We start from the raw sequence: 72,089 nt of genomic DNA, 5'->3' as shown, positions 1-72,089 counted from the left end.
ATAAATCAAGTGTTAGCTAAGATCATATCATAGGACAAACAAAAATCTAAAATCCTTTCTCCACTTTCATTTCTTTCTCCTATACCATAGCCTCCATGGATACTCTCAAATCCATCCCTACTAATGCTTACATGTCCATTAAGGTCACCGCCGATGAAAAGCTTTTCTCCATAAGATATCCCTTGTACTACTCCATCTAAATCTTCCCAAAATTGATGCTTAATGGAATCATCTAAACCTATTTGAGGTGCATAAACACTAATAATATTAATAATATCCGTACCTAATACTAATTTAATAAGTAAAATTCTATCACCCTTCCTACGGACCTCAACTACATAATCTATAAACTGATGACTCATAACAATCCCTACTCCATTCCTATTCCTATTTATTCCTGTATACCAAATCTAACTACGGCTATAAGAAAATAAATTATTAGTCCGCAAAAAACAAAAGTTTTCGCTTCTGTTTTGCCCATTGTAGTGTCTTAGCCATTCTATCTTGCATAGCTTTTGCTAATAATCGGTGGCTAAATCCCAACCCTTTATCTACTAATGTGTACATGTGTGTGCGTGAGTGTGTCTGTGTACATGTGTGTGCATGAACACACGTGTGCATGTGTGTGTGTGTGCATGCATGCATGCATGTGATCCTCAATGAGAGGTTATGCAGCAGTAGCAAGAACCTTAAGAATTACCAAAAGGGGCTCCCGTTGTTTGGTAGGAGAAGCTAATGCACGTCACCTTGTGTTGGGACGTGACAGGTTCAAAGCCCAATGGTGTAGTTGTATAACTGGTAAGAGTCTGCCTAACCACAGCTTGCCTTTAATAAAAACAAAAATCTTTCTTATAACTATTATCTAATGCATAAGGGGAGCAGATCCAATAATCAAACCGAACACTTAACAAAGTATTCAGCCCACAGAAAACATAGAAAGTTGCAGTGCTAATGGTGCGCGTATTGCGTGCAGCAATTGTTTCTGTTTCATGCAGTGATTTTTTTTGTGCCGAGTATATCATCAACGGTTCAGCCCTATCATTGGATCTGCTCTCGTGCTTAAGAGCTCTTGAGAGAGAGACTTTGGTTTGAGGGGCCATTTGTTTCATGCCTTTCCCATGAAAGAGGCTCTCTTTCATGGGAATAGGATCTCTTTCCAACAAAGGGCGAAACAAACATGTCTATGAGAAATATATGGTGAGACCTACATAATAAATAAAAACAGCCTGTTGAAATGGACTTGTACCTCCTTTGGGGGGAAACACTTTCCATCCAAAGTGGCGCTTTCAAAGGAAAGAGGCTTCCCTTGAGTGAGAGTGTAACAAATGCCCCTAAGGGAAATCTTTGTTTCTTTCTCCCCAACTATTCAAGAAAAAATTAAACAATTGGTTTTGGATTTTCATTTCTCATCATCATCCTTATGGTTCAAGATAGGGTTTGGGTTATGTCGGGTTGAGAAATTGAAATCCCAATACCAAACCATATGATATAGAACAATATCCAAAATAAGTAAAAGTACATGTAGAATAGTGAGTTAGGGTCTGGCTGACCGGAGTATTATTTGGGTTCTTCTTATACTCATATCCAGCTACTTTGATTTGGGTTGGGCAGGGTATCTAACATAAATCCACATTGATTTTTCTATTTGACATTTTGCGCTGAATAATTTGGGATCAATTCTTCTCACGTCACTTTTCTTTTTGGCCTAACACAAAATGAAACTGACATTCACATTGGATCTGGTTCTGGATACATATGAATGCTCTTTTCCACAATATTTTAAAATATTCAGTGAGGTATGGATCTGGATCCAAATACATAAGGTCTGGTTGTTTGGTACATGGATTAGATCCAGATTCATGTCCACCAATATCCTTCCTATATATGAATAGAACAACACTTCAATCAACCTAAGTTTTATGAATTGCTGAATAATTTGGGATCCAAATGCAAGTGTTTGCTTTTAACTTCATTTGATGATCTCTTCACACTAAGGAATCACACAATGCAAATACAAACACAGCCATGAGAGATAGACAGTGAGTTAAGGTTGAATGCATTCACATGCTCACATATGCACCCACTTGCACACATGCATGACTGCATATGAGCCCAACTGTCATGCGATCTAGTTTGGATCAGGTAATACGGTGTAATTGCATTACATCGTTAGTGTAAAACATCAACCAAGATGTGACACATGTCTTGTTTGGTATTCCAAGTAGCTGTAAGTCCTACAACATAGGTCAGTTGTGCTCTTTTTGTTAGATGCTTTGCATAACATAAGTGTATGTCCTTTGTCACCATGCCAAAGCTGGGTATACTCCCTAATGGGCAAGGGGGGACTTAGGGTTTTTACATCAATAAGATTGCAAGTAGGTCCGGTAAACGAACGGAGCAGCTCATTGCTTGGCTGAGTTCGGCTTGTGATGAACATGTTTTTGATGATCGGTTTGTTCAAAAGAGGGGATCCAGGGAGCGCTTAAGTGCCCAGGGTATGTGACACAGCCAATCACATGACAGCATTCTCGGATATGTGATACAGCCAATCACACGACAACAATACAAGAGCCCCACAGTAGCAGATTGCAGACCCCACATTGAATGCTGTCATGTCATTGGCTGTGTCACATACCCAGGGCACTTAAGCGCTCCCTTGTGAAATGTTGCTATATTATTGGTCATTGTGATTTCACTTGTGACCTTTTTCTGATGAGTGAATTGAATCGTCTACGTAATTTGCTGACCATGACATTGTCAAGAGATTTTCAAAAAACTTTTATTTTTTGATGGGTTTATGGCAAAAATCTCACCCAAAACAAATACACTATTTTTTTTCAAAATTTAAAAACAAGTAATAATCTGAAAATTTGTGAAAATAAGAAAGGTTTTCTTGAGATTTTGATAGCAAACATATGTCACAATAAAATCACAAATATTCATTTAAACGGTAAAATTTCCATATTTTAGAAACATCATGATTCTATCATCGTTTTCAACGTCTATTAATGCATGAAACTTTTTGTTATACTTTTAAATTTATGTCAGTACATGTATTGTACATGCCCAAACATGGTCACAACTAAGGGTGTCAACGGGTAGGGTTTGGTTTGGACTCAGGTGAAACATACCCAGACTTGAATTGAGGTGATGGTGCCAGGTCCATACTTGCGTTCAATCGGACCCACCATTAGAAGATTGTACTCGAATCCTATAAGGATTACATGAACCATACCCGGTTAAATAATATTTTTTATCTATTTTGCATTGAAAATGTGTGGATCTTAGTCGGAACTTGGGTGGAACCCGGGTCTGGTATGAAATTTCATAAACCATACCTGGCTCAATATATTAATCGGACCTTTCGAGTCTGACCCAAATTTTAATTGGACCTTATTTATTTGTAGTCACCCAATTTTTCATGATGCTCAAATGCTAACATTGTTGGAAAGTGTTTTATTTGGTTTCTAAGATGAAAACTCCAAAATTTTAAAAAAATTATAGAATTTAAAAAAAAATCCAAGATTCTCTTTTTTTTCTGCAAACGACAAAGGCACATTGTCACCCATTGGGCAGATGACAAATCCATTTTGTCATCCATTGACCAGACGACAAAGTCATTTTGCCACCCGCTTTTATCGCCCATTGGCCGGACAACAAGCTGCTTTGTCGTCCATTGGCCGAATGACAATGTGCCTTGCCGTCCATTGGCCGGATGGCAAATGCCTTTTGTCGTTTAATAACCAGACGAAAAATGCCTTTTGAGATCCAATGATTAGACAGCAAAGGTATTTTTGTAGTCTAGTGTTTGGACGACAAAGGAGTTTTGTGGTCCCCTTTTAATATTTATTCTTTTCTGGCCTCGACGATAAAAATGCTTTGTTGTCCGATATTGGATAACAAAATGTCTTTGTTGTTTGTCTCATCGAATATAGGGATAAGCCTCAAGAGGTGTGTCCCTATCTTATTCAAATTCCTCATGCAGGTTTTGCAAGTAAAACTCTTTATAGATCGGCCTTATCCCCTCATTGGGATAAGCACAAATATATTTGGTTTTGAATCTAAAAAATCCTTGATCTGTATCCTATTTTTTGATTCCTATAAATAGGGGCTGACTCCTGAAACCTGATCATCTAAAATTTTTTTGTCTGAGTGTTGGCCTTAAAGAGAACACATACCCTAGCCTTGACCTCACTATGTTTCTCTTTCATCTCAATCCCTAAACTGTCATACATACCCAGAGGTGTTGCTGGACTGAGGAAGAGTCGCTCTTGAATCATCATGCACATCCTAAGAGGAGGCCTTTGCTGAGAAAAGCTTGCTTGTTGAAGCCCTAGGGGGATAATGGACCAAAAGTTTGAAAAACCTAATTTTCATATCTATTTAATTAAATGTTTTTTATTTATATTTATTTATTTGATTACATATGTGCTTACACATCCCCTTGATTTGAATTGCATATTTCATTTCATGGAGAGTTTGGATCCTGAACCTGAATTTTATCAATAATGAACTTCAAAGTACAAATATCAAACCTGCTTCTATTTTACCTTCTCATGAAGGACAATCGAGGCTTGAAACGAACATCCCACATCTTTTAAAGGATTTTAAAAATAGTTTTTGTGAAATCAAAGTGAGCACATTTTCTTCTATTGCAAAATTTTTGTTAACATTATCACCAAACCCTGACCTTATAGGATTTGGTACAGGTCAGGACCCATTGACAACCCTAGTCACAACCCATGTAAGCAAGACTTGGAAAAAATCAATAAAAATAAGTAAAACATTTAGAAAATATAACTAAAACAAAAAATTAGAGAAAAGAATTAAAAGAATATAGCATTTTTTTGGATTTTCTTTCAATAAAAAACATAAACATTATGACAAAATCATGATATTTTTACTTAAACAAAAATAATTTGATACTTTTAAAATGTCACAATATTTTTATCCATTTAAAATGAAGACAAAATATTGTGTTATTATTGAAATATTTACATAATCATTTGTCTCTATGGATGCCACTACAAGAAATCCATGTCACCATGAATATCATAATTTTATCATGTGTTGCCAATAGTTTTCAAAAAATGATATTTAGGGTGTTGACTAGTAGGGATGGCAGTGGACCGGGGCGGGCCCGCCCCATCTCAAAATTCTACCCTCCATCCTCATATGGGTTTTGATTTTAACCTCCATCATTGTTTATGTCCTCCATCCTCGGTCCAAACGGGGTGAGGCAGGGTAGGAATAAAGCCCGCTTAAAAAATAATAACATCGGACACGTGTCAAACATGTGCCGATGTTAGACTATCATGTCGGACTCAGATCCAAGCTCGACCCGGACATGGCTTCTCGAAGGATCGAGAGCTTGCATCTTTAAAAGACGCAGGCTCGGTAGTTAAGAGGCAAAACCCTTGCCTTTTTCTCTCTCCTCTCCACCTCTTCGTCTCTCGCTCCAGTTTCCCCTACGGCCATCGATGACCAGAGCCGCCGGCGACCTCCCTACTTAGCCTCTCTCTGACCCCCCACCTTTCTGAAATCCTTGCCGACCCTCCTTCTATCGGCACCCTCACCAGACGTTTGTTGACACCCCCTTCTCTGGCCACTCGACGTTGGCAGCCATCGACGACAACACCACCACTGTTCTCCTCCCTTCCTTCTGCTCGTATTTTGGCACTCGACGCCGTCAACCTTAAGAACATCCTTTCGGTTGGTCGCTCCCCTCTCTTTGTGCTCGCTCTGCTCCACCGCAGCCTTTCCTCTATGAGTCCTGACGATAAGACCATCCTACCTCTCTCACTGTTAACCCCCCCCCCCCCCCCCGACCATCTTCTCTGGTCCCGACTTCCTCTTCCCCCGTTACCCTCTCTACACCGTCTCTCCCTCTCTACGGTACATCCCAGTCGTCGCCGATGACCTCAGTTCGGCAGCCTCTCTGCCAGACCCCTCTTCTAATTGACGCTCCCATCACGCCAAAACCCCAAAGCTGGTGGTTCCCAGGTGAGACACTTTCCCTCTTTCTCTTTTTTTTTTTTGCTTCTTCTTCTTCTTCACTCTTTCTTTTGTCGGCAGGCGGCCAGGCTATCACATGTGCCTTAGGTTGGGCCAACAGGGGACGTCTCCTTTGTCGCTTGTTGTATTTTTCCTTGATGGTTGTTGGCAGGTGTCAAGGGTCGAGCCCCTGTCACCTCCTTGGGATTTTCGTGAGCCGACAGGGCCCTGCTGCCTCCCTGCTCCCCCTTTCCCGCGTTCAGCATGTCTGATGCCTCTGGCTTGATTACTCACTAGTTTGGCCATTGTACCGGCTAGTGGGTGGAGCTTCAGGCATGTTGTACATGCATTGACATGTGAGTGGTGTTGGCTTTGATGCCCAACGTCATCATGGTTGTATATTATGCTCATTTGCCACGAGGTGCTTGGGTGCATGGCTTCTCTGCAGGTCCATCGTGCACAGGTCTATGTGCACGGCTGGTGTTTTTTGGGTCTCTATGTTTGCTTTCTCTTTTTCCACAACGAAATTGGGTCCCTACTCGTTGCTACCAGCCCAACTGCAATGTTTCTTATGCATCTTGCCAGAGGGCTTGGTCTTGCAATTTTGGCAGTGGTTCCCTTGCCACTATGTGGGCGCTTGGATGTTCAGTATGTGTTGGCTCAGTATTGGGAGTCAAAACAACTCTCCTTCCTTCATTGATATTTTCAATGTCTGAATCGACGGTTGACGCTTCGCAGTTGCGCGGCCTTCGGGCCAGTGATGCGATGTTTTCGAGGGATGCTACCTGGTTGATCTTGCCAGTAGTCATATGCTTGTCTCAAAGGTTAAGCCATGCATGTGTAAGTATGAATTAATTCAGATTGTGAACTGCGCATGGCTCATTAAATCAGTTATAGTTTGTTTGATGGTTCATGCTTCTCATCCTCGGGCAAGTCGGCAAGGACCGGACCCCTGCCGCCTGGGTCTTCTGTAGACAGGGAGCGACTTCTCCCTATCTCTGTCTTCTCGAGTTTGGAAGGGGTTGGCCCCCCTGCCTCTGCAGGTCTGGCAGACAGAGAGCGAGCCTCCCTGTCTGTGCTCGCATGGGGGCTAGGCCTCCTTCCTCTGCAACCCGTCTGACAGGGAGCAGAGGCCCTCTTCCCCTATTCTTGCCACCCTCTGTTGGGTGGGGCTCGTGCCCCAGGCCTCTGCAGCTTGTCTACAAGGAGCGGAGCCCCCTGTTTTGCTTCGCATCGGGTCTTACCGAACCCACCTCCTTTTGTTTCAGATTATGTTTATTCTAACATCTTTGTGCATCGCAGGTTGCATGAAGGAGCTCGCTCATGCCTTGTGGTCGAGCTCATACTTGCCTACGTTGCAGGCATACGAGGACTCACAACCCCTAAGGTAGGGAAAAGTTGTGCAAAGGACAATGAACAAACCTAATTAAGCAATTAAAACTTAAAATGAGAAAAGAAAAGAGTACGAACAATATGTATACATATATTTATATATGTATGCATTTAACTCAAGGACGCGGTTTCACAATCCTTGTCCTTTTTTTCTGTCTTTGCTTTTTGTTGCCACGCGCTTTATGCGTCATGGCTTTTTACTTTCTGTCTTTTATTTTCTGCACTTTCCTTTTCTTTTGACGCGTGCTTTATGCGTTAAGGCTTTTCTTTTTCCTATTTTATTCTTTTTGCGCCTTTCTTTTCTGTTGCCCCGCGCTTGATGCGCCAAGGCTTTTCTTTCTGGTTTTTATGTTGATGCTCTTTTACCTTGAGTATTACTTTCTTGCATGTTTGTTTAGCCGAGGTACAGTTTCATACTTCGTGCACTGCCTTGTGTATTCACTTGCGTGTTTGTTTGGTCGAGGTATGGTTTTGTACCTCATGCATTGCCTTGAGTATTCACATACTTGCTTGGTTGATTAGTTGAGGTATGGTATTGTACTTTATGCTTTGCTTACGGGGTTTTGCGCTCGACCCGTAGTTTTTTACTTTAGGGATCAATTGCACCTTACTGTCCTACTGTATTGTGCACGAGTTTGCTTTTTGTTGTCTTGCACTTAAGTGCAACTTTTGAGCGTATTTTCTTTTCGTTTATTTGTGTTAAAAGACACAATGCACACTTATGCAACTACAATGAGTAGGATGAGAGGTCTATGTTTGACTCAAATGTGCAATGGCACGAGTTTGAGATCACAAAATGGTGATATTTTTACCTTCATAATAAGTTGACCTCTCTCATCATGGTTGTACTTTTGAATAGGTACATTGTGTATTGCGGTGAGTAGGATGAGATGTGTGTGGTTGCCTCGAATGTGTAATGGCACGTGTAATTCACTAAATGGTGACTATGCGTCTTCACAAGCAAGATGCTCGAGTGAGTCTAATGGACCAGAGCATGTAGAATGGGGTGGCGGTTAAGAAACCCCCATCGTGTTTATTCAAAACGGTTCATCAAGAGAGATGATGGATGATACAAAACTGTAATAGACAGGTCATTAATGTCTATTTTGTGCAAAAGACAGCTTTTCTAGTCATTAGAGTTAAGAAAAATGAGCTACAAAAGATAGCTTTCAGGCCACTTCTGCAGAAGTTTGGATGCATCCACGGGTTACTTATGCCTTTCGAGATTTACTCTCTTGGTCACTGGCCATCCCCTTAGAGACGAACTTAGTCAACCATCCAGGTTATCTAAAATATATAGCATAATAAACCCTCAGACTGGTCTCAATTGTTTATATGTTTCGTGTCTTGCATGTACCTGCCTAGCCAGTTAATATTGAAACATAAGTTAAACTATTCACATTATTGAGATGTGTGTGGTGTGACATGACTTGCTTGTTTGCTCAAAAATTTAGTATACTACTTAGTGAATTTTGCATGCTTGTTGTAGCGTTACACTAGTCCTTTGCTAGTAATAACTAGTTACCCGTACTAGTTAAATGCTTATGATAATAGTATTATGCCAGTTGCAATATGATTCATGTGACTTGCTTTGCTACTTGATTGAACTACTCGTGTTTCTTATGTAGCACTTGTTGGCTTGAGTCTCTTATGACAAATGTAACTATTTGTCTTACGAACTGATTACATCTCAAGATTAATGTGATTGCTGACAACTCATAATCTGCGAAGTGGTTACAACTAGAAATGATGTAGTAGCTTGTCGTATAAGCTGCTTATATCTTGTAATTAATATAATTATTGTTGTATGATTGCTTACCGTGTGTATCTTATAAACGACTTGTTGTGCAATTGTTTGCACCTTATGATTAATGCATTTGCTTACCGTAAAATTGAGTATGTCTTATGTAGAATGAACTCTTGTTTTGTAATAGTTGATTACTCACCTAATGTTATAATCGATTGCTCACCTTGTAAACCTTTATTTGGTTGCACACTCAATTGTTCATGCTAGAAATACTTATTCTTTTGTATAGTCTATTGTATATGCTAATCATAACTCATTACTTGTTTTATTTGTTTATTTCAGTTTCTTAATTGTCTCACTTGTGCACCTACCAGTTTTTTGTAAAACTGATCCATTTTATAGGTGCAGGTGGTGTTTAGGTTTTCGAGACAGGCGATGGCACGATGACGTGATGGTGCCAAGATGAGACTCTTTCTCTGACGTTTTCGCTCTTGAGGACATTTTGATAAATATACATAAAAGTTTTTTCTGAAATTCTCTTATTTGTACAAATTATTAAAACTGCATTTCTTTTAATCTATTTGGTTCTGAATATATAGAGTTTCAAATCTATTTGAAAATGAAAGTTTGTGTTGTAATGCACCCAAGGCCCGTCGACTTGTTGTTTTAAAAATATCATTTTTCGTTGAATTACTATTTAAAACTCTGATAATCGGATGATTTCAAAAGCTTTCTAAATTCTTATAAAAGTTACAAGTCCTGGATTATGGGGTGTTACAATGGGCCCCCATTTCTCCCCTTATTTAGTATCATCCCTAAAGACATTTTAGTTATTTCACTAACAGGGATCGAGGACAAGACACGGTGGGGTGGAGAAAAGCTTAAGTCCATCCCCACCTCCATCCCCGCACAGGTTTTGACTCCATCCCCAATCCAAATGGGGTGAGGGGGGTGGAGCTTGTTTTTCTCCGGTCCACTACATTCCTATGGACTAGGTGCACTTTCTTTCCATTCCTATGGTAATTCCATTGCCGATATTTTTCAGAAATTGATGTTTAATTAAGTGATGCCCTCCTGTCAGTTTGCATTATTAAATCACATACATTTTAGGCATGCCATTTATGACTTGTACGGCTCTGTCCCGAGCTTCCTTCGTCGGCCCTTTTATGTCATCATATTCTGCCCGGGAAAAGAACAATGCTTGTTTATGGCAGTAAAAGAGATCTATTATCAACCTACGTCACAGGGACACGATGTTTTGGTGAGTGATGCGTGCAGACACGCGAGCATGGACACTGACATGTATGGATAATATTTTAATATTATTTTGTTATTTGTTAATGTTATAAGGTTCCATTTTAATAAAAATATATTTTTAACATTAAAATATCAAAAAACATTTTTTATTGATTAAAAAATTTTAAAAATTTGTGTCCTCATGTCCTATTTTTTTTAAAAAGAAAATTGAAATTACAAGTTGACATAGTTCTCACCTTCTACCTATTCCCAACCATATAAGATTGGATCTGAACCTACTATCTGCATCAAACAAGTTGAATTGTGAAGGATCATAGTATGTGGGCCCAGCATGTCTATATTTTATTTACATAAATGCATCCTTTGTATGAAACAATTGTTTTTTTTTTTTTATATTTACATGGAGAAACCGCCAAAGGATCAAAGACCTAGCCGTCTGCCTGCCGGTTAAAAAAAGAATTTAAGAGTTTTTGTTGGAACTGCTCCCCTTGACCCAGTCCCAACATGGGCTTAGGTTGGACCTGGCCAACCCTTGTTGGGGGCTATATTTGGACCTACTTAACCCCACCCTCTTGCAACCTACCAAAATCATGCTCTTTTATAAGTATGGCATTACCAATTCTAGCTTTATTGAAAGAGATGCTGAAATGTTAGTATCACTATCTATACATTTTTCATATTTGTGGTTTTGTTAGAATGGATAGGCTACGAATCCAAATCTCAACTGCCAATTCTGAACCAATTTCTTCACTGAAGAATATGGGTTACGGGTCCTGGTTGAATTCCCAAATGTCTTTTTCTCTGTCCCTGACCTAAGCGTTTTTTAAATTCTAACCCATACTTACCAAGACTCCCAAAATCTAGTCACCAAAACCAACCAACCTGACTAAATTAATCACATGGGTCCCACCACAAATAGGTTGCATGGATAACCCACATACTGTTCTGAGTTAAAAATTTACCACTCTATCTCTTGAAGGGGTGGCATTCCAGAAAATTCATATGCATAAGCTGAAGACATGAAAGTCCCAGCTCCTTTTTTTCTGAGGGGATAATCCAAGGGAAAAAACTCCCATAACCAAGCACAAGGAAAATGAATTCGTGTGAAACGGGAAACGTGATATATGTGTGTGGACCAAAAGTGAAATTGCATGAAGAATATTATAAGTTTACATAATCTTTACTTTTTGCCTAATATTATGATAAACTAAGAACTAATATTTTTTATAAAATTAAAACTAAAATAAGTAATAAAAATTTTGAATAACACATATCTCAACTTTTCATTAAAAACAGTTCCTTTTTCAAGGAAAACTTGCAAGAAACGTACAAAAACATATTTCCCAAATAAGGAAAATGAGTTTCCCATATAATATAAGTAGGTTTCCCATGTGATGGGAAACGAGTTTCTCACTGGATGGAAAACAGTTTCGAAAATACAAGGTTTCCAGTTACGGAAATGATTTTTCAGGAAACGAGTTTTTCACATGTATATGGAGTTTCCGGTAACCCTGGGTAAAAACCCTTGAGGTTCCCCTGACCACCAGGAAAGTACACCCAACTTCGACATAGTAGTAAGGGACACCACTCATGGGTTTTGAACTTATGACATCCCATCAACTTGATGACATTCACAGGTAGCGACATCATATATGACCGAGTTCATGAACTCCCAATACTTTTCTTCCAGTACGTAGCAAGTTCTTGTTCCAACATTTCAAAGATGGACCTTATGGGCTTGGTCAAGTTTCACACGAAAGCTATATGCACCCCTAAAGAAAAATTAATTTTGACATGGACATAATATATTAAAAAAAAAGTGCCTCTGTTTTTTAGATACAAGATTTTTCTGGGTTTCCAAATTTTCCCTTTAAAATGAACAAATGAAATCCAAGAAACTTTGGTCTAAGCAATGTACCTATATCTGGATTCCAGGTACTGGTAGGAAATTTCGAAGTCCCTGAAGTTCTCGAGACATTTAGAGGCTGTTTGATTGGCACGACTAGGGTTATCAGAAACTCCACTTGAATGTGGGAAATCCATTTCATGAGAAACCGTTTCCAAAACATGAATCAACATTTCAAAAACTTGTGGGAAACCCATGGAAAACACGTTTCCCATTCCTCTCTAAAACTTTTATTCTGTTTGATTCTTACTAATGGGATTGACCTACTTTGGAAGGGGCCACCATAGAGCAGTATATATTCTATTTAACACCAAGAAATTACTGTTTTAGCCAGAAAAGTTTGTTTCAAAACTCAGATCCACTGGTAAACAGGAAAAGTAAAATCTTATTGGAGAATTTCAATTGACAAAAGGAAAAAGAAAAACAGGTAAAGAGCATTTCTCAGGAAAGCATCACATTCTGAGAAGCCAGGAAAGTTCCGATGGGCAATGCTATATATGCACAACGCATCTTCTCCCCAACTAGATCCAGTCCACCCGGCTCATCTTAATCCCATCCTTAATAACCATCTCCGAACTCCCCACTCTCACCAACAAGATCATCCTATTATTAACTCTCAAGCTTGGTTTTGAGGTTTTATCGGTTGATGACTGCACCACAATGATCTTATCCATTATCCATGACTGTGTAGGGTCCACACAGAGAGTGAGAAACCAGGCACATAGACATGATGCGGGGAATGGGCTCCACTCCATTAATTTAAGACTCATGGTAGTAGGTTTCGAGCCTACACACTCGCCAACAGAGAGAGGGAAAGAGAGAAGCTGGGATGGCCTTCCATGGGAAAGTTCTGGAAATTGACCTCTTATCTTAACATTGGTGATATTTTGTTCTTTTCATTGCTATTTTCCTTGAAAAGAGGAGACTTTGATACAAAACATGACTATACCATTAGAAGTGACTTCCTAAAAAATGTGTTTGTAGCTACAAATTAAATTGCAGCATCACCCTAAGAATCTTCTTGAAGAAAGAATCACTCGATATCGTTAGAATCCTCAAGCTTCTTGTGTAGAGAGCAGGGAGTAGGTGCCTACCGCAAGCAAATGAAGGTTTTCAGGAATTTTTTCGCAAATCTGATCATGCAGATGTGTTCGACATAGTCAATTTGCTAGAAAACTATACTTGGAAAGTGTTTTCGATGAAAAGAAGTGAATTTCTAAGCTTAAATATTTATAAAAATTCTACACTGTCAATTTTCAAATCTTATAAAAACTTATTCATGTGTCAGAATTGGACGATCCAGCAGTCCATTCCTTATAAAATCAAGCATGTGGAAAACAAAAAAACTTCGGAAACCCTGTATATATACTGGTGGTAGGCACAGGGAGTAGGCAACTATCCCCTACATTCTTGTGTATTCAATGTTACCACTAAAGTTTGACAAATATTAGGTGACCTTATTTCTAAAGCATTATGTGTTATTTTCGCTGGCCATTAACTTTTTTGGTTTACACCTTTTGGAGTCCTTTGTTTTCCTTTTTCCCCCTTCGCTTATTTTCTTGAAGTTGAGGTTAGGACTGTAATTGCACAAATATTGGTCAGAGCATGTTCTGCAGATCCAGCAAAACTTGATCAATGTGATTGACTCACATTAAAGTTCATGAACTTAGTTATGTTTGTAGTATATATAGATACCAGAGTTCATGAACTTGGCCATGTTCCACGTAATACCAAACCAATTTGATAAAAAGTTCGAACATGTATTATATTTTGTAGGTTTCTTTTCTTCGCCAAAGTATTTGATGGATTTGACATTAAGCAATGATGTCAAGAACTTAGTGATATGTGTAGGGCACAAACATAGCATTATATTTTATTAAAACAAAAAAATATGAACAATGAAAGATGAGGAGTATATCCTTTAGTAACATAATAGTATATCCTTTATATATATAAAGAGAGAGAGAGAGAGAGGATAATGAGTAGTATATCCTTTATATATATAAAGAGAGAGAGAGAGAGGATAATGAGGAGTATATCCTTTAGTAACATAATAGTATATCCTTTATATATATAAAGAGAGAGAGAGAGAGAGGATAAATTGGGAAAAAACAAAAACAAAACGTCATCTGCTTGCCCATTCGGACGTCCTCCGAAGTGTGGTGGAGTTCCGGCAGAGAGGAAGCCAAACATGGCAGCCATGGCCGCCTTGCAACTCTCCATGTCTTCCCTTTATCTCTCTAACTCATTCTTTGGCCAACGCCTTTCTCCTTCCCTTTACCCATCCCACCAGGTAACTCTCTCTCTCTCTCTCTCTCTCTCTCTCTCTCTCTCTCTCTCTCTCTCTCTCTCTCTCTCTCTCTCTCTCTCTCTCTCTCTCTCTCTCTCTCTCTGCATTGGGAAGTTTGGAACAATGATGGGTTTCTAACAAGTCTTGTGAAATTGCGAAATGCTATAATAGTCCCCATTTATCATCATTAGCGCCTTGTGGCCAATGTTTCTTTCTCAGGTTCCCCTTTTTCTGATCTTTATTTGCTTCTCTTTAGGACCAAACTGGTGTATCTCCTTTGCAGTATGTTGTATTTAAGTTTTTAACTGTTAATATGGCGTAAATTTCATGCTCTTGATGTCCATTTTGTTGTTTCCTGTAACGGTTGTTGTGTGGTTGGATTTTGAGCGTGAGCAACAGTCTTGTTCTTTCTTTAGTGTTATAAGTTATCGGGCATTATATTGGTTCGGTCAAGAACTAATCCAGTTATGTTCCTTTGCATGGTATGGAAAGATGCTTTCTGCTGATCCCCTGTTCTTGTTGAAGCTTTGCTGATTATGAGGTTCAGTTGGTGATTCCTTGGGTCTTTTAGTGGACTCATCTTTATGTTGTGTTTCTCACTAGGCATAGGCAACTTTTAGGGGACTCCTCAGAATCGTGATGACAATTTGGCAACAAAGTAAATGTTATGAGCAATCGTCATTTTGTATTAAGGTTATAGATGATTGATTCGCGCAAACTATATCCTCATATGTACCATTCATCGTGGTGAACTACACAAAAGTAGCTGTAATCCATACAAAGTGGCAGTACCTGTGTGTCATAGGTCACCAACCAAACACCTTGCTACAAAAGATGGAAATTGCTTGTTAAAAGAAAAAACATCAGCCATTGATGAAGATTATGACAAAAGTCTGTAATAATCCATGGTCTTTCATGGTAGAATCCATACTGTATAAGAAAATGTAAATAATCTGGGTACTAGAAGCAGTCAAACACTTGCCTGGTCCCAAAGCCTTCAGGAATCCTGATTGTTACAGAGCAGCTCAGAATGAATATTTAGTTGGTAAAATTATGTCTGTATGTGTCTTAAAAAGATGTCCATTACAGCCTACATTATTGACTCGGGGGGAATCATCAAAGCTTTGATCTGCCAGCTGATGGGTTATTATGAAAAGCTGGATAAAGAGAACAGTATGATTGGATTGATTTCTAAATGAAGATCAAATTCACAGGATCAGAAGATTGATCCAATGCTTTATCTTTAACTCTTGTTTTGGAATTGGGACAATGCTAAAAGTTTGTTATCATCTAATCAATAAGCTATCATTGACCCGTGATATCTCCTTAGCTTTGTACTTGTATGTCTGTAATATGATGATGATTAATTAATAGAGTTACAAATACTAGATGTATTAGATATGGATGTTTGCAATTACGTTAAATGATTTTCTGCTTTTATTTTTTTTTATCAAAACAAATTTTCATGCTCTACATTATATGCAAATGCAGGTGCAGCAACCTAATCAGCCATGCCCGATAGTAATGAAGGTAAGGACTTTGCAGCTATACCAGTTTTCTGTTTAACTTCCTCATACCTTCAAGGATTAACCTTTTTCTTCTTTTTTTAATGAATTATTCCTGGTGACACGTATTGCTATACAAAATTTAAAATAATAACTGATTACTCTGCTAGATGTTTATGCCATCTGCAGTAGGATGTACCTCTTTCTTACTCTTCTTTCTATCTTTGACAACCAGCTAAAACGATGGGAACGGAAGGAATGCAAACCCAATAGCCTTCCTGTGCTGCATAAGATTCATGTCAAAGTAGGAGACACAGTAAAAGTCATATCTGGTCGTGATAAAGGGAAGATTGGTGAAATAAGTTGTGTGTTTAAGCACAATAGCACTGTCATTGTTAAGGAAATTAACTTGAAGACCAAGCACATGAAGAGTAGAGAAGAGGGTCAACCGGGACAAATTGTCAAGGTTAGTTTTTACTTCTTTATTTTTACACTTCTCCATTTTATAGTGTTTTCTGCTTATGCTACTCTCTCTCTCTCTCTCTCTCTCTCTCTCTCTCTCTCTATATATATATATATATATATATATATATATATATATATATATGGTGGTTCTATACCGTGATACTTGTTTACATAGATCTAGCCACTAAATGGTAAATCTAACTGCACAGATATATTTAATATTTACTATCTTTGATGGTTTTATCATGTCTAATACACCATAAGATTCCATTTTTGAGAAGGTGAAAATCAACGACCCAAAATTCATGAAAATAAGAGTGGTTTAAAAATGGTATAAAATATCATATTTGAGTCAACTTTAACACATGAAACTAATGAATACAACATGTTAAACATGATCCAACAGTTAGATTTTTCTTTTGAAGCTTAAATCTATGTAAATCAAGTGTGTACCACCATGGAAGTTCCCCCCCCCCCCCCACACACACACACACACACACATATATATATATATATATATATATATAGAGAGAGAGAGAGAGAGAGAGAGAGTAATTGGTAAGGTGCAAAATGAATGTGCTAAATGGGGTTTTCAGCCTTTTTCATTTTATTTTTAAATTCTGACCGTACGGATGTGATCTATGTACTTGATTTTATAGGGATCAGCTCTTGAAGCATTCGATTCCAACACATGGGTGGGTTTTTATAAGGTTTAAAAAATCAACGGTCCAAAATCTTTGTAAATTTTCGAGGTTCCAAATATCATTTTTTTCATCGAAAACACATGATCCAGGTGTGAATTCCTCATAAATCGACCGTGCCTGACACATTTATGGGGTTGGAACTTGGAAGTTTGGAACTACGAAAAAACATCGGAGGGGCAGAAAAAACTCATTTAGAACTTATCATTTGGCACCTAACATGTGAGCAGCTCTCTCTCTCTCTCTCTCTCTCTCTCTCTCTCTCTCTCTCTCTCTCTCTCTCTCTCTCTCTATATATATATATATATATATATATATATATATATGAAAAACTCGTAGGTGCATGATCACTTTCGAACATGACCAAAACGAACTCGCGCAGAGCGTCCATCACACGCGTGATAGACGCTCCACGCGTGGTTCCGCCTAAGAAGGCCTTTAGCGGTGACTTTTGTCATCGCTAAAGGTAATTGGACCTTTAGCATCGCCGCTAAAGCCCTTGTTCAGCGGAAACAAGCGTGGATCATCCATAACATGTGTGATGGATGCTCCGCCTGAGTTCGTTTTGGTCATGTTCCAAAGTGGTCATGCACCTACGTGTTACTCTCTCTCTCTCTCTCTCTCTCTCTCTCTCTCTCTCTCTATCTATCTATCTATCTATCTATCTATCTATCTATCTATATATATATATATCAATCTTATGAATATTGTAGCCAAGGACTAACATTATATTCTTAGTTGTGGACACACCTTGGTCTCCTCCAACTTGTGGCTTCTTAGGATGTTGCTTTAAATGCTTTGCATATCGTAACTGCTATGCTGAAGGGAAATTGACAAATTTGGCTATTTGGCTGAGCTTCTAGATTATAGCAAGTCCTTGTCACTAGACATTGCATAGTGAGTTGAAGCAGGAGTTTCCCATGTGAAATAAACTTGCAAATAGAAGAGTTTTCTTGACATATTCTCAAACAATTATAGAATTCTCTCAGATTTTTACATGTGCAATATGTGTGTCTTCATCACCTTAACATAGTCAGCTATTTCGTATATCTCACAACCTAAAACATGTTTCAGCATGTTTTAAGAATTTTCCAGTTTCTATTTATTCATCTCTTTGCATTTTCTAAGAGATTTGATATCTGTTATTGGAAGAGTTATACAATCTACCTGATCATGATATGGCAAAATATCTTTGAGAACCTGATTAGATAATTATCTAAGAGGCATTTAGCTTTCTTTCATAGTCACTAGGAATACAAAAAAGAAAAAAGGAAATAAGGTGAATTGACTATGGGTATTCTTTTTACTTGGCAGATAGAGGCTCCAATTCACAGTTCAAATGTGATGCTGTATTCCAAGGAAAAGCAAGTTGCAAGCCGTGTAGGACACAAAATTCTTGAGGATGGTACCCGAGTACGGTATCTGTTGAAAACTGGTGAGGTGATTGATAGTTCAGAGCAATGGAAGAAGGTGATAAAGGATAAGAAAAAAGATGAAAATTCTTCTTGAAAAAATGAACCTATTTTAATGTTAGTTTTCCTTGCTCCCTTCATATCTCTTCAGTATGTAATCAAATGTATCTTACCATGTTTTCCATTGTTAGTGTGGACTAGGACTATACAATCATTCATTTGCTTTACATTTATGCTAGTAAAACTGTTCTTTACAAAAGTTAATTCCTGGAATTTTGCAAGTGTATGAATTGTTATCTTATTTCATATGTCCCTCTTCTCAAAAATATCCTTTTTGTCTTTGTGTAGATGTAGGTGGTAAATGTCAATGTGAAGTTACTTTTAAAACATGGGCTTGCTTTTCACTAACTCTGGTTATATGCTAAATAAGCATAATGGGAATTGGTCTTCCTTAGCTTGCTTTTGCAATTTGTGAAAACATAACTGAAAAGCTCTTTTAGGAAGGGATGAAAAAGGTCATTACAGAGTGATAAGGCCTCTGATGAGCAGGCAATGCCCATTTAGGCAAGACCAACGAGGACTATTACTAATCTCTCCCTGCTCATGTTTGTGCCTCACAAAACTGAAAAGAAGTCATCATTCATCTTATCCAAACCCAATTCGAGTTTATTTAATTACATATTTAAGCACATGTTTTATTAATGGCATATTGTAAATTTCACTTGTTGTGTAATGGGTATTTTTGTACCCTAGTAATTGTAACAGCATATATCTAATGGAAAGTCAATACCGCAGCCTCTATTGGGGATTCTGCAGCTCTCTCGTTCTCTCTCTCCATTTTGTGCTAGGTCTTGTGTATGAAAGAAGAAATCTACGACTTCTATTATGGTATCAGAACACCAGATCCAACCTTGAGGATCGTGATCTTCTTATGAACATCCGAATATGGACTTATTTCCTCATTCTCAGTCTGGCCTTTCCTCAAACTTTCTTAGTCAACTCGTGTCTGAGAAACTGAGCAATTCCAATTTTCTAACTTGAAAGCGACAAATCATACCATTCATAAGAAGTCAGGACCTTTTTGGACATCTGGATGGTTCTGTTCCTGTTTCTCCAGAATTCATACCACAAGAAGAAAAGAATGGTGAGGAAGATCTTTCTATTACCTTTGTTAGAAATCCTGAGTACGTATCCTGGATGAAGCGAGATCAGGCGTTGGTTGCCTATATCACTTCTACATTGTCACAGGAAGTGCTTGTGGCAATTCCAGATGACTATTCAACAATGCAATTATGACATCGACTGGTTTAGACATATTCTCAAGTTTCTCAGGCCAGAGTATTATTTTTAAAGAAAGAATTTCAAATGTTGAGGAAGAACTCCATGACTATTATGGACTACTTGAACAAAATAAAGACTATTACAGATCAATTGGCCATTGTGGGATGCGCAGTTAGTGACAGATATGGTGCAACAAACGTTGAGTGGGCTGGGATCGGATTATCATATGATGGTTACTTCCTTATTGTGTTTGCCAGATTTACCTACATTTGAAGATCTTCGTGCCAAGCTTTTACAATATGAGATGACCTTGAAGGGATTTTTTGAAGATACTCATGCTCATGTTGGAGCACACGATGTTCTTGCCACAGGAGTTGCCTATGGGCGAGGACGTAGTAGGTATGATTTTCGAGAAAGAGAGGGTCAAAAAAAAAATAGACAAGGAAGTCGTGGAATATTACCTACACCAAATATTCCTTCCAATGGGCAGAGGCAAAGATCAATACCCACATATTTTCTATGCAATAAAAGAGGGCATATCAAAGCTAATTGTTGGTTTAGTCCTCAAAATAGAGGCAAACAACCAGAGCCAAAAAAGGTGTCAAATAAATTGAAGAACAGTGGCGAGGTCAAGGAGTTGTTATTATCTGTTCTAGCTGAATTGAATTTAACACAAAATGATCATGGAACTTAGTATGTTGATTCTGATGCAGCCACTCATGTCACTGGTGATGCTGGTAGAAATAGTATAGTCACTGGAGATGGATCTCACCATCGTATTTCTCACATTGGAAACTCTGTCATTCCTATGTCAACTTCTTCTCTTGCTCTTTCAAATGTCATTTATGCCCCGAATATCAAAAAAAATATTGTTTTTGTTTCTAAGCTTATAGATGACATCAATGCTTTAGGTGAGTTTACTCCTTTTTCTGTTTGTCTCAAGGACCTTCACACGAAGAAAACGTTCGCTGAAGGAAAACGACAAGGGAATATGTACGTGTTTCAAGAGAATCCTTCCACCTTGAAGCTCACATCATCATTTTCAGTCCTTCCTGAGAGTGTTTTTAGCCTTTCTGAATGTATTGAGCCGAATCTTTGGCATGGTTGTCTGGGTCATTGTAGTAGTTGTTTTATTGAAAAGCTTGTTTTCAGCTGTCTTATTCCCAAGTTCAGTCTAAGTTTGAATGTCAATGATAAAAAATGTTCTAATTGTCTTTAATGTAAGAGTCATGTTCTTCCATTTCATTCTATTAATAAAAGAACTTCAAGACCGTTTGAAATTATTTGTTTTGATGTTTGGGGTCCGGCTTCAGTTCCTTCCATGTCTGGAATCAGATATTATCTCATTTTTGTTGATAGTTATTCTCGATATACATGGATTTTCTTTATGAAATGTAAATCTGAAACCTTTCGGTTATTTCAAAATTTTCATTCCTTTGTTCAAAATTAATTCTCTGATAATATCCTTTATTTTCAATGCGATGGAGGGGGTGAATTCTCCTCAAATGACTTTATTAATTTTCTCCAGACAAATGGAATAAGTAGGCGAGTGTCTTGCCCTCATATACCTCAGCAGAATGGGATTGCTGAACGAAAACATCGCCATATTGTCGAGAGTGCAATGAGCATGATGCATGATAGTAACCTTCTTGTTACCTTCTGGGCAGAGGCTTTCCATTCAGCGGTTCATATCATAAACTGATTGACCATGAATATCTTGGAAAACAAGTCACCATATTTTTCTTTACATGGTGTTCATCCAAATTATCATGATCTGCGGGTATTCGGGTGTGTATGTTATGTTCATGTTGACAGTTCAATGCAGCACAAGTTTCAGGATAAAGCCTTGAAGTGCAGATTTGTGGGGTATGCTGATAATTATAAAGGGTACAGATGCTATGATCTCGTGAGTGCTTTGTATCAAAATATCGAGGAATGTTGTATTTGATGAATTGAATTTTGACCACAATGCTAACACTTCTTCTGAAATTGAAGTTTATCACCCCTGGTTGAACTCTGATCTCTTTTCTAGTATTAATGATGTTTGTCCTTCAGAATGCAATCAAAGAGGTGAGATAAACATGTCTGATGTTGCAGAAAGGATTCAGGAAAGTGTCACTTTAGAACCACTCTTGGCTCCTGAAAGGTATAAGGGCATTGTTTACTCTCGACGTGAGAAGGGGATCATTCACAACTCTGATCAGTAGATGAATTCTTTTTCTGTTTCTGTTCCATCCTCTGTTCTCAGAAGATTCACTCGACCTCGACATTCTATTGATAGATGGGTTAGTTATGAGAATTTCACTATGAATTTCCAACTTTTCTTAACCTCTTTAGGTAAGGAATATCAGCCCACAATATTTTATCAAGCAGCAAATTCTAAGCGATGGATTGAAGCTATAAATAAAGAAATGGAGTCACTTCATGAATGTGGCACTTGGGAGATCGTTCACAGACCACATGATTGAAATGTGGTTGGGTCCAAGTGGGTGTATAAAATAAAGTATAAGTTGAACGGTACTATTGAGCAATATAAAGCTAGACTGGTTGCCAAGGGTTTCACACAGGAGTAAGGACAAGACTATGATGAGACCTTCAGTTCGGTTGTAAAAATGAGCACTATTCGAATCATACTATCATTGGCCATTGAGCATCAGTGGATTATCAGTCAACTGGATGAAAAAAATGCATTCCAACATAGAACTCTGAAGGAGAAAGTGTACATGGAGCAACCCACTGGGTACGCAAAAGGGAACTCCAAAGAATATGTGTGTAGATTAAAGAGAGCTATATATGATTTGAAGCAAGCCTCTCGATCTTGGTTTGACAATTTTTCTCTTGAAATAGAGAAATATGGCTTTAGTCGGTTTCTTCTCGATCATTCTCTTTTCATATTCAAATCTAAAGATACAGTTACCTTGTTATTGATATATATATATATATATATATATATATATATATATATATATATATATATGTATAGAGAGAGAGAGAGATAGATAGATAGATGATATAATCATTACAGGTAACTCTAATGAGCGTATTGAGCGGGTCAAAGAACTCTTGAACCACAGGTTCAAGATGAAGGATCTTGGTAAATTGCAATATTTTCTTAGAGTAGAAGTTGACAGAACTATTGAAGGCATGACACTTACTCAATATAAGTATACTATTGATGTTCTCAGCAAGGCAGGTATGAAAGATTGCAAGCCTCTAAGCACACCCAGTGTACTTCATCAGAAACTCAGTTCTCAAGATGGAGATTTGTATGAGGATCCTACAGGATATCGCAGGATAGTAGGGGTGATTCAATATCTCACTTTTACTCGCCCTAATATTGTCTATTTAGTCAATCAGGTATCTCAGTTCATGCATGAGCTACATATTGGGCATATGGAAGTTGTTAAACGCATTCTTCGATATTTGAAGGGAACTATTGGGGATGGTCTTCTATACAAAAAGAGTATGAATGAACATTACATGCATGAACTTCTCTTTTACATAGATTCAGACTGGGTAGGAGATTCAGATGAGCGCAGGTTAGTCTTAGGATATTATGTTTTTGTTGGCCTAAATATTGTCTTTTGGAACAATAGGAAACAAAGGGCTATTGTCAGGTCAAGCACAAAAGTTGAATATAGATCAATGGCAGCTGCTACAGCTGAAGTAACATGGATCAGACATTTGTTGACAGAAGTATGAGAATTGATATCTAAATGTATTCTTTTATGTGACAATCAAAGTGTCATCAACATGTCATTTAATCCTATCTACCACAGTCGTGCCAAGCATATTGAAATTGATCAACATTTTGTAAGACAGAAAGTCGAAAAAAAGGAAATTGAACCATAATTTGTTCGGACTGCTGATCAAGTTGCTGACTTGTTTACAAAAGGGTTTATCATTGACAAATTTTGGATGTTAAAAGGCAAGTTCAAAACCATGTACAACTTGAGGGAGGATGAAAAGAAGTCATCATTCATGACCCAATTTGAGTTTATTTAATTACATATTTAAGCACATGTTTCATTAATGGCATATTGTAAATTTCACTTGTTGTGTAATGGGTATTTTTGTACCCTAGTAATTGTAACAGCATATATCTAATGGGAAGCCAATACCGCAGCCACCATTGGGGATTCTGCAGCTCTCTTGTTTTCTCTCTACATTCTGTGCTAGGTCTTGTGTATTATAGAAGAAATCTACGATTTCTATCAAAAACATCAATTCCTTAGTATTGTTAGATGTAAATCTTGGAAAATGACTCTGTTTGATGACTTATTATCAGATTGTTGATATCCATGCGATTCTCTGATATCATGGGCACGTATTCTTGTTTTAGATCATCAAATGAACTTGTAGCCTGTGTTAAGGGGGGGGGGGGGGGGAGGGAGGGTTGGGAAGGGGGGAGATGTGCAGGAAGCATATCCATTGCATACATGCACAACATCTCTCTCTCTCTCTCTCTCTCTCTCTCTCTCTCTCTCTCTCTCTCTCTTGTGAGATCGGTGCACCATGGATCGCCAACTGACCCAAACCAGGGCATGGTCAGACGAGTGTGAGGGTGATCAGCTGCCTCAATGCTATCCCTGGCCGTGTCATTGTTTATAGAATGCGGAAGTTGTGGATCAAAACAAAATTCTGGCTTCCGTGGAATAAGTTTTCCAAATCATGAACCAAACATGTGGATAGTTATGGACAAGCTCTGCTGTTTCTGATCATTCACAAGGATCGGTGGTGCTGATATGCATCTTATTTTTTTACTGGCTTATCAATTTATGAAATAAAAATGATTGTATTGTACAACAAAAATTATGCATTTTCAAAAATGCCCAATAATTTACCAAATTATTGCAGGTTCTCAATTTTTTCTTGACGCGTTTACCTCTTGCAGGTGCGATTTTTTGAGTTTTGCACGTGGTAACGCTAAAATAATACACCCACAGAACTTGTCAAAAAAATTGCATGTGAGGTTGCCATATTCCAAAAAAGATTACTAAATTTCAAACAATTTGCACCCCTATAGCACAGTCTCAAACTTTCACTGTAGATAAAGTGTAGATTTAAAGTTTTGAACTGCCGTACCTATGACCGCTTCCACCAATGCGCCGCTATTCGATCAACAGTGGCAAATTTTCACATTGCCCGCTGTACAGATTGCCACTGTTTCCATCTTTTGTTGTAATGAATATATTATTTTCTCTATTACCTCAAAAATAGAAAAGACAATTTAGCATTGAAAAATGAATCAAATAAATGATACTGCAAAACTATCACCGCTACTGCTGCTGCTACTACTAATAACAATATTAGGGACAATGATTATTTTTTCTTCAACATTTGACCTTCCAGTCCAGATGTGATTTACAAGTTTGGTTTAGTAGAAAAAGCCCCTTGGATCATATTTTTCCGAGAGCACTCTTTTTCCGATGTGTATGTCCGATTTTTAGAGAGTTGAAAAATCAATGGCGTATAATGTACCAAATTTTCAACCAATAAAAACTTATGCTTTTACATTGAAAATATGATCCAAAACCAAACTCCTAAGCAGATCCATGAGGATAAATTTGGTCAAAACAACATTTTCTTATGAGTTCCATCTAGAGGGTTATTTACCCACGAGGGTAGCAACTATTTTTTTATAATAACAACAACAATAATAAGATTTTTATATTTTCAAAACTAAAAAGTATTAGCAAACAAAACAAATTAAAATACATTGAGAGAAATAGAGGCAATCATAAACAACATGGTACTTAAAAAAAATCAATTCTATAATTTTCACAGGCGCTTCCAAATAGAACCAACGATAAGAAGAACCAAGCTGCTAAAAAAAGATTGTGACTTAATATTTAAGCCAAGTACTGCATCCATGTTATTATGATAAAGACTTTGCAAAATTTGCCCTGATGGGACTACTTGGCTCGAAGGGCCCAGTGGGTCTGACCTGCTTTAGGTCAAGGGAAAGCAGATTTTAGTCCATTTCAGGGCCCTCGAACTGTTAGGGCTTTAAGCTTTAGGTCCATTGACCTTCTTACAAACCACTTATATGCCTGCCACTAGATCTATTGTGGCACAATTCTTTTCCCTTGAATTGCTTGAGGGTCTTAAGGATTCAATAGGACCAAGGGGGTTGTTTATTGGAAAAGTAAGCCTTGCTCTGATACTAGCTACTTGATGGGTGTTAACCACACATGCAGTGAAATTTTAATAGAGCTTTTGTGGTCTCTTGCTGATAAAGTTCAAATGATTCATTATCGAATCTAAACTTAAACTTCATACTATGAGAACTAATTTACACTGAACCCGATTGGCATCCTTTACATAATCTTTATAGACATCGTACATGATCTAAGTTTTTTATCCTTTTGTTTTAATAAACTAGTAGGGGTCTGCCTAACCCCAATTTTTTTTTTTTAGATTTACACGACAAAACCACCACCGGGATCGGAGACTTAGTTGTGCTCGCTTTGCCTATTGTACTTATGATCACTGAGGTAGCGTAAAACTTTGTGGGCTTACTCCTTGCCACCAGGAAGTCGTCTCGCTTCAGCTTGCCCAAGGCTGCACCCATGGGATTTGAACCTAGACCGCCTGCTTAGCAGCCTAGTTTAACACCCCAATCCAGGACCTTTAGAGTTCGGGTTCGGTTGGTATTACTTTTCAAAAGAAAAACATACAAAGTTGACATAGAGGAAGAAGGGCTAATTTTTTTTTAACTAAAATTTCTTACCAAGGTTCATCATTTATAACATAAAAGAAATAAACATTACACAAATATTTAATGACAAAAATAAGTCACGTCCTGCCTCCGCTAGTGTACTTAAAACCTACGCTATTGACACAGTAAAGAATATTTATAAACAATAAAAGACTCTAACTTACAACTATAGTGGGTTCTAAGCCTTTAGTTTGAGTTTAGTTTTTGACACACTACATAAATTTTGTATCTTTTAAATTTCTCTCTTAACTCTCTCAATCTCATTAACTAACACTCACTCATGGCTAACTATAATGCTAGGTCAGCTATACCGGTCAAAATCATATGTGCGTTTAGCAACCCGTTTAGAACACCCAAATTCTACATTGTTGGTCAAACTATAAACCATACGCTGCCAGTGATCCTCGTATCACCAGCCACTGCAGTGAAAACAAAAAGGGTTATCGATAGCTAGCCGGGAGGTCAGACTCAGGCTCGGCATGGTTCATGTTACCTCCTAACCATCTATGATTGTCTAGAGTCTCATATACTATGTGAATTTAAAACCCTATGGCATATTTTAAGTTCATTATCATGAATCTTACTCTCAATCTTGGCTCATTCTCGTGAAATCATCACAACGGATTTCATTCTCAATCTCTCAATCTTCATAGGGTTCATACTTTTATAATACTAAGCATACAACGAAGTAGTATCTTTACATCGTTAAATCACTGGTGGCCTATTCTCTATGGCGGCTTCACTCTAGTCGCAAGCCAGTTAGCCCTTTTCACAGGTCACCACTTTCGAGATTTAACGGGTTAAGCATATTAATCTCAATTTAAATTCAAAAAATATAATTAAACTTAAGAGACTCAAAGCTAATCACAATTATCATCACAATGCATGTCATTTAAAGAGCATAACATAGATATGTTGTCAAAAGATATTTTTTACTTTTCAGCATGCATGTCATACTACAACCGACATACACATACATTCATCTCATTGCAACTAACTCATGCAAGATCATCATATGTGTATCATGTTCACACTCAAGAAATGCATACTAGGTAATTAGGGATATTTCTAAACATGTTGCCTTATGGGAGATAATGATAACATGCAACAAAAACATGATTTATTTACAACTAAAATTACTTATAATATCTCTTACCTCAAATGTGAACATTGCACTCTAATCCCAGTGTATATTATTTATATTTCATTAAAATTACTAAAATACATCTCTCGAGGTGATCTATCAGACATCAATTCCCATAAGGTGTATTTGGTCATGAGATCAGAATAGATAGATTTTCCTATGCGTCCCAATTTTAATGGATCAAACCTCTCTCGATTTTGAGTTCAAAGTGAGAAGTTATGATTGTTTTACTAATCACACATCATAAGGGTATTTTGGTCATTTATAATACTACAGGTTTGACCTGACTCAGTCCAGATTTGAACTGAGCTTAGTCAAGTTCAATCCATGTCTCTCTCTCTCGATTTAATAACTAGACCCAGATATGAACCAAACCTAGTTCGGTTGAGTTCAAAATGGCCGGATACAAATTGAATCCAGATCCAGTTTGATATAACTGAACCAGATCCAATTAAGTTTAGGTCTATCCCTCAAATGGATCCTTTTTTGCTCAAACATCTATCTCATATGGGTTACCATAAAAGTTGAAAAATAAGAGTATAAAGAGGATTCTAATGTGGCACAAGTGGGTTCCGTATTCAAGCCACACACAACAATTTTGACATACCTAAATTATGCATCTTAATGTATTACTGATCCTTGATATATGTTGAACTTGTTTGGGATCTCTACACTCATACCATGATTCTTCACGTGCAAATTAAGATAATTGATGCATGTTATATGCTTCTTTTTTTAACTCAAAGGAACCACCCAAGGTGCAGAGACCTAGCTGCGCTGGCTCAGCCTGCCACCTTTACTGTCGTTGTCTTCTCAGCATAAAACTCTAAGGGCTTACCCCTCGACCCCCAAGGAGTTGGCAAGTTTCGACTTACACATAGGTGTGACGCCCATGGGATTTGAACTTGGACTGCCCATCAAACAGTCTAGGCTCAATCCCACTAGCTAAACCCCTTGGGTCTATGTTATGTGCTTGTATATATAATAACTGGACGCAAATTGTGAGTAGAGCATATAAGTGCTTGAACATTAGATGTTTGCCATATGTGGTTGAAGGGTTTTGCTGCTCTTCTAGTGTTTTTTTTAGCAGTTCTGACCCCCATAAATGTGTTGGGCATGGTCGATTCATGAGGAATACATACCTGGATCATGTGTTTTTGATGAAAAAAACTATATTTAGAGCCTCAACAATTTACAAAGATTTTTTTCCATTGATTTTTCGAACTTTATTAAAACTAACCCATGTGTCGGAATCGAACACTTCAAGAGTTGATCCATATAAAATCAAGTACATAGAACACATCTGTACAGTCAAAATTTAAAAATAAAATGAAAAAAACTTGGAAAACCCATCAAGCATGTATGGCATGCACCTAATGTTCAATTACCTATGTTCTAATCATAATTTGCATCCAGTTATTATATATATAAGCACGTAACATAGACTCAAGGGGTTTGGCGTAGTGGGATGGAGCCTAGACTGTTTGATGGGCAGTCCTGGTTCAAATCCCATGGGTGTCACACCCATGCGCAAGTTGAAAATTGGTGACTCCCTGGGGTCAAGGGGTAAGCCCACAGAGTCTTACGCTGACAAGACAATGACCGTAAGTGCGGCAGGCTGAGCCAGCGCATCTAGGTCTCTGCGCCCTGGGCGGTTCCTCCGAGTAAAACTTGTGGTGAACTTGTTTTTCCTTTTCCCTTTTCTTTTAAATTGAAAAGAGGCGTAATATAACTAATTTATAAAAATTAAAAGAAAACTCCAATCTGGGTGAAGAAGAAATGAGCTGGGCAGTATAATGGTCTAAAAGAGGGAAGCTTCAGCTTCCATGTTATTCTGTCATTTGGAGGCATAGGGGATGCGGGTTTCCCTTCAGCAATGTATAAAGAAACGTATAAAAATGCAAGTGGTAATTAATAACCACTTAAGCCCCAAAGGGGTTTGGCGTAGTGGGAGGGGCCTAGACAGCTAGGCAGGCAGTCTAGGTTCAAATCTTATGGGCATCGTCCCTTGCACAAGCTGAAGTGTAGCAACTCCATGGGGGCAAGGGGGGTTAGCTCGTGGAGTGCAGACAAAGCCAGCACGGCTAGGTCGGTTTGTGTAGATATAAAAAAAAATAGTAACCACTTATTTTTACCATATGAGAGAGAGGGAAATAATTGTAGTAGCAGGCCATCAACCGTCACATTTAAAACAGATGTTCCATATTTTACCTCCTTTCATTGGGAAAGAATGCAGTTAATGTAGTCAACAAAAGCATCTTTAGGAAAAAGTGAGCAGTTTCTCCATAACATACATCTTAACTTTCAAACTGACTCTCTGTAGTGCTTAAGAAACAGTAAACAAATGTTACAAGAATACTTCACATCATGGTGAAACAAGTTAGAGCAGCAACAACCAGCGATTTAGATACCACATTCATACTATCAAATTGAATGGCCAGTTGCTTGCTTCTCTCATCTCCTTTTGGGCCTACTGCAGACAGCAGATTTGAATTATCTCCCTAGCATAAAACATCTTTTACAATGAGATTCATAGCACCAAATTTGGCCAGGAAGACCATGTTTGCCAGTATAATCCACAGAGATAGAACCACAACTGAGTGAAGGTATAAACCTTGATTGCTACTGGATCTGTTAAAATTATGTATCACAATATCTAGCAAAAGATACAACTTGGCTAAGAATGACATCTCTTCATGATTTACACATGACCACAAAGCATGGCAGTAGAGCTATAGGATTGAGCAAATACAGCTCCTCGATGTTTGAATAGAGACCCACTTTTCCAGCCAACGAGTCAAAGCCTGAGTGGCCGTTCATCTCTTGAATATTGTCCAATGGCCTGTGAACTCGTCCTGCGATAACTCTGCAGACCAGCAAAGCCTTCCTTACTGATGGGTTGTCTTCATACACTTCAATGGATTCATAAGCTCTTCCACATGTGGCAGTTGTGAAGACTCCTATCCCTCCTTTCATTTCCTTCTTAGTGGAAAAGCCGTGACTGATAATCCGGCAGACACTGCATTTGTCTGAGATGCAGAGATTGGACGAACCGTTCATGCCTAACAAACACGTGATGGTGGTGCCATAAAATCTCAACAATTCATTCCCGTCAGCAAGACAGCGAGGATGTTTCTTGGGCAGCTTGCTGGCTTTTATCTTCACCATTTCTCTGTATTCCTCAAATCGAGCTAGTGTCTTTTGCATGTTATGAACTTTTAAGACTCTTTCTATTCGACCACATTGGTTCTCAGACTTCAACCAGCTTGTCCTGCAAATGATCTCCACAATTTTTCTAGATGAATCACCTTCAACCAGCTCAGTAACTGCAAAAGTATGATGAGTTAAGATGATGTCAATAATTTCAGGGAAGGCTTCCCAGCAAAAGAGAAGGTATTCTGACACCTAATTATGCCGCTGCAAAGAAGGGAACAGCTAGAGAAATCTGATGACAATGTTACAGGGTCCTATGCCTGATGACCCCAAAATGCGGCAGTAGTTGAGATGAAAATAAATGCATTTACTACCACTCCATTGCTTTCTAGTACATCACTAAGTATTTGACACAAGCTAATGGCAGCAGATCATCTGTGATCATCTGTGGATACGTCCAGTACATTGGAGTTAGAGAGTCTAACCACTACACCCAACCCTTAACATTTCTGTTGCTAGAGTCCTGAAAAAGTTAATGGTGTTAGCTTCAACTATTTAAAACGAAAGCAACTAACTGAATCGACAGGCAAGGAGCTCAATCCAATAAAAGATTCGGCATCATATAAACATAAAGACAAGGAAATGAAGGCTGGGTAGATGAAAAAAGAAAATTAAAGAAAATGAGGACATTTTTTTAGTTTGTACGAAGAATTTGTAAGAATGTAGAACCATCAAACTTAAGACAAGTTTGGAGAAAATGGTTGGCTAACAAAAAAAAATTATGGATGTAGGATTAATTTAAAAAGAACAATCAACAAATTTTAGATGGAAGAAACCACCTTGACTACATTCATAGGGCCTGAAAGCAGGCATTAAAAGAGACAACACTGTTAACAGGTATAGAGAAAAATAAATCTGTTCCAATGAAGGGGAAAAAAGCTAAATATGGAGAATAGAATCCATCGATTTAGATTAAATGTGTGACCATGAAGAGGCTCACACTCGTGAGATAATAATGAATTAATGATAGACAATCAGCATTCTTGCAGCTTTGATGCAATGGCCTAAGAAATTGCATAACTGTAAAACCCCGGCAGATAAAAAGTGCGTTACCACTCCTATCCCCTAGAAGTTCCCCAATCAGTGAAAGGCCAATTGAAGGTTATCCAAATTCTCTTGCAACAAATTTGGAGAAGATACATACAGCCTTCACATGAAGTTGAAAAGAAGGCAAGGAGAAAAAGGAATATAGGCCAACCCAAAAAACTCATTTGAATAACTGGTAATATTCAAACTCCAAAATGTAAATTTGGTGAAACCATCTTGATTAAAGTACTTCAAAATTAAATGGATGTCAGGTATTTAAACTCATAAGAATATAGGGAATCAAAGATACAGATGAAGTAACCTCCCTATATAAATTAAGCATGCAGAAAACCTCTCAACTTCACCAAAATGAAAGAATCAGCAATAAGAATGGAAATCAAACAAATGCAGAGGAATTATCAGATGTGAACCAGTTAATGTCTGAAAGAGTATATTATCTCGACCCCTTCCCCTTTGATCCCCCACCAGGCAAAAAAAAAAGGTGAAAATAAAAATATGTTTCATCAGGAGTACCAGGCCTAAGCGTACCCACAAAAGTAGAACCACCATCATTAGCACCATTGAGGGAGAGAGAGAGGCCCTTCACAGGCTGAACTAAAAGAGAAGCCTAGATAGGCTATTTCATGCTAACTTAGTACATAGATCAAAGAAGTCTATCAATCAAAGCCACTCAAATGAATGGAAAGGAAAACAGAGACCCTTGACATCAGAAAAAAAGCATGAACAAATAAAAAAAGTCCTAATAAGTTCTGTGTTTACCTGCATGTTTGGAGAGATGATGTGATTCAAGAGCTTCCCACTTCCCAAACTGTTCTCCACATTTGTGGCAAGTCACATTGGCACAACCTTGAGCTTCAGAATAGTGAGAAAACCTTCGCGTTGAGACGGGAAAGGCGTTCCCGCTAAAGATGGCAGCAGAGAGAGGAGAAGCACCATGCCTAGAAGGCTCTCTATTGGAGATATGGAAGCTAGGGGACTTTCTTGGAGGGGTGGTAGCAAAACTCCCAGAAAAAGCATGGCCATAATGAAGGCCATTCTGCCCTTCAGGACCAGGGGTACCAGGCCTAAGCGTACCCACAAAAGTAGAACCACCATCATTAGCACCATGGAAGCCTGTAATCTTAAGCTCACACCTTGAATTGCTCAGAATGACCTCATGGGTGATTGGATTGAGGAATTCACTGCTTCCTATGGACCTTGGGCTGCAGCTGGGGGGCTTCTCCAAATGCCTCTTGCTACCATTAATGACATCTTTGAGATTAGAAATGGATCTTGAACAGCCAGACCTACCACTTTTCTTGGTGTGAATTGTGCTCAACTGGCGCTTGGTTTTTGGATCATAAACATCCGAGGGCTCAGATTTGCAGTGGAGAGATTTTTTCAGAGCAAACCACACTGTTGGCATTTTCCTTTTTTCCTTTAAAATTATGTTTTCTCAATACCTTCCAGATTTCATGTTCTTTACCTAGAAATCCTCCCCATATAACATTCAGAAACTCCCCAACTCAGTGCATCTCCTTTTTTCCATTCCATAAAGCTACCTTTTTTCTCAAATGACCCATCATGCCTCCCTGCTTTTTCTTTGGTTTTTTGAAGATACCACTGTACCATCTGAGACCCAGTAACCTCAAAACTCACGCTAATCCTCTGAACTCCCTTTCTACCCTTGAAAGAGCGCACAACTCAGAGTTTCAGGAACGACCAGAAAACATCTTCACAAGCACCCTTTCTCTACTTTCAGAAATCAATCCACCAAGAAAACTAGCCCAAAATGACTATTGGAAGTACGCCAAAATGAAAAGAAATTTCAAGGGAAGATCAATACTTTACAAAAGGGATATTTTTCAGCATTAGGAACTCGATCCATTGCTAGTCCTAAACAATGGATGGTGCTTGAAAAAAAAATGGGGAAGTGAAGGATACTCGGAGAACACTTCACATAAAACACATCTCCACCCTTGGAAGCCAATCCACCATCTTGCCTAAACAAGGGTGGTTTCTGAAAAGAACCCAAATCAGAACACCTAAGGTAGCCAACAAAGAGACCAAGAAGACCCACAAATGAATTCAGAATGGAAAACAAAAAATCAGAATCTTACATGCAAGAAGAATGGTGCCAAGACACCATTTCTGTGCTGTTACTATCTTCTTTTCCGGAAAGCCAACCACCATTAAAACTGACCAACCTTCTAACCATCATGAAATTCATCCGAAGGACATTTAATGGCTCATTTATCTCACAGGACAACAAAACAAAATAAAGAAATAAGAGAAGGGAAATGAGGTAAGAGTAAACAGCAACAGGGAGAAGTCTTGAACCTCTTGACTATTGAATGCTGGTGTCATGGAACTCAAGGTTTGATTTGAACCCTCAACCTAAATGACAAAGGATACAGAACTAAATAAACGTATGTTAGTTTGAAATTTTTGAGACTGACATTGATTAATTGATCAAGTAGCACAAAGTACATGTTGGGGATTAGAAAAACGTGGGGTGGCGGTCTGCGAAAGATACAAATGGTAAATGGTAAAGGAGATTATGAATTTATGCGTGAGATTTTGGACATAATCAGAGGTAATCTTGTTATGCGTGAGATTTTGGACATAATCAGAGGTAATCTTTCGAACGTTTTGTCACATCAGTAAAATCTATTAATCAGAGGTTGGCCTTAAATATGCTGGTAGATATAGGAGGTACTCATTACCCCACCTCACAAATTCTGAAGAGGCATGTGATCTTTGAAGACAATGACCAGAGGCCCTCTCTTCAAGACTCGCGCGTTCGTAAAGTAGCGACGCCAAAGGTGTTACCCTAGTTGGAGCGGGCCTCTGCTGGTCCGGGTTCGATTCCCACGGGCGCTACCCCTTGCACAAGGGGAGCGTGCATAAGCCCTGCGAGTGAGGGTACTCAACCCTGGCGTTTTCCTGCCCCGGGATGGCAAGTTGGCAACTATGCAGCGGTGTCAAACCGGTTGGATTTGGTTCGAACTTAAATAAAACCAGACCTGGCCCAGATTTTCGAGTATGGTATCTGCTTCAGACCCGTGTCTAATCAAATCCATCATAAGAGAAATCATACCCGGACCCGATAAGAACTAGGTGAACCAGATCCGGGCCATACACAGTATAATAATATTTTTTATCATTTTTACATTGAAAATTTGTGGGTCTTAATCAGAACTCGGGTCAGGCTTGGGTCTGGCATAAAATTTCACAAACTATACCCAGCTCCATGTATTGATCGGACCTTTGAGCCCAGACCTGGGTCTTAATCGGGTCTTCTTATTTATCACTGTACCCGGACCCTATACAGTTTGGTATGGGTTGGGTTCAGGTAAACCCGACCCATTGACACCCCTACAATCTCTCGGCCTGGACCTCGGGTTTTCCCAGGTTAAACATGAAAAAAAAAACGAGGGTGAACAATTGGTATCAAGTTATCTGAATTCATATGATAGTCACAAATCTCGGTAAGGGATAATATATTGTAATATCCTAAAAACAATATTTTTCTCATAAAATCTCCGGAAAATGTAGGTGAAATTAAATTTTAAAAATGCATGAGAAAATATATAAATGTAAAAGTATATAGAAATTATTAATCACACTCATAACACAATAATATCACGAAAAAACCATGATATTTTTAAAAAAAACAAAATTTGAAATTATTGAGTTTTTTCAGGATTATATTGGGTTTTGAAAATATCGTCATAAAACAGAGATATTTTCAAATTATCATTGATATTTAATGCTATTATGCATATAAACTCCTCACATAGTAATATAGTTATTCTAAATATATTTTAGATCACGTAGTGTAGCGTAAATCAAACGGTTGCTTTCAAGCTTTGAAACAATGCGTTTTTTTTACCTTTAACTGAACCAGCTTGAGCTCGGCCCCATAGGTTTAGAGTTTAATTCTTCTTGCGTCCAACTTAGCTCAAGCAAAGCTTGTTTTACTCGGGCTTATTATAAATTCGTACTTGGCTTGGCTCGCCATAAGCATGATCCAAGCTTGAACACAGTAAGCTCGGCATGTCCGACTTTTTTTGACTTTATAACTCGAAGAAACCACACCCAGCATGAAGACCTGGTCGCACTGGCTCAGCACCTACGGTCGTCATGTCCGGCTTGTCCGACTTGTTCACCAGCCCTACGATTAAGATTTAAGATTACCATTTGGCTTATCTTAAAAGACGTTTAACTACAAAGTAAGAGTCTTACTTCTAGTTTTAGATGTGATGGTTCGGATATAGGGGATTCTATATAAATGGATATAGTGGATTTGGACACAGACGGAGAAAGCCCTCAGCAAATCTTTATCTTGTCATATGTTTTTAGGTAGATTGGATTTGCTTTTTTGTATCTGGATACGAGAACACCCCCACCGGATCAAATTGATTCATCGGGCTAGTTGCAGCTTGGTATTTGTTCAAAAAGATATCCATCCCAATCAAGCAGATGAGATCCTCTGCCTAGCCAAGCAAAGGGGTTGAACGAGAGTGATAAAAATCTATATCACAAAGACAGGACACGAACCAGGTTGAATCCAACTAGTCAGATTTGGATTCAGTTGATATCCAACCCAAACTTCATACCTGAACCTCTCTCTCACTCTCTCTTATCTGATCTTGGGCTTGGTTTGTATTAGGTGCAGCACGAGGTGAATGTTCATCGGCGAAAGTGATTGCTTACTTCTTGGTGGTTTGTTTGGATGACACAAAAGATGCTTATTTTCGTCAAATTCCGGTTAACATTCAAAACCTGGTGCATAAAATCTTGGTAGATGTTTATGCGATCTTGTGTATGCATCTTAGTGATCTTCCGCTCCCTCCTGCTGACGCTACCTCTCTTTTGCTGCAATCTGGGCAAGTTGCTCCGGCGTGAGCCCATTTTATCTAGCTGATGATTTTTTTCTTTTCTACTTTCTTTATTTGTTTTGACTTTGCTCTTATTCAGTTCATGGGTTCAACATTTTGTTGATCTCCATGAGTGGTAATGTTGAATTTTTTACTCTCTCTCTCTCTCTCTCTCTCTCTCTCTCTCTCTCTCTGTGTGTGATGTTGCGACATTATTGGGTTTGGAACAAAGAGGGAAGTTTTTAGACCCAAGGGGTTTGGAGTAGTTGGATGGGGACCTAAACCCTCTGACAGATAATCAAGGTTCAAATCCCATGGGTGACAAATTAAGGGGTAAGCCCTTGGAGTTTTATGCTGACATGGACAGAGATGTTAAGTATGACAGGCTGAGCTAGAGCAGCTCCGTCTCTGCTTGGAGCAATCGTGTTACTCTGATTTTATATTAGAGAATAAAAAATTACAAAAAGATCACTCTCATGGGTAGCCAATCCAAAGGCTTATCTTTCCATAGCAAATTATTACAAGCTAAATGTGTACTTGAAACCAGAAATTTTGGAGGGACAAGCTCCTTCCGATTTTGAATTCCATATTTTTAATTATGGTCAGCTAAGTTTCTTGGAGAAATTTTGCTAAAATAAGCACCAAATTTATGTTGGGTCCATGTGTCCAGTTGCATTATAATATGCTTTAGGTCAATTTGGTTTAATGAAAATTTAGAATCTCTTTTACCATCAAGTTTTAAGTTGATATGAACAATTGATTTTTTATCTATAAAAAAACACATATGAGCACGAAAAATACCTAATTGATTACATGTTTTCTACTGCATAAGCTTTGATAAGCACATCCAAAAGTTCTGAATAAAAAGCAAATGCATACAAGTACGACTTTGCTGAGTGCAAGTAGCTTCTCAACTAAAAAGAGGTCCTCCTCATGAATGCATTACTCATATATGTGCGTGAAATAGCAATTTTTTATATGTATAAAAAGTCACTGTCAGTTTACATATCAATTTTAAATTATTTAATGAGTAAATATTTAATACAGTCAATTATAGCTACAATCTAAGTTGTAATCTCATGACCCAAGTTGTGTAGACTCAATCTAACCTCTTAGACATGTCCTACCACTGCACCTGATCTGCCCTCTACCTTCTATTGAGCCCCACAGCTGATAGGTTGTATCCAAAGATGGAGGGCAGTCGGCATGCATTGTGATTGCACCTTATCTGCCTTAGAATACGTGTAGATGGACAATTTAGTGAGCTTGGATCATGTTTTTCAATGAAAAAAAAAAGTTTTTTAATCAGGAAAATTCAGTGCTTACAAATGATAGGATTCTCACCATTCAAAAGTCTGTTCCTACTAAAAAGTGGATCTAGATCACATCATGAGATTAGTTTTTATAGAAAAGTAAAAAAAAAAAAGTTTCCCAAGTCATTTGTACATACAAACAACTTTAGCAAAAATTTAGCCCTTTTTCATAGGTGCCATCTACAATTTTCCTTTATCTATTATTGTACTTTTAGGGTCCAAATAAGTTTGGATTGGATCAAACTTCCAAAAGAAACATAAATCACACAAACATAAGTAAAGAAGCAAACAACCACAGACAAAAGAATTTTACTCAGTTCGACGATGTATCTACGCCGATTGAGAGAGTTTGAAACGATCTTATTAATGAGAATCAGTCACCGTACATACAAAAGAAATATGCAAAACTACAAAAGATAAACAATAACACCTATTGATTAGTCCACCAATATAATCAATGTGTGCAGAAAATATCTCTTTTTCAATCACTTATATGCACAGCTAAAAAAGTACCTTTATGTCGATTTTCAATAGAAGAACAACCTTTGCACACCCATGGTTCGGGGTGGGCAACGGGTTGGGCAGCTCGATGAGCCAAGATGATCTGACCCACCATGGGCCAGGTTTGGGCCAAGTTTTTAGGCTAATGTTCGTTAGGTACCAGGTCGAAACCTAGCCCATTATATAAGTGGGCCGAGCTTGGGCCAGTATGCCGGCTATCGGGCTGGCCTGATGTACCTAAGTTATTTATTATTTTTTAATAATAATAAAATAACTATTGTATAGTAACTTAGTAATTATTACTATTTACTTAATTAGTTATATTAATTTATAAAAAAGTAGAAAATTAATTAATTAGGTGCATGAGAATTTGGAAACTTGTTAATTATGACTATTTACAAATAGATTTGAGACGAGTCAGACCCGACTCTACCCCTTCACATTGGCCCATTGGGCCAATAGGCTGAGACATGAGCTGTTTTTCAAACCCAAGCCCGTTAAGAACATGGCCAAAACTTGGCCAGCCCATTAGTAAACAGGCTGGGCTATCTCTAGGCCGATTTGCACTTAAAGCTCGACAGGTCAAGCTCTAAACGGACCTAGCCCAAGCTGACCCGATGCCCACCCCTACCCGTGGTATGCCCTCTCAATTCTATTGTTTTCTTTTCTCAACACATAATCAATAACCAATCCACACAAAGAGACCCAATATGCACCATTGTCCTTAAGGGAGTCTGACCTTACCCTTCTCTCACACACTTTATTTTTTTCCATGAAGGATGGGAAAACCACCCTCATAATTAAAGACCTAATCATGTTGACTAACCATGCAGTACATACGTTGGTTCTCCCAACAATGTAAACCCGCGAAGTACCCCATGCTTTCATAGTCACCAAGCTTCGAAAGAGCTTATTCCTTACCCTCATTAATGTCAAAGGCTACTACTGCTAATGAGATTGGAACCCTGACCACCCATCTAGCAGTGATGGCCCCTTCTACCATACCAAATCCCTTGGCGGCTCTCTGACACACTTTTTTCATGTTTGGAATCAAGAAAAACTTTCGTAAGAAAATTTTTGAGAAGTTTTGATGATAATTTTTTACATGTTTGAGTAGCATAAAAAAATAAAATAAAAAAATCTTAAAAAAATGAAAGAGAAGAGGAGGACGGTGGGTGGTAGTGGTTATGGTGAAAAATCATCATGTGAAGGGCAATTTTTTGAGAGGTAAATAGTAACGGTGGTGGTGAAAATTATGGTGTGGGTGATGGTAAGATGGGTGTCATTTTCTCTTGGTAGAAAACATTCTTCCATCTCTTTTTTCTTGGAAAGAATGTTTTTTATCAGAAGGTATACTTTTAAAAAAATCTCTCAGAAAAAAAGTCTATGGTTTGAGAGGATAAAAAAGTAGTAGAATTTTCGATCACTTTTTTACATCTTTCTCTCTGAAAAACGTGCAATAAGATCTTCAATGGGGATTCCAAGAGGCATTCACGTGAAAAGATAAGGTGCGATATGATTGCACAAATATTTGTGATCAAGCGCTTCATGCACAAATGTTTGTGCAATCATATTGCACCCGATCGGGACTCCAAAATGGTGGCCATGTGGGTCCCATTCAAGCGACATTATGACATGTATTAAACAATAAATTATAAATTCAAGTCTCCACATTCATCGTCTGGTGCATTCCTGACATTGCTAAAGAACAAAAGTCATTTTTTGTTAGGAGACACTTGTGACAAGTTTGTAAACAACAAAAGCTTTATTCAACTGGTATGAGCCACTTGTGAAAGTCACCAAGCGAGGTCAATATGCATTTTCCTTACTGCAAGGGTGGGCCTGGTGGGCAATGAAGACCTGAGGTTCTGTCGCTCATCAGTAGGGCTGGAAAACAAGCTGGCTCTCGGCTCTCAAAGTGCTTGTTCAAACTCGTAACATTGGCTCATCAGCAAGTTGAATATGAACAATAAGTACTCAGCTCGGCTTGGCGTTAATCTGTAAAAAATAAATTTTACATCTATTTTACATAGTATATATAAAACATATGATTGAACTATTTGGTTTGCAAAAAATAGGTTTAGTGGTAAAAAAATTTGTTTTTAACTCTTAAAACAATGCATTTTTTTTTGTAATCTCATTCATTTCAGCTCTAAAACAATGTACTGTTTCTGTAAACAAGCCAGCGCGAACTTGGCACATTTAACTTGGGTTCATTATAAGCTCAAACTCAGCTTGGCTTGCCACAAGAATGAGCCAAGCTTGAACACTTCAAGCTTGGCTTGTTCGGCTCCACGAAAATAAAAATGACCAGGATTTTAAAATCCATTGGAGGGTTCTGCCTATACAATACAAGGAAACATTAAAAAAAATGCATGTGAGCTAGAGTTTGGCATAATGTAGGATTCATCCTTGGTTATTGTGGACAATTATATGGATTAAGACAAGTTTTGATAGGTTCTGTTGTTTGACCATGTGGCGCAGACAAAGACAAAGCCAGTTTTTTAATCCAAGAGGCCCTATAGTCTATGTACAGAGATCATAAGGGTTAATCGACCAAAGTATGGGTCCTGACTTAACAGCCAGCCTTAACCAGACTCCAAGAATGGAACTGAATTCAAATGATCATGCACTTAGGGAACCCGTTTTCTCTTAACTATCTGTGCAAAAATCACAGCATTAGGCATTCTGGTCAAATGGAATCCAATAAGAGTTGGATGGCTAGGTTGAATTATCATAACCAATATGCCTCAAGCTCAAATCCCATGGGAGCTTATCCCCCAGTGGATCAGGTTAGAGGAGCCCTGACCTTAGGTGCGGTCTCTTGTATTTAGATAATCGGGAAAAACCACCTCACTCACTCGTGAGCTCATTATGTAAAACCTCCTGGTTCTTCTTGATCATGAGGGATTACACCTGAATTAGGTCTTGTAGAAGGGATGCCCACCCCTCAACAATGAATGCATGCATGCATGCATCAAAGTACCAAATTAGGGATGTTAATGGATTGAATTTTATCCAATATTTGACCAAATCCATCTCGGTTTAGTCAGATTTAGTTAGCCAAAATTGTATATAATTATAATTGGATGCAGATACGGTTTTGACTTTTTGTTTGACAGATTTTTGAAATCAAATTCAGTGTAAGCTCTTTATCTTCCTAATGGGAATTCAAATCTGAATCTTTCTAGCCAACATTTGATTAATCGGATCTGGTTTTTTACAGCATCCGACCTGAATCCAAACCATTTAAACCATTTAAACCTATATGATTGCACACATATAAGCATGCCTTGTTGGGGTCATGACTATCCCCTTGTATAGAGTGGACTTGTCGCCACAACCCCATGTTGTTCATGAAACTTTGCATAGCGTTCGTTTGCTTGTGTCGGTGGGGTTTAAAAGAAAAAAATATATATATATATATATATATATTTCTTTTGTTTGTTTGCACACGCATCCATCGCCGCTCCCTGTGTGACCAATAAATGTAAATGGCAGATGGGACCCACACAGAAGTTGCCTTTAAATGAAATCCCCTGGTCCTTTGGCCCCCTTTGCACTTGAACCACTGTCTATTAATTTCATCCACCCCTTATTTTCTATTCTGTGAATTGACCCCTTCATTTTAGTTTTCCCTTCTAGCACACACTCTCTCTCTCTCTCACACACACACACACAGATGCTTACTGGTTTTTGAGCTGTTTTTTCTCAAATTCAACTACACAGCTGCTTTCAGCATGATTGATTTGCTAGGAAACAAATCTTGTATCGTGTTTTTTTTTTGATAAAAAAATATATAAGTTTTAAGTTTTAAGTATTTATAAAAAATTTAGATCGTCGGTTTTCAAACCTTATAAAAACCAAGAGTCAGAATTGAATGATGCAAGAGTATTTGAACATATGACAAACACGTAGAACACATCCGTCAGATTCGAGAAAAACACTAAAACAAATCCTTCAAAAGCTCTGTAGGCAGTGGTAGGCACGGATCGGTGGACATTTACTCTTTACTATATATATATATATATATATATATATATATATGGGAGGGCGTAACGCCAAATGCCCTTCCGTCAAATGAGAATTAGATGTGCTGAGCGCGTCCAGGTGTTGTAAATAAAGACATTTATCTGTGGTCTTAGACCGGCACTAAAAGTCGGGGCAAAAAAAATAAAAAACTTTTAGTGGACTGCCGCTAAAAATACTTTTTTCATATAACGTGCACGCCTCCAACGTAACATCAAACTCTTTATGAGTGAGTTCAACATTACACCCTACTCTCTCTCTCTCTCTCTCTCTCTCTCTATATATATATATATATATATATATATATATGTGTGTGTGTGTGTGTTTGTGTGTGAAAAGAGGCATCATAGGACCCCTTTCGACAAACGAAAGTAAGATACACCCTACAATGTCAGGCATCCTTTTTCTTTTTTGTTTTTAAGACTTTTAGTGGCACTTTTGGATTCTGATGTATCACCAAACCCTTTATATATATGATCGAACCTTCTTCTTGCAAAATCATGATTTAGACCGCCACTAAATGTGTGCATTAATCGTGCCACAATCAATGGTGCTCCTTCATCCAAGTATGGGAGGATGAAAAAATCAGATGTGTTTAACATGATTTATGGTGGTACACACCCTTCTTGTCTTGGATGTATCTAGCCACCAAATAGTAGATCTAACCATACATATGTTTTTAACATGATTTATTTAATATGTTAAAAGATTTTGTCATGTCTAATACACTATATGATTCATTCTGGAAATGGTTAAAAAATCAATGGCTCACAAATCATAAAATAATGATGGTAAGTGTATGATTCATTTTTGAAATGGTTAAAAAATCAATGTCTCACAATTCATAAAAATAATGATGGTTTGAAATTTGTATAAAACATCCTTTTGAAATTAACTTTAACATATAAAAATAATAAATAGAACATGTTAACATCATTTGCTTTTGAAGCTTAGATGTAAGTAGATCAAGTGTACCACCATAAATTATGATGGTTAAGTACCACACAGAAACAATATATATACTAGTAATTCGTTCCTTATGCCTTTTTTCGTTAGGTCTTGTTAGGTCATTTCAAAGATCATAGTTTTAACTGTTTTTTTTTTCTCACGTCTAATACTTAGATGTGATCTGTAGGTTTTGTTTAGTGGGAACCAGCTTTTGGATTGCCGGAATCTGACCTGTATAAGGTTTTTTCGGTGATCCAAATCAATGGCTATGAAGGTACCAATTTTTCTTGGCTTAAAAAAAAAACACGATTCAAGTATTGATTTCCACTAAATTGAGCATGCTAAAACACATCTAACAGTTTAAATAATCATAAAACACTTAAAACCTATGAAGCAGAACCAGAAATGAGGCCTAATATGTTCAGAATGGAAAATAACATGAGAGAGTCCAAAATAAACAGGCTGGATTAGTCCTTTCCAACCTTGAAAATCCAGTCACTTTGTTTATTCCTGTGGAAAGATTGGAAAAAACATGGCAACAAGTGACAAAAGATGTACTAAAAGTGTCTTCGACGGGTCTTTTCACTTGTACTTAAAAAGGTACAAGGGATCTAACTCTGCAATCACAAGGGCAAGCTTAAAGATCCTAACCATAGGAGGACTGACCAATTAAGATTACATGAAGAGACAATCTATTGGACTAAAATGATACTTTTATTGATACTCCAGCACTTGGATAAACATTACCACAACGCCACACCAACTGGACCAGCAGAATTCTCAGCTTTTACTGAGAGGTTTCATACAAATCCAACCGGGGTCATTCCCCATAGTTGAAAACAAAAAAATTAAAAGCACAAGGGCTAGTTTGTTTGACGATTTTTTTTTTTTTTTTCTTTTCTTTTTTGGCTCAAAAATTATGTAGTTATTACTGAGCTTTCCTTGCTCCTTATCTTTTCCTGAGCTGGTTTTTGTAACAAAACCATACAAAGAGAAAAGTCTCATTCTATTGATCTTTGTTGTTTGATCATTTTCTTGCTATCGGCTTAGTTGAGTAGGCACATCCTATTGGTTCTGTTGGTTAACCACTTTCTTCCTATTAACCTAGTTGAGCAGGCACATCATTGGCTAGCCACTTTCTTCCAATTAGCTTAGATGAGTAGGCACTACTTGAGTAATCACTTTATATTGGTCTTTATGAGTGGCCACCTTCTTTTCCTATTGGCACTAGCCACCTCCTCTTGATGTTGGCCTTGTTGAGTGGTAACTTTTCTTTCATATTCTATTTGGTTCTAACAAACCTGAAAAGAAAATATGATTCTTCCAAATGATTTTACAGAAAAAATATGAAATTTTAAAGGTAGGTTCTAGATACGTCGAACTAGATCATGATCAAAATTCAAGTCTAAACTCCATAAGGATAAAGAGATACAGGTTCTAAATGTGGCGTTAGATTTTTTGGGTTTACGGGTTCTAGTATATAATTTAGCTTTAACATGGTTAAATAGAAAATTAACTTATGGTTATTATAAAATCATGAAATTTTAGTAGTAGACAGAAGACATGTGGAAGAGTCTAGATTTAAATTTTGAGTTCAGATTTTACACCGTTTGGGAGATACCTTTATGCAAGTCTGATAAAACTTTGTTGTTAAGAGCCAACAAAACGTGGTGAGGTTTGGGTAATTTCTAGGCTTAGTGGTAGAGTGTTTCCTAAGCTTGGGACCATTATTTATGGATCTCAAGAAGATGCTCTATCACTATAAAGACTTTACATAAGATAAGAGGGAGAACACGATGAAAAGAGAGAGAGAGCTTAGATGAGAAAACTTAATTCACTTTAATGACATAACTAAAAAAAAGATTCCATGCCTTTGTATGGAAGAAAGACACCCATATTGATGACTTTTAGCAACTCTCCTTCCAAAATTAAATTAGGTATTTCTTAGGATTTTTTTTACTTTTAGTTAACCTAAAATTAAACTAAGCTCATTAGTATTTTTCACTTTTAAGTGTTTTTAGACTCCTTCAAGTTGAACCACTCTAGCAAGAAAGACAAATATAAGTACGATGTTCATTGGCATCCCACTAGGTCTCAAATTAAAAGGTCCAGACCCAATCCGTATCACCTGCAAATTTGGATAGACTAAGAGGTCAAGGAGGCATTAATTTGTAGCTCTTTGATTTCAATTAAACTTGACCGTGTTGAACAGACAAGTCAAAATGGATTCTTATAAGGACTGTACGGTCAACTGATCCCTATGTTTGTGTCACTGGCAAAAGCCAAAAATTATAATTAGATGGCTGTCAATCTCTTGTGAACAGGTGAAAATGTTATTTACCTTATGTTTTTATCGGTAAAATATAAGAAAAATGGACAAGTTAAAAACTGTAAGAATTTAGAAGTGAAAATAATTACAATTTAAAATCTCAAAATATAGAAAACAATTTTCTTGAGATTGTAGTTCAAAAATCTTGATACTTTGAGAATTTAAAATGGGTGACAAAATAGTGTGATGAATCATGAAATTTCAAAAATGTCACAATATTTGTTGCTATAAATGTTAACAGAAATGGTTCGAGTAGGCTTGAATCAGTTGATTCCAATTGAATTGCCACCTCATTGATTCAATTGAAAATTAGTTTGATAGTTTTTTTTGTTCGTGTAACTATGATATTTGTTTGCTATTATATTATTTAAGCACCGAATTAAATACTTTTGAATTTGATCCAATCCTATAAGTAATAATTTACTTTATTTTTGTATTTTCTTAAAAGTTTTTATTTTTTTTTAAAACCAATCTTTTAAATAGAGTGATTCAAAACAATTCAATTCCACCCGTTTCCGGCTGATTTTCTTAATCATTTTGAAAAACAATTAGGTTCAAAACTGATTAAGACAACATTGGTGTCTATTTTCTTTTGGCAGGGGTGGGGGTGTGGTTTGTGATTTATGGGTTTGGGGTTGTTTATTAAAACACAAAGAATAAGGTGATAAGATGCTTGAGGTGCTCTAGGGATGGCAGTGGACCGGGCCGGAGGCAGGGGGACAAGGTCTCTACCCCCGCTCCGTCTCAAAATTTTGCCTTTCATCTTGGCTTTCATTCATGGCCGGGTTTTTATTTTAACTTCCATGTTTGGTTCATTCTTTGTTTCATGTCTTTCATTGGACCGAGGTGGGTTGGGGCCTAGTTTTTTCGATCCTTCCACCTTTAGAGGAAGGAGAAAAATGAGAGCTCATGTGACTCACTAGAATAATGAGAGGAAGGAGAGAATAGAGATTTGAAAAATGATTTTACGTTGGGAATAGGAATATATATATATATATATATGATTTTATAATATGTATAAAGGTATAATAGTGAGAGGAAGGAGAGAATAGAGATTTGAAAAATGATTTTACGTTGGGAATAGGAATATATATATATATATATGATTTTTATAATATGTATAAGGGTATAATAGTAATTTTTTTAATAGAGATATAGGACAGGGCAGCACAGGTTTTGATTTTAACCTTCAGCTCCGGTCCATTCCTCATTTCATGTTCTCCATCCCCGATCCAAACTAAGCAAGCAAGGTGGGACATGATTGCATGAGTTTTTTTATTCTTTAATCAATTTTATATATAAATACACCATGCCCAACACGATTTTGAAGCGTTTCTTTTTCATGTTGATCATACAAATGTATTCTGCATACTTGATTTTATAGGAATGAACTTTGGGATCATCTGATTCCCTCGTGTGGGTAGGCTTTTATAAGGTTTGAAAATCATTTTATAATTTTCATAAATTTTTAAACCTCACCCAAATATCTCTTGGAGAGGTAGGCCCTCCATTATTGATCTTATATGCATGCAAACCTACTTTTTAAATATATACCAATAATAGAGGCCCAAGGAAAGGCAACTCTATTGCGTTACAGAGAACACAGGTCCCATCATTTGAAATATGATGGATTTCATCATACATTTAATCCTAGCCATCCAGCATAACCATCTAGCAGTTGATTGGATGACCATGATTGAATGTACGATGGAACCCATCCTATCTATTAATAGGCAAGTCCACCTTTTCAATCCTCCTTCTTGAGACGTTTCATTAGGTCTTCCCTCTAGATGCTTCTTGATACTGGATTGCGGATCCATACGGCTGCGGACCTGCTATCCATATGCTCTAACACTCAATGTACCAATCACTTTGCATGTCACAGAGGCAACCCTTGAGCTAACATTAGAATATAAATGTGCCGTGCCGTACTCACAGGCCCCGGGTGATTTCTCGTCACCCATTTTTGGCCTGAATTTTTTTTACTCTGTATTTCTTAGTCCTGTACTTCGTAAGATCTTTAATATATAAATCTGAATTGCCTTTCGTCTAAAAAAAAGAAAATTTGAGTTAAGTTTTAACTACAAGTTCTTTATGGCTCCAAACCTGGACTGGATCCAAGCTAGTATGATGAACTCAAATATTATTCTATATGATAATATTAGATTCAAATTAAATATCAACCATTATCATATTTTATGAGACCTTATCTCCAAATCTCGAAGTACTTTCAGATTATGAATCTAATATGGGATCAAACTTTGTTAGAACTTCAGTTGATATTTGTATTACTAGACCTTAGTAGATCCAAATTAGATGACATTTTTATCAAAATTATTTTCATTTGAGACCAAATCTAGCTAATATATTTTCTGTTTTCACATGAAAGTCTAGTTCATGTTTAGATTTATTATTTAAAATTCAAATCTAGATCAACCATGATTAGAGTTGAAAACAGGTTGGACATGGGTCAGAGCAAGCTCGGCCTAACACTCTTCCTGTTTTTGAAGAGTAGGTCCAGTTCCGAGTCCTGATCGGAGCCATATTTGAAATTTATCAAAAAGGTCAGATTAGGCCCCATTCTGGCTCTGATCCAGCCAAATTTTACTATTTGATTCCAGATCAGATCCAAATGGTGCCAACATCTTTATACACAAATTGATTAGGAAAGCCATAAAATTATACTTGATGATTAATTAGGAAAGCAAAAGCTTTTAATGAAATACAAGCAAGGAGAAGATTAGACATCTTTATACACAAATTGATTGGAAAGTTTTGTTCTCAATATAAATAAACATCAATGGGTAAATTTGATTCTTCCAAATAAAAGAATCGGAATGGCACATATACTTCCTTTTCTTCTTCTTCTTCGAGTTCTTACTCTTTTGCCCTTTTGCCCGCGTAATCAGACACTTTTTATTTTAAATTTTAAGAGAAATTAACAGAAAAGCAACGTGTTATTTTTCTATTCTGTCAAAAAAAAAAAACTAAGAATGCACATCTATTGTTAAGCAATGATCCTTCAACCTACCGATGGATTGAAGAAACAAGCATAAAAAAAAAGTAAAAAAAAAAAAAAAAAACAATCACATGAAAACAAGAATTTTACACTAAGTCTTCTTTTTTTATTGATTGGGATGCTTCCTTAAATTGGAAGAGTCTACAAGTTTTATATTGAGTCTACTAGTATCGTTGAAAACAAAAAGGAGTCTTGGGCAAAATTATATAACTACTCTTCCAAAAAAATTGTTTATAAGGTTATTGCCCTTGAATGTCCACCTTAGGAGCCCTCGCAACCCCTGGCTAACATACAGTAAAGTTAGATCAACAAAAAATGCGAATTTTATATCCAAGTAGGTAACTTGCTCCACATTCATCCAACATCTACTTAAAACATTTCTCAAGTCACTCATTAATTAAAAACCCATGATACATCTTCCTTCATTTGTGTGATTGCTCCATGAGAGATTGCACAATAGAGCTGGTGATAGCAACATATTATCCACGTCTTTTTTGAAAGAACTACAAGATAGAATTTTATTAATGATTTGAAAAGTAAGAGGGCAGCATAAACGGAATTGACAAGGGATAAACTCTTAAAGAAAACAAAACAATGCAGTGCACCATATTATCCACATGTTAATCACTATAATTGATAACATTATTTAACTAATGGCAAACATGCATAAGACAATAATGTTGGATTTTGGATTAGATCATATCCAACCTGGATGTGACCCATATTGACATGAGCACATCAAGGGAAACTCTTGGGTTTTGAAACCCAAGTTATATTTCATATTCATTAGGGACCTTCACTAATCTCCATTATTGACTCATTATAATTTTTTACCAAATCTTCTTATAAGCAGGAGACTAATAGTGATGTTATGAGTGCCACATTCATGTGTAATTTCTCTCTAGGTTCAAGGGTTTTGCTCACCTTTCGACATTCTAGCTTGAGCTCATTAAAGGCATCGATTGGTTGAGGAGAACATTGATTAATTACCCACCTTCATGGAAGCGCCTTTTGAAACCTCCATGACTCCATTCGGTGACTTTTGTTCTATCTATTTTTCTCCAACATTGGATTATGGGCTCACACCCTGCATCCGCTGTACATGTTCAGGGTGTGGGTGTGTCGGCGTCCATGCGGCGCTCGCCAAAATTTTTTGTTGCTGGTGTTCTCTCTCGCCGAACTTTACTTAGCTTTGAAAAGTTGAACGTCTATGGGAAAACATTGGACAATGACCAACCACCTGCGGGTCGGCAGCAGCTGCTCTCCCCCGCGGAGGTCGGTGGTGGTCGCCGTTGGGGAGTAGGGATGTCGGATCCAGGTTTTAGCCGGTTTTTTCAGAGCCCCTCGCAAGTTGCCCTCTCGCCACCATAAGTCAGTTTCTGCATATGCCTGCAGGCCAGATCAAGTCATACGATACAAAATAAAGTTATCCGACTCATTATGCATGTGTGTTCACACGACATAAAACAAACATTTGGACTTTGGAACACAGATTAAGTGTATAGTGGAAACAAACTGTTGGATGGAGTACAATTGTTATGTCCTGTCTGTTTTGTTCACTGATTCCCTCGAATCCTCGACAAGCCATCAAACAGCCCTTAAATGACTTTGTCACTTCTATAACAGTAGAATCTATCATCAGAGTCCTGGTTAGTCACTCCAAAGACAATTAATAACACTAAAAATGGGTCCGTCCTTACGGAAGGGTTACAATTTTCTGCATTACGAAAACAAATTTGATTACAATGTTCTTTTTCCTGAAACATTCTAAAGACTAAGATGCTGCCTTATCAATTGGATCACGACTGCACCAGATCTTTGATTAAGGTATCCAACTGTTTTATACATATGGTGTTAGTATTAAAAACTTAACATCATAAAGTAAAGGTATCAGTCATAATAACAATTTGGTTCATGGCGAAATTGGCTTTGTAGTATGAGCTTGTAATCATCTGAATATGAATCCATAACATCTGACTAGTCCAACAACATTGGATCCGAATCCAAACAGTTTACATTCCTAGTTGTTTGAAAATTTACAAACCAGCCATAGATCCATGGGTTTCTTAGATCTTGTGGTTCCGACCTAGATAGCTCATTGTAATTGCAATAACACTGAACCTTCCGGGTTGGTATCATGACCAGTTGAGAGTTCTAAAATCCAGGCACAAGATGGCTAAGGAATTCTCTTTCTCAAAGATGTTTGAGCTCCCGTGAATTCAATATAATTTTTCACTAGTGTCGTGCTTGGGTTGGATTTAGGTTATTTGGATTCGAAGTCGGACTCTGGACAAAGAATACCCCAAGGACTTGTATTACATATGACTGTTGGATTTTGAGTGGGACCCAGATTTAGATTGGGATTTGGATGTAAAAGTACAACAACCGTATCCAAGTCTATTTAGTAATTTGATAGAGTTTTGTCTACTGAATCTAACAAAATGGACTTGGATTCAGCAAAATATTCGACCAAAACCTGAGCTTATAATTTGTTTTTGCCTTAACATTAGGGCTGGTAAACAAACCGAACGAACTGAACAGAAAGTGTTCAAGCTTGGTTTGTTTCTTGTATCGAGCCTAGCAGAGTTTGAACTCATTGTAAGCCCAAACTAAACGAACCAAGTACAAGCAAGCTGTTTACAAAAACAAAAAATTAAAAGTTGGAAACAATAAAATTTGAACCCTAAACCTATTAAGTCGAACTCAAAGCAGCTCATTTACAAAATAAATAATCATTTCAAATTTGTAAGCAATAGGTTTTGAACTCTAAACATACTGTTGGAAAGCCAAATACTTCCACTACCTTCATCCTATAATAGAAAATGTGTAAAATGCACTTATTATTAATAAACGAGCTTACACAAGCCGAGGACAAGATGAACATTAAGTTTGTTAAATCCTGTGTCAGATGCGGCTGAAGAGAAGTTGAGGCCTTAGGCATGTTTCCCATATTTTTCTATATTTTATTTTCACTGGAGGCTCTCTAACATGTGAAATACAAGCGTTATATATATATATATATATATATTTCATTTGAAGTCGTAGGCGGTGGCCTCAAATCTCAAAGATGTCAGCCGGCCCTGCGCCGAGTAGAGAATGAGCCGAGCCATGAGTGACTCATCTCGTTTCCCATATATGTCACAGGGATACGCTATTTTGGGGTGTGTTTCTGATGAGATTATTGAACACGCCGACACGTACAATAATATATTAATTTGTTATAATTTTTAATAAAATATACTTATTATTATTAAAATATCAAAAATTAGGTTTTTATTGATTAAAAAGTTAAAAAAAATTCTGTGCCCCTGTGCCATATTTTCCCAAATAATTTTTTAACTTGCGAGGCATACTTGCGTCGCGTGTCCTCGTATCGACCAATCTTTGTGACATAGTTTCCCAGCTTTACTTAGCCTTTACTCAATTACACGGGGCCACCGCACGGCGGCTTGCCGGACTCAGCGTTGTTTTGGTAATTCGTTCAATGACAAGGCTATTTACGTAAAATAACTGTCTAGAAAGAATCGAAGCCGTTTAAATCTGTCCGCAAACATACGGTCGAGATGGCAATCCGTGTGGTCGCTCCTGATTGGTGGGTTCTCTTCCGAAGAAGAGCTCGCACTATAAATAGGAGGACCGAATCTCTTCCAGCAGCCCTTCTCTCTCTCTCTCTCTCTCTCAAGTAAAAACCGAAGGAAGGCGATGGCTGGAAGAGGAAAGTCTGCGGGAGCCGGTGGATCGAAGAAGGCGACCTCCCGGAGCAGCAAGGCCGGCCTGCAATTTCCGGTCGGCAGAATCGCTCGGTTTCTGAAGGCCGGCAAGTACGCCGAGAGGGTTGGTGCCGGAGCTCCGGTCTATCTGGCCGCCGTCCTCGAGTACTTGGCCGCTGAGGTAAGATCCCTCTCCTTTCCTCTTAGGGTTTCTTGGTTTCAAGTTGTTTGGGTTCCTTCTTTGGGTTTTCTTGCTGTACTTCACACTTTTGATATCCTCTCTGGTGTTCTGTTTCTGATTCGTTTCGTCGAAATTCTTGTGAAGGTGCTGGAGCTCGCTGGGAACGCTGCCCGTGACAACAAGAAGTCGAGGATCGTGCCTCGCCACATCCAACTGGCCGTGAGGAACGACGAGGAGTTGAGCAAATTGCTCGGTGCTGTGACTATTGCCAACGGCGGAGTGATGCCCAACATCCATAATGTCTTGCTCCCAAAGAAGATTGGGAGTTCTGGTTCAGGCAAGGTTTCGGGAGAGGACGATAGTTGAGGAGAAAAAACGGTTCCCGTTCAAATTTTACGTCTGACTGTTTAAGTTAGTGTTCTTAATGGCCGCAACCTTTTTTTTTATTTTCTTTTAATCAATTTTCAAGTCCCACTCTTTGGTGGTGGTCTCTGTATCTCTGTAGGTCTCTCCAGCTGCCATTGGAACCATCACAAGGGCGTGATCCTTTTTTTAATGGAAGTTCATGCTGACTTTCTTAGTTCGTGTCATTTTTGTTTGTGCGTTAGAAAAGAGTTTCGCGCAAAGGGTTTTATATGGGGGTGCTTAAATCAAATGGTTCCATTCCATTTTCAGCATTGGATTCATCTAAATCACGCGGGTTTTAAGATGGGTGCAGGATCTGGAGATGAACGGTAAGCAGTAATAGAGATGCATTCCGCTAATATGAGTTATTTACAAATAATTAATATCATAGAGCTAGATGGTTGAAGAATTTAAATTTCAAATCTTATTGCGCACAGCATTGAACAAATGCATTTATTTTGTAACTGAGCTCGGTTCGATCTTGGTTAATTAGGTTTTAAGTCTAAATGATAAAATTATTTATTTGTTAACAAGACAATTCGAAATCGACTCGTTCAACTCAAGCTTGCATTGAGCGCAAACTCGATGAGCTTGTATTGAGACGCAAAAGTGACATCAAAAGCTACCGATAAATGTAAGGATTTACTAACAAACCTTTTCGGCAATATCAATCGGCACCTAACATTCGCTTGAAAATGAATCACAAAATTCAAAAGCGCATGTCCCCTGTACGCTTGAACACCATTTAATGCCCTTCAAAACGCATGAACCTTTCTGCAGCCATGGTCTTCAGTTCGAGCTAACCTCCTTCAATCAACCAAAACAAGAATCAGAATCAATGAACAGCAAAAACTGCTAATCTAACAAGTTTGTAACAGTAATTGACAAGATCTTCGCTGCAAAAGCACAAGCATGTAAAAGCACACACCTATGGATAAAAAAATATTTCATATCAATTTTTTAGAAACTTGGACCAATTCCTTTTACAAAGTAACATCTTCTAACACAAGATAAAAAAGAAAGCATTGCATTCTTCCACGTACAAATTCCATCAGAACCAAAACTTATGCCAACAAAAAAAGAGAAGTCTAAAGCAACCATCTTCACCATTTTACCTCTAACAAAGAACTCGAATTCAAGAGTTTGACGCACTGAATCCCACAAACGCCAACTTCGTAAGCTCGATATCAACCTCCACCTGCTTCAGATACACTTTCCAAATCATCTCAAGTAGTTCATTCTCCTTCTCCAGCAACCTCTTCGCTTCCAACGCCCTAACTGACATCAATCCTTTCCGAATGAGATCGGCCGCGTTGAGAAACTAAAGCTCTCCGCTCCACCTCAAATTCATTCCGAGTACCCCTAAACCAGAGTTCCTTCCTGAACCCAAAGAATCCCTCTCATTACCACCGATCTATCCGGGCTCAGAACCATCCTCAATTGGTTCCTCACACAATTGCTCCTCATCATTGCCGTCGGGGTCATCCGCAGCCGGAGTTTCAATCCCAACTTCGTCTTCTTCATTGCTCTCTGTCTCTTCTTGCTCGCCCCAAATCTTCCGAGAGACAGAGAGGGTGCATGAAATCTCTTGGGGAGTCTTGAAAACCAATTCCTTCCCGGCCAGCACCCTCTCCGCGTCCTTCTGATACTTCCCCCTCAACCTCATGAGATTATCGACCAGCTGGGACTTGTTGACGTCGAGATGGAGAGAGCCGCGGATGAACTTCAAGAACGCGGCCATGTTGCTCATCGATCCCTTCTCGCGGAAATAGGCAGCAAGACCATTCAGAAGCTCGATCTCACGCTCTTCGGTCAGCCTCCGGTGAACGCCCTTCTTCCGATCGTCACCTTGAGAGGAGGGTTTCTTCTTGGCAGCCTCCACCTCGCCATTCCCCTCATCCTCCTTCCTCTTTTTCTTTCCCTGCTGGTTATCGTTCCCGGCGGCTGCGGAGCGCTTTGGGTGGACATAAGAGGGTTTGACGGGGTCTACCACCGGCTTCGAACTTGAGGGTTTGATGGATGGCGACGATGGAGGAGCGGCCCGGGAACGGGCGGCGTTCCGGAAGGCTGTGGGCTCTGGCGGGGCAGGCTCGGGATCGGTATCTGAGACGGACGAGCCGACAGGAGAGGAATCCGGGGAATCTGAGGCATTGGCGATGGCTCGGGGCCTGGCTTCGAATTGGGAAGCTGTCGGGGAAGCGATTTCTGCGTTTTCCTCTCTGGAGGAAGAGGGCTTTGGGGCCATTTTGGGGGTTTTCTTCTTTCTTGTTCCTCTCTGGTTTTCAGCAGGGCAGAGGGCTTTAAGGAGAGGACGAGAGAGAACCGAAGGGTTTATGGGTATTTTTATAGGGAAGCCGGGGTTTTAGGCTGTCATATTTGTCCTTGGAGTAAAGTTTTATTTTCGTATAATGCTAGTTATCAGGAAAAGAATAATAGTAAATTTCACGGGTACTTTAGTTAGGAAACATTGGACAGTTGAGATGATTCGTATTAAATTTCTTTCCCTCGCGGCTAGGGCTGGAGACAAACAAGCCAAGTTCGGTCTGTTCTGCACAGGCTCGGCTCTTGAGCTTGTCATGAGCTGGCTTGTCTTTTAATAAATTGTTTTTTCAGTTTTTTATAAGTCATAATATATATATATATATATATATATATATATAGAGAGAGAGAGAGAGAGAGAGAGATGGGTCGGTGCTAAATGGGTTTTTTTACTTTTTTTTTTTTGTGTTGCTTTCGATTAAAAATAATATTTGGAGCCTTAAAAATTTAGAAAGATATTGGACTGTTGATTTTTTAGAACAATATAAAACCCACTCATGTATCAGAATAGAACAGATCCCTATATGGGAATAAAATAAAATAAACCTCAAAAACTCATTTAGCATAATTCCATTTAGCACGGTAAAGTAATGATAAGCACCTACTTTCTTTTATTAACCGTTAAATCTTTTGAAATCCAACGACTGTGAATATGGTTGCTTTGATTTTTAAATATACATGCAGCTTAGCCGTATCTTTGCCACATTCTCATTAAAAAGAAAACTGTCCATTTAAGATAGGCTTTACAATTTTGTTGGTATCCGTGCATATTGACAGAAAATTGATACGCTTCACCCTGAATTAGCTATTTTTTAATAAATATATAAACTATTAAATAATAATATTATTATTTTAATAGTTTTAACATGTGTCCTGTTACAATTGACACAGAATATTTTTATTATTATTTTTGAGCGGATAAAGAACAACCCAGCTGAATTAATGGCCAAACGATTCAAAGCCGATACCAATACTGACAACACATTGATGTTATGAAACTACAAGAAAGGGCAACAACCAGTCTTCATCATGCTACCAAGGAGTTCCTCAGAATCCTGAGAGGCTCCTCCGACGATGAGGGAAGCAGATCAGGTCATGCTGAAAATGAGGGTTTTTGCTCATGCTGGCATCATGACCGTCTGTTTGCATTTTGGATGAATGCCACGTGGTTTTGTTGACTTTTGAGCTTTTTAAAATGCAAATCGGATGGCCACGATGTCAGCATGAGCAAAAACGCTCATTTTTAGCATGACCTGATCTGCTTTCGACGATGAGGGGTCTTCAGTAAAGTGGGATGGAAGGAGAGTCTCCGGATGGGTGCTCGGCTCAAGCGTCATGGGCTAGGGTTGCAGGCAAAGAGAGCTCCAATGACAGAGAAAGAAGGAAAGATAGCTCTGATACATCCAACCGAATATTGGATGAGAGAGGAACATCATCTAGATGGTGACTGTGCACAGTTCAGAGTACAAGTAGATCTAACCCGTCTCTACTATGTAATTTAAGAGCCAGATACACATCAGACATAACCCGTTGACGTAGCCTTCCAAAATTGAATTTGATGCCCCTGTAAAAGATATCGTTTCTTTCAGTCCATATCACCCACCATGCTGAAAACAACCATACCCGCCACAATAATCTCCCTTTTTTTTGCTTCGTAAACTCATGGGACCAAACAAGAGGTCCCGAATAACAAAACACGAATGAGTTTGAACAAGCGGTGCACCCCAAGTTTGAAAAAATAGTTCTAGAACTACCGGACAAAACCAAAATAGGTGAGTTGTGTCCTCTACTGCCTTCTCGCAAAGAACACACATGCTGGGAAATTGAAGCCCCCGTTTCCTGACATTAATCTGGGTTTGAACACGTTCCAGAACCACTAGCCACGCCAACGCTTTTGCCCTTGGAGCGGACCCCTTACCTCATATACAATCAATGGAAAACCAATCCATCCCGGATGACAACAAAGAATAGTAAACTTGCTTAATGGAGAACCTATCTCCGCTCGTCATGGCCCAGTGAAGCCACGGGCGACCATGGCCATGCCTAAGATCCTTGTCACTGAAGGAGCGAAGTGTTTTCCGCCACTCCAACCAGAGGGACGAATGACACACTGAACTGGGCGTCGAAAGAAGGGAGTCAGGTAGACTACCATATTTTTCCCTAACAAACGTAGCCCAAGAAGATGGAGATGTGAAAGCGACCCATGCCCACTTCAAGACTAAAACAATGCTCCTCTTTCTCAGAGCCGGAATCTCCAAGCTGCCTCGCTGCCTTGGGAGAACGATCTGCTGCCAAGAAACAAGCAGGTACTTTTTGTGAGACACATTCCCAGACCAAAGAAAGTGCAAAAGCAAACAGTTAATCGTTCGTTCTACTGTCGTTGGTATAATGGACATGCTCATACGAAAATCTGATAATCTGGCCAAAACATGGCGAATGAGCGTTAATTGTCCCGCAAAAGATAAATATCGGGCCTTCTAAGACTGCAATCTCCCTTGCACCCGCTCTATAGTAGACGTCCAAGACGAAGTTCTCGACGGCCGGAGTGAGTGCAATGATAGACCCAAGAAATTAAGAAGAAGGTCGGATATCGGGCAATTGAAGATTCTTGCAGCAGCCGATTGGAGGAGAGGGTCAACATTGAGTAAGACCAGAGCGTACTTACTCTCGTTCAGGCGAAGACCGGGAATTCCAGCGAATATTTTAATAATGAAGCACAACCTAGACATTTGGTTAACATTTGCATGACCAAATATTATAATATCATCTGCATATTGAATTGTGTGACCAACAAAACCAGGAATGCCCAACGAATTTAAGAAGCCTGTTTGTTCTGCCCTTTTCATGAGAATAGGTAAACCCTCTGCCGCGATATTAAAAATGATGGAGGCTAGGGGACAACCATGTCGCACACCTCTAGCCAACTTGAATTTTTCCCCTCTTAGTCCGTTGATGCACACCGACGACACAGATTTCGTGACCAGCTCCTTAACCCATGCTATAAACCGGTTGTCGAACCCCATATTTGTTAGAGATTCAAACAAAAAATCCCATGCCAGACTATCATAAGCCTTGTGAAAATTCAATTTTAATAAGAAATACGGTGCTCCAGTCGACTGTAAAGAGTGAAGAAGCTCAGTTGCACAAATAAATGACCCTTGCACACTTCGACTTGGAATAAAAAACCCCTGATTCGGAGAGACAAGTTGATCAATGACAACGCACAACCGGTTAGCCAACACCTTAGATATAATGTGATACAGAGCGCCCATCATCGAAATCGGCCTGAAGTTGGATATGTCTGACACCCCTTGCCTTTTAAGAATCAAAGAAATGACTGCCACATGGTATGGTTTAGGCAGCCTGACATTACGATAGAATTCATCGAACAACTGGAACAGGTCAGCTTTAACAATTGGCCAAAAAGCTTTGAAGAAGTCTACGTGGAAACCATCAAGGCCTAGGGCCTTCCATCCTGAGAGGCTGCTAATAGCATTAGAAATCTCAGCTTCGGTGAATCGAGCCTGCAGAGGAACATATTGGTTTTCCGCCAACCGCTTATAACCCATATCGCCTGACCCCCCAACGCCTACGTCAGTCGAATACAACATAAAGAAATAAGAAGTAATAGCTGGCAGGCAATTATGCTGACCAAATTGGCATCCATCGATCTCGATCGAGAGGAACCAGTTCTTTCTGTACTTATTTGATGCGTTCATATGGAAAAATCATGTATTGTCATTGCCATTAGCCAACCATGCAACTCTAACCCTCAATTTTCATCTAAGCTCATCTTGTGCTCTCCATTCTGCAACAAGGGCAGAAAGAACAACGATACACTCCTCCAATTGAAGCACTTGACCCTCCGGCAGACCAACAAGATCGACCTGACATCACAGGTGGGTAAAACGGGCATTTAATTTCCTTTTTTTTTGTAACCATTAGATCTCATTTAGATTCAACAACTACAAGCGTCAGGTTTTGGGTAAGCTCTTAGACAACTACCAACTTCTTTCTTTATTTTTCCTCTCTTTATATATATATATATATATATATTAGAACTGAAATATGATAACTAGAAATATAGGCATTTTCAACCCTTTTTTTGCAAATCTATCCATGTGGATGTGCTTAGCATGATGAATTTGCTAGGAATCAACCATTGGATTGTGTATTTTTTTTATGTAAAAAAGTAATTTTTGAATGCTTTAATATTTATGAAGATTATGAGCCATTAATTTTAAAGACTTAAAAAAATCTAATTTATGCATCAAAATCGGATGATTCAAGAGTGGGTTCTTATAAATCATGATTTTTCACGAGAACTAATCACTAGAATATGAGAAATGAAACATGAGAACTAAACATATGAGCATTTTCAACATTTTTTTTTGCAAATCCAACCATGTAGATGTGCTTGGCATGATGAATTTGTTAGGAATCAACCATTGAATTGTGAATTTTTGATGAAAAATATGATTTTTCAATATTTGAACATTTATGAAGAATATGAGCTATTGATTTTGAAGCCTTAAAAATATCCCACTCACTTTAAGAGAGTACATTTTCTTTGAAATCTATTTTTCTTTTTATGACAAAGCAAAAACCACACTAAGAACTAGATCACTTAATGGGCTCTCTGCGAGGTAAAACTCTAGGTTGAGAAAATGACCACCGAGCCTTACTTTTTCCAACATAAAGCCACCATGAATGAATGCAAATGCGTTGAGCTTTCTTTTGTTCACACTCGTTGTGATTGCTTTCGAGTAATTTCAATTTTTCTCACTCTTTTGCACTCTCAATGATCAAAGTTTTCACAATGGCAAGCGATCGATCGAAAGACTTGCGGTGGTAAGGAAGGATTGTCACGTCACACTGGCCTATTGAAGAAGTAGGCCCATTATAAATCGACATCAAAGTAGAAAGATTCACGAAAACCTTGTTGTTCATTGTGTGCGACACTGAAGAGAATAAATATGGTTTATCTTGGTCACACAAATTTACGCAGCTGAAGTATTGTTGACCGAGGACATAAACAAGATGTTGGCAGGATTGTATGAGTCATCTTGACCATGGTAAGCAGAAGTATAAGGTTGTTGTTCAGTTGGTTAAGAAAATGTAGATAAGCTAAAAATTCTTATCAGTTGTTCAGTTGACTAAGAAAATGTAGATAAGCCAAAGATTCCTACCAGTTGTACGTTAGGCTCGCAAGTGGAGCGTAACATTTGCCTTATGCATGCAGAAATGCACGTTGGTTCGACTGGATGGATTTGCACCTTTGGGTATGGGAGACTCAATTAAACTTTTATATTCTCTCCTAAGATTAGCAGAGTGCCCATCTTGAACAGAATGCTCATTATTTTGGTCCCTTGACTTGGCAGTTCCTCTGTGAATTGTGTGTGTAGAAAAAGTTGTTCGTGGCTCGTCGTTTTGGTACCTGCGAGAATGGTTTGCTGACTCTGGGAGAAAGTTACAACGTACTGGCTCTGAATGATAGTTGCAGTGTTGGGCCAATGTTCCCTTGTGAGGATGAGTGCCCAGGAAGACACTTTGAAGGACTGTTTTGGGGTGATACTCCACTAGGCGTTCTCCACTTGAGGACTAGTTTGGACCATTGAAAAATCACAAGTTGGTGCCTTAAGAGGGTTGATATCCCTATGACACGTCTTGGTGGTTATTCTTTTTTGCGAGACCCACAAATGGCTTAGAATTTTTCTTGCTAGGTTGGAAGGTACCTCAGCCATGAGCATAAAGACAACTAGTTTGTCATGCCAGTGAGGATGACCCGCTTGTGTATGAGACTACACTGAGGTCCCACAAGCAAAGAATGCTCGATGTTGGTGAAGCAAAAAATAGGTGTATAAGTGATCGAAGGCACATTAAGGAATGAGAATTGACGTGTTAAAGGTTGCGACGATGGTGGATGAAAATCAAAACAAGTTGAGTAGGGCAAAGAAAAGAAGTAGACCAAAAATAGGTAGAAAGGAAAACTGACATATCAGTTAAGACTATGTTCTTACCTACACCAGCATTGTTGATAACAACAATAGTTTGGGTGGGGGAGAATGTCCCGGACCGAGCTTTTCGAATAAGGCATGAGCAGTGCGAAGCTCTACCGAGTGGAAAATGCATCAAGTGTAGGAACGTGCAATATGCGTTGGCTTGATCAGTGAAGTGGGGTGGTAGCATGTCACGCGATAGACAACGATATCGTCATTAGTGCATCATTGTGTGACGGTACAAACGTGGAGTATTGTTTGGTTAAGCAGTGTCAGCAGATCAGAGGATGTTGCCTTTGAAAATTTAGTTAATGACCTCTCGGCTTGCAGGAGTTCTCACGCATAGCGGTTGGACGCATGAGGGTGCGTGTGAGTAAGGGCAAATTCTCACAGGAATCACCTTAGGTGATTCCAATCGAGTATGGCGACTTGGGGCTAGGATAGAGAATGCCTAGGCGTCGGTGAATGATTCTGGGTGGTGCTCTTCGCTATGATGTTCAATCATCAATCAGTCTTCAGACCGGAGGCTGCAAGGTTTAGTTTCTTCAGTGACGAGGTTTTGCTGTAGCGTGTGCATGAAGTCGCAATACGCTCCATGACACGCAAGGCTACGGCAAGTTTGTGCTTTTTTCGAAAGTGATAGCTGGTATGGAACGCCTATGAACTAAGCGGCATGGACTAGATGAAATTCGCATTTGAAAATACGCTTGATCAATTTTTATTAGGCAACTGTGCATGGGGTGGTGTGCAGGGCCAATGAAATGATTCAGCACATGAAAATGTGTTGATACGCGACCTTTGGTTGTTAGGTTGGCCAAATTGGATAGTTTGGTGTGTTGCGAGTTTGCGAAGCATTCTATGCTTATGATAAATTAATTGCAAGTAAGCGACTAAAAAGATTGCGACGATAAGAAAGAACCGTCACGCCGAACTGGCCTATGCCTTCAACTTAACACAAGATCCCACTGACCACCTGGGTTGACAACTTTTCCATTCCCGTACCACTTTTCATATCATTTTTCAGTCACACCTACCCATGAAAACATTTTCATCACACCAGTTGTGTGGACCCCAAGCATGGGAAAAGTGTCTTCCACTGGAAAAGATGGCAGGAAAGTGGCATGGGCCCCACCGCTTTAAATGGGCGAAGATCCATTTTGCAGGAAAAATAAACTCGCACACTCCACCAAGTTGCTTTTGGCTTTGATTTTCCCCAAGTTATTTAAATGTACGGCCGATGAAATTGTACAAAATGAAAAAAAATCATATGAAAAGTATTCATTTGTTTGGAAGTGCATAAAAGGTTTTTTTTTAACTTCATTTGCTACCCAATTTTCCCAATTTGTCACACTCGCAAAAGTGACCAGCCGCATTTGAAAGTACTGAAAATTTTCACCAAAAGAAAAAAAGCTTTTCAATGGAAAAAATTACCCATTTGAAAAGCATGAGATTTATGGCTGACAAGACCATGCACATGCTAAATACAGTAAAAAACATTTCTTCTAGGCACTGTTTGGAAACTAGTAGCTGGGATGGGAAGTGGCATTTCTAGAGGTGGTAGCTGTCGATTCCATGTTTTAGTGTAAATACAATACCACTTCACTTGTCATCCCAAATGCATTAACTCCCATCCCAGCTACCAGTTTCCAAACAGCCACCAGTAATTCATTAACTCCTATCCCAGTTCCTAGATTCCAAACAGGCCGATGGAATTTTTTGATGTATGGCTGGAAACTTGTTAAAAACCAGGAAATCTTCCCTAAATCGGAGTACAACCAAAAGAATCTATTTTTCATATTTCTGACAAAACTTTCTCATTTTCCCAGTTCCGAGCATGTCATAGAGCTAGGTGTGAATAATATATGGAGTCAAATTGAGGTTGGATCGATCACACTCGATCCAACATATTTATGAAAAAAGACTAAGGTGGTCTCATTGGTCTCGGCTTGGTGTGTATGGAAAACCCTGTCAGGATCATTCGTGAATATTTCCAAACCAGGTGGTCTCCAATCTCAGTTACTAAGGACCTGTTTGTTTCATTCTCATGGGAAGGATCGTTCATGGGAAAGGGCATGAATTTCTGAAAACTTCAGTCAGCTCAGCCTTCCCATCAAAGTTCTTTTATACCGGGGAGGTATGAAGAAATTTACGCATAGAAGTGAAGGCCGAAAGGTGGTGAGAAAAACTGAAGCCCACTTGTGGCAGCACGACACTTTCCCATCATGATACTTGGATGTTCGTTCATCCACGGTGGGGAAGGAAGGGATAGGGATGCCAATCCAGCAACTTCCTACAAAAACTACATGAAGATCAATAGATCTGATGAAATGCAGCCAAAATTTTCTTTTTTATTTATTTATTTTTCTGTTTTAAATGAACAACGATATGGCAGGAACACTGGTTCGTATCTATATTATACAACATGTTGCACTATGGCAAACCCATCAAAAACAAAAATCACCCAGATGCACCAAGGTTTTTCCTTAGCCAAGAACCCATACAGAGGCAGGAAAAGCTCAAGCAATAAGAAAAAAATGTTTGTTACTTGTATAGATTTTCCCCTTAACAATGGACTTGTTATAAATGAATCAGATGAATCAAGAATGGACTTGCATTAAAAGAATGATAAAATGAAGATGAAAAATGAACATGCTCGTACATGGAACACATCAGCATGCCTTCTTACTTTTTGCCCTCTTTAGCTTTTGTTGATCTGATGATAGTTGGTGATGCAACTACCACAAAGCAGTGATGGTGGAGCCCTTTTTTAGGTCCTCCATTCAAGGCAAGCCTTTTGATCCACATCCTTCAGTACGCTTGTAACTACCAACAGCTGGGGAGTATGTACAGGCTGGTCCCTCTAGCAGATCATGAGGATGTCTTCTCCACCAATCGATTGCCCTCCTACAAAAAGAATGTTTCAGCTTGAAATGTGGGGAACGGTGGATTTCCATATAACACGTATCTGCAGTTTCTGACAGTATTAACTTTCAGGAGAACACCATGAAAAATTTCTCCAGAATTACCTGCCAAAAGCACCAAACAGGAAGATTAAATGCGGGAAATTCTCAGTATTGCTACAAAGAGCGGATAATTCAAGCATTAAAGCCAAAGGTTTTATGGGGAAAAGGAAGAAGCAAAAGAGTGCGGAGCCAGTTTTGTTTTATGACTATGATTTGTTTATCTCAAGCATGGCTACAAGAAAAGCCATTATAAACACTCGTGGATAAAGCAGACCTTTTCTCTAGTTTAAAAGATCAGACAGGGAAAGGCAAGAACCAATAAAAATTTTCACATACTGAAATTCTGTTATAATTGAAGTTTTCACTCAAGAAAATGCTAAAAGAGACAAATTTGGTCATTAACAAGACGTGTTTCTTCATGCATAACTAAGAAAATGAACTTTGGTAGAATGAGCAAAAAGGACTTGAAGTTACAAACAAAAATAAAGTGAGCAAGTGGTTAAATACCATCCACACGTTTGCATTACAACGTTAGTCACCTTTGTGATCTGATTTATCATCACATCAAGAGCTTCCAAGTATTTCAGACATTTCCAGATAAGATTTGGCATACACGACATGGTTTTGTAGTTCGCTAATGATTCCATTTAGAGGCAAAAAACAATCATCCAACTGAACATAGGCTATGAAAACATCTCACATTTGAAAGTGCAGCATTGTGATCTTTGAAAACAGCCTTCGTTTTAAATAATCTTGCTACACTGGGTAGCAACATACCAACAGCCACTCAGGCAACCTCCATTCAAGCTTTACAGTATATCACAGAACTGGGATACTTGAGATGCAAGAGAAAAGGCGTACCTCATGGTATAGCAATTGTACTAGGGAGACACACTTTCATCATCATCTGAGCAATCTACCTGCCTATCCATTATGGAAGGGAACAGTAGATGCTTTGGGTTTTGAACTGGCATGGCTTGTGGCCCTTTCGTTTGTGATGTCTGCAGTACACGTCCTGGAGTCTCACGAACCTCTTTACATGCTTTATCCAACATACATAAAAAGTCACGCACTATGACGAACAGCCGTAACCCTTCATCTTTAGCCGAATTACTATGGAAATAATCTGTCGTGCTCTTTACAAGTGACATTATCCTCTTCTCCTCATTCAGCAACCATGTGATTTCATCTTCCACATGTTGTAGAAAACACATCAGGTTCAGGACAAAGCGTCCACTTTCTTCTATGCCTTTCATCTCTGAATTCAAAAATTTTTTTGTTTTCAGAAGGATATTGCCAAGTCTTGACACAGAGCCTGTCAACATGTCTGCATCAATACCTGCTGCTTTTTTTACGTTCTCAAGCTCACCCCCCAGCCCAGACACTACCTGTAAACCTAAGCTACGGTAATGATCTCCTGTTTCATGGGGATGCTCTTCCAAACTCTCCTCAGAATTCAGGCTAGAGATACTCCCACTTTCTCTAGATGCCCGTGCTGCACGCACACCTTCAGATCGTATAATCTCCTGAACAACAAAGTGCAATAGAGTTGTCTTCCCATCCGTTCCCTTGACATCTGACAGTTTTAGCAATGTGTCAAGCTTGAATGCCTGAGCACCTCCCCGGAATGTCCCATCATTCATGCGGTTTCCAGTTTTGAGAACAGCCTCCAGCAGTTTCCTAAAAAGACGGCTGCTTCTGAGCTCTTTACAGGCCACCTGCAACAAGACACCCAAAGGTATCATGAAATAATAGGAAAGTATCAAAATAAGAATGAATACTATACAACTGATTTTGGGAATTTGGACACTTGCCTCTAGAGTCACAAAGGACGTCTTGACACTAGCTACTTCCTCCTCAGCAATGCCCATGAAGAGCAATGCTTCAAGCCGCTTAAAGGCAAACGGGATATCTACCAGAGTCTTGAGAAACCGCTCTGCAGGTCCAAGCAATCGAAGTTCACCAGTGTACAACCTAAGTTTAAATTCCTCTTCAGCAGTGGGTTCCATCTTCAGTAAAGTTTGAAGTAGCTCAGTGCTAAGCTCATTTCCTGAGTGTATGAAAATAAAGGTTATGCCAGCAACAAATTATGCTCAAATTCCTAGACTCAGTTAATCATATTACTGACAAGAAGCTGGGGATGCACATGTAAACACACAAATGAATGCAAAAATGCAAGAACTCAAGGAAAAGGTGCTCATAAATCTTAACAAAATTCATCAACAGAGCTCCTAAATACAGTTTAAAGTTACTACATAAAGCTATCCTCAAAAAGTTATTACATAAAACCAAAAAGATTGACAGATGAATTATGAGATTTAAAGCAAAAGGTCATCACACTTCAAAACTTATGCATGAACCTGCATAAATGCATGATATGTTTTTTTATATGAAATGTAGTGGAATGTAGGTTTTCTTTTTTCAAGAATGATACCCATACAGATGCCACTTCAGAAATTCTGAGGAAATATTAAGCCATTGGGGCAGATAAGTGCATGCATGGGCACCAAGTACCAAAGAGAGATATCCACATGCCTCCTAGCATATCATTGATCCACCAGAACCGCATGTATCGTAACAATAACCATTCAAATAAACATCGACGGCAATGGAGATGCTGTAGGCAAAAGTTCTTGCTGATTCAAGAAGAATGCCTCTTAGGAGGATTCATGTAAACGTATATATTAATTACCTAGGTAGGAGGCAATAAAAAGTATTATACTAAAAAAACAGTCATTAGACTTGGAAAATCGCAGTCTGTCAGAAAGGCAATATCTTAGTAAGTTCTCAAAGAAATGATCATTTCAGGAAAATATTACGAAGGTTGCAGCACATTTTCCTTGGAAATGATAGGGAGAGAACTTTATTTGACATAGCAAACATTTTTCAATCAATTTTCAAACTCCACATGGGAGTCAGAAAAGCTTTCATTGCTCATAGAAAATAAAGTTTGACATCAAAACATATAATTCAAAATACCAATCTACATGTTACGCCATAACAACTACCTCACTCCATTCTTGTAAATTTCATCACCTATCACTTGAAATACTATCATAAGAATAAGTGTATGTTTAGTCATTGATACGATCGCATGATCTGATCAGCAGCATGAGAACTCATTAGAAAAATGCTCTCACCTTCCAAAAGTGCATCACAAACTTCTTCGGTGGTCACATTAAGAGCTCGTAGAAGAATGGATAAGTTCTGCGACTTCTTGGGGTCAAGAATTTGTTGCCGCTGGATAGCAGCATCACGAAGAGCTTCCTTTTTTTTATCATTCTTTTGCTTATCTGCAGATCGGAACCCAAAGAGAGATTCTATCATTTCTTCATTGAATCTGCACATGCATAAGCAATCAATTTAGAGCTACTGTCAGGCCCGATTCATGACAGAGTTGTGCAGGGGACAGAAGAGCAGAGTATCCTTACTGAAAAGATCCTGCTTTGATTTGATGCCAGACCATTGAGTCATCAGGGTTTGCAAGAACTTTATCCCAGAAAAATGGTTTCAGCTTTGCTTTTGGAGCTCCGGATTCATCCATTTCATCAGGTTTGCTTGCAGATACAGAAGTTCCTGGATTACTTGTCCCAAGAGGTGAAGGCTGAGTTGTCTTTGAAGGAATCAGGTTTGGAGGTGGTGGACGAGGAGGGATAGCGCCCTTTGGTGGTGGCGGCGGTCGTGGACCTGGCTTTGCACTCGTAGGAAAGGCAGCAGGAGGAGGAGGTGGTGGTCCAGCAGAGGGACGAGAAGGATGAGGAGGTGGTGGTGGAGGTGGAGGTGAAGGAGGAGGTGTAGGGGAAGCGGGAGGAGGAGGAGGTGTAGGGGAAGAGGGAGGAGGAGGAGGTGTAGGGGAAGCAGGAGGAGGAGGTGTAGGGGAAGCAGGAGGAGGAGGGGTAGAGGGAGGAGGAGGACTTGGCTGAGTACTTGAAGGCATGGTTGGCAGAGGAGGTGCTGTGAATGATGGAGTCTCAACTTGTGGAAATGGGTACTTGGGATTTTCAGATTCTAGAGGTGCAGAATTAGCTTGAAGAGATATTGACTGAAAATTTTTCCAAGCAAAAGGTGGAGAAATCCCCACCTCATCAGCCTGCTCGCTTTCACTTGGGTCTGGTGAAAACAAAAAGGTTGCAAGTGACGCCTTGCCCATTCCTGCATATGATGCATCCACTACATAGTTATCCATAACCTGCGACTTTCGTGAATTCCCCTTAGCCATTCCTGCATATGATGCATCCACTACATAGTTATCCATAACCTGTGACTTTCGTGAATTCGCCTTAGCCATTCCTGCATATGATGCATCCACTACATAGTTATCCATAACCTGCGACTTTAGCGAATTCCCCTTAGCCATTCCTGCATATGATGCATCCACTACATAGTTATCCATAACCTGCGACTTTTGTGAACTCCCCTTAGCCATTCCTGCATATGATGCATCCAATACATAGTTATCCATACCCTGTGACTTTCGTGAAGAGCCTGAAATTTCATGTTCCCAAAAAATAAGGATAAATAAATAAGAGAAGATCAAAGAGCTTTATACAAAAGAGAGATGAAAAGGGTTTAGAGAACAAATCTACTTACCAACTGAAAACTCACTCATGCTTAAGGCAAGAAGAGGCCTGTCATCCTTATGTATATACCCGGAGTTGGCACCACTGATACAGAATTTGTGATAACAATAAAACAGCAATCCAGTAAAAAGAAATGTAAAAGCTGCGGTTATGACAACAGCCTCTGTAATAGTCCTTGTGATGTTAACCTGGTTATCTGATTGCACAAGGGGAGCAAAATTTGGGCTTTTGTTTGTTGTATTTGTACTGCTTATAGGTGGCGCATCGAAGGAAACAAACTGATCCGATGGAGCAGTCTGGAGTTGGGGAGTTAGAGATTCAACAGGCACCTGGTTAAAGGGAGCAGGAGCAGGTGGATGAACTGGACCAGCAAAAGATACGGCTTTACCTTTTCCTTTTGCATCAACCAAACTTCTTCTCCCGTCTGTATGCCATCTAAGCAAGTACTCAAGGTGCTCAATGTACCAATTGCTGGGTCTGTCATCTTTGCCTGAGACACTATGTGGAAAGTGTACTCTTATAAAACATTCCATAAGCATGTGCTTCATTTGAGGTGGCAGCATCTTGATGGCCTTCTGCAAACTGGCACTTGATGATGGACTCAACTCTAAATTGATTTTATTCATATCCCCAAATTCTGAACTTCTGACAGAAGCTTCAGTATCCATCGCATCCAGATTGCAAGCATTCCATAGCTGGTTCACCTGAAGTAAAAGTTCACACATTATTAAGGTCAATCTACGGATAATCACTCACCGGAACACAAACGAACAACCAGCAATGTTTTAAAATATTACCAGTGCACCACCAAAGAGAACATAAAAAGAGATATAGGAATTAAAAAGCAAATACATATATCAAATAAAAATTATCATGGATATTGCCACGTCCAGCTACTTAAGGTTATAGATAAAAACTGTCATACATTATTGAGAGTCATATAGTGCCATACTTCAAGCTTTTGTGAAAGATTTTGAGAAAATAACATGTAGCCAGAAAGAAAACAGCCATACAATCCAAAAAACTAAAATGACAATTATAAGAACAATGAGAGAAAGACAAATATATCGTAGCATATAGGTCCAACAGTGATATAAAGTGGACCATAGACCATAGGACAAGTTTTCAGTGCTCTTACCATGTCTTGCTCAATCGCTGTCAAAGCCTGTAATGAATCATCATTTATAAGCATTAAGAATTCCTCAACTCTCTGCCTTCCCACTGCTCCATCAATGTTTGATAAAATCACAAAGACCAAAACAAAGGTTGCTCTGAATGTGCTGTGATCCATCTACATGGAAAACAATTTTCAGGTGAATATGTGAAAGTTCAGTACAAAAAGATCAGAAGATAATCCACAATAAATATGACAACTCAGCTTGCAAAAGAAGACTGCAGAGTAACTTGGTAGCAATGCGACAGGACACTTGATTCCACGTTGTGTCCCTTATAACTTATTCTCAATAGGAAACTACACAAGAATTGTTCATCCGTATGTCCTTTAGTAATGTCCATGTGACATGGCTTGGTAGTGATAACTGTTAGAGGACCAAGAAAGGAGAGGAGAAAACTTGTATGAACTTTCTTGAGAATGAACATGAAGGTATTGAGAGAAACCAAAAAAAAAAAGAAAGATACAATTTGTATCAACTTAGGACCAGATTTGGTCGGTTGAGTCAAATTAATATGCAGATATACAAAGTAAAATACAGTTCACAACCAAAAATATATATAATTGGTACCAACTTAGGACCAGATTTAGTTAAACAAGTCAAATTAATATGCAGATATACAAAGCAAAATATAGTTCATAAATGCAAAGAAGGCCATAAGTTGGCATAACTCATCAGGATCATGAACAGGTTATTGTGCATATGTCAATGGAGACCATATTAATCTTACTATTATATGTTTAGATCATCTGAACAAATTCTGGAAAGGATTGCAAATAAAGTAGAAACATGAAATCATTCATGGGGTGTGCCTCTGGTAGACAAAGTCAGAGGTTGGAATTATTCAAACTACAGTAGTGGCCGTGATTATGCATGCATATGCAAAAGCAGAATCATCAGTTCTAGCCACAGTGAAAGATGCCACCCAATTAGCCACTCATTATATTTTCACTGGTCGCCTGGTCAATTGTAGCCAGTGTGATCACACGACTGACCAAGGTGCAAAATGGACGAGCATAGGCATACTTATTCACTAACTCTGCTATGGAGATAGAAAAAAAAGGATTATGATAGAAATGAAGTGTATGAAGAAGTTATTTTGCCTCAAATGCAAGCAAAGATTCAACTCAAACATCATCTTAAGAAACAAGAAGCACTCCTTCCAGACAGTGATACTGGAAAATGATCCATGGGGATACTAATCAGTTTGACGTTCACAGAGTTCAAATAGCAACCAAAAAGCTCTGAGAGAAAGGGTCTAGGCTGTTAATAACTAACGGGGGCTTCAGTCCTCTGGTAGGAGCAGTTTGTGCACGTCACCAAAACCCACTGGTATATAGGTGGTTGAATAACTGTTGTAAAAGGAGGGGGCCTTAATTCCCCCAGCTCTGTTATGGGAAAAGAAAAATGGCTAGGCTGATAATAAGACTTGAATTTTGCATCCAAGCATTCAAGCTTGAAGTAAGGTTTAGTTCAATCATGCTAAAGAAAAAAAACTTCAACTGGCATTTTACTGAACCCATTGTCGTTGTTCTTAATTAACTATGGCCTAAGATTATTAACAGGAACACCAACTGGATTACCAGCATTTAGTTTTCTTGCAGAACCTGATGCTCCTTAATGCATTTGAGAACATGCAGAGAAACCTAACTCAGTGCTAGCACTAGCTGTGGTATCAACCTCA

The 72,089-nt window shown here is 38.6% G+C and overlaps 4 protein-coding genes across 4 annotated transcripts; 2 read left to right on the top strand and 2 right to left on the bottom strand.

Moving 5' to 3' along the window:
* The first annotated feature begins 14,404 nt into the window (after window positions 1–14,404).
* Window positions 14,405–18,928, top strand: LOC149844451 (large ribosomal subunit protein uL24c-like). Its single transcript, XM_089997222.1, has 4 exons — window positions 14,405–14,589; window positions 16,078–16,116; window positions 16,327–16,557; window positions 18,572–18,928. Exons 1-4 carry the CDS (start codon window positions 14,488–14,490, stop codon window positions 18,764–18,766), a joined length of 567 nt encoding a protein of 188 aa, XP_089853348.1. The 5' UTR covers window positions 14,405–14,487; the 3' UTR covers window positions 18,767–18,928.
* Window positions 18,929–30,509: 11,581 nt separating this feature from the next.
* Window positions 30,510–33,495, bottom strand: LOC149844450 (uncharacterized). Its single transcript, XM_089997221.1, has 2 exons — window positions 32,835–33,495; window positions 30,510–31,141 (listed from the first exon to the last, which is right to left on the bottom strand). The coding sequence occupies exons 1-2, from the start codon at window positions 33,478–33,480 to the stop codon at window positions 30,510–30,512; spliced, it is 1,278 nt and encodes a 425-aa protein (XP_089853347.1). The 5' UTR covers window positions 33,481–33,495.
* A 19,240-nt stretch (window positions 33,496–52,735) lies between these two features.
* LOC149844449 (histone H2A.6-like) lies at window positions 52,736–53,557 on the top strand. The gene is made up of 2 exons (XM_089994497.1): window positions 52,736–52,967; window positions 53,112–53,557. Exons 1-2 carry the CDS (start codon window positions 52,779–52,781, stop codon window positions 53,331–53,333), a joined length of 411 nt encoding a protein of 136 aa, XP_089850623.1. The 5' UTR covers window positions 52,736–52,778; the 3' UTR covers window positions 53,334–53,557.
* A 10,655-nt stretch (window positions 53,558–64,212) lies between these two features.
* LOC149844448 (uncharacterized) lies at window positions 64,213–70,524 on the bottom strand. The gene is made up of 7 exons (XM_089997167.1): window positions 70,372–70,524; window positions 69,244–69,937; window positions 68,085–69,138; window positions 67,794–67,993; window positions 66,468–66,703; window positions 65,515–66,371; window positions 64,213–64,716 (listed from the first exon to the last, which is right to left on the bottom strand). The coding sequence occupies exons 1-6, from the start codon at window positions 70,522–70,524 to the stop codon at window positions 65,535–65,537; spliced, it is 3,174 nt and encodes a 1,057-aa protein (XP_089853293.1). The 3' UTR covers window positions 64,213–64,716; window positions 65,515–65,534.
* Window positions 70,525–72,089: the final 1,565 nt, after the last annotated feature.

The sequence above is a fragment of the Nuphar pumila genome, chromosome 2 (assembly GCF_984573655.1).
Source record: "Nuphar pumila chromosome 2, dmNupPumi1.hap1.1, whole genome shotgun sequence".
Classification (NCBI taxonomy): domain Eukaryota; kingdom Viridiplantae; phylum Streptophyta; class Magnoliopsida; order Nymphaeales; family Nymphaeaceae; genus Nuphar; species Nuphar pumila.
The sequence above is the reverse complement of the archived record's forward strand: the minus strand, read 5'-3'. Positions and strand labels throughout refer to the sequence as shown.

Coding starts and splice junctions, on each gene's coding strand:
- LOC149844451 (XM_089997222.1), top strand. CDS start 14,488: ATGGCAGCCATGGCCGCCTTGCAACTCTCCATGTCTTCCCTTTATCTC. Junction 14,590..16,077: donor CCCTTTACCCATCCCACCAG/GTAACTCTCTCT, acceptor ATGCAAATGCAG/GTGCAGCAACCTAATCAGCC. Junction 16,117..16,326: donor CATGCCCGATAGTAATGAAG/GTAAGGACTTTG, acceptor TTTGACAACCAG/CTAAAACGATGGGAACGGAA.
- LOC149844450 (XM_089997221.1), bottom strand. CDS start 33,480: ATGCCAACAGTGTGGTTTGCTCTGAAAAAATCTCTCCACTGCAAATCT. Junction 31,142..32,834: donor TCATCTCTCCAAACATGCAG/GTAAACACAGAA, acceptor ATACTTTTGCAG/TTACTGAGCTGGTTGAAGGT.
- LOC149844449 (XM_089994497.1), top strand. CDS start 52,779: ATGGCTGGAAGAGGAAAGTCTGCGGGAGCCGGTGGATCGAAGAAGGCG. Junction 52,968..53,111: donor TCGAGTACTTGGCCGCTGAG/GTAAGATCCCTC, acceptor ATTCTTGTGAAG/GTGCTGGAGCTCGCTGGGAA.
- LOC149844448 (XM_089997167.1), bottom strand. CDS start 70,524: ATGGATCACAGCACATTCAGAGCAACCTTTGTTTTGGTCTTTGTGATT. Junction 69,139..69,243: donor CATGAGTGAGTTTTCAGTTG/GTAAGTAGATTT, acceptor ATGAAATTTCAG/GCTCTTCACGAAAGTCACAG. Junction 66,372..66,467: donor CGTCCTTTGTGACTCTAGAG/GCAAGTGTCCAA, acceptor GTCTTGTTGCAG/GTGGCCTGTAAAGAGCTCAG.